At 35.4% G+C, this 72,089-nt stretch overlaps 2 annotated features.

Annotated features, from left to right (window-relative positions):
- Positions 36,045-36,884: an enhancer, noted in NCBI's record as "OCT4-NANOG hESC enhancer chr5:12237819-12238658 (GRCh37/hg19 assembly coordinates)". NCBI's record gives its function as "activates a minimal SCP1, AML or CMV promoter by ChIP-STARR-seq in naive and primed H9 embryonic stem cells {active_cell/tissue: H9 hESC(naive and primed)}" and the evidence as "EXISTENCE:reporter gene assay evidence [ECO:0000049][PMID:30033119]".
- Positions 57,180-57,474: a silencer, noted in NCBI's record as "tiled region #1238; HepG2 Repressive non-DNase unmatched - State 24:Quies". NCBI's record gives its function as "represses a minimal TATA promoter and a strong SV40 promoter by Sharpr-MPRA in HepG2 cells {active_cell/tissue: HepG2}" and the evidence as "EXISTENCE:reporter gene assay evidence [ECO:0000049][PMID:27701403]".

Raw genomic sequence — 72,089 nt, 5'->3', positions numbered from 1 at the left:
TATCATACGTAATCTTCAAGTAAATAAAATCATGCTTCCATCTGCAATGTTTCAACCATTCCTCATATAAATGAGAGCACTCTAACTGCTCCCCAAAGAGGATACATGGTCACATTATCTACCTTTGGTTGAGGTTTGGTTGGCTTCTAGCTGAGTCATATATCCCTTTAATATGCCTTAGGCTAAATACTAAGATAAGATTAGCTACTAGTCACACTTATCTGATATGATAGGTGTATAGAAAGGACAAAACTGTTGGATTATATATGAATACACTCATACCCAAACAAGGAAAAATACTCATAACTATTACAATATTCATTTATGTAATTGGTCCAAACTTTTTTCTTCCACTCTTCATGCTTTATTTTCTTTCTTGTCTTCAAGCACCTTGACTGATTGTGGCTTTCTGTGTGCTGGAATGACCCAAATCATCCTCCACTTCTGATGGCTCTAAGCCATTAGCAGTTCAGTGCTGATTATTTTGTGTTTCTGTAGTTTTCCTTTGATTGTTATTCAGGACATGGGAGTACAAAGAGTTACCTCAGAGCCTATCTTATATTTCAGACATGTTTTCTTATCCCCATTTGTGTAGTAGCAACATAATTTTTCTTTGATAATTAGTGTCAATTACTGCAGCCAATATAATAACACTTTCATTAAATGAGGAGCCCAATATGGCCAAATGTCAGTTACACCTTTCTTTTTTTGAAAAAATAAACTTCCAATCTTAGAATACTTTTAGATTTATAGAAGAGTCATACAGCTAATATGGAGAATTCCAGTGTATTATTGTTTCTTCTATTGTCAACAGCTTACATTAATATGGTACATTTGTCACAACTAATAAACCAATATTGATGGGATTAACAAAGTCCATATTTCATTCCAATGCCTTTAATATTCACCTAATGTCCTTTCCCTGTTTTAGGACTCCATCCAGGAAGCCACATTTCACTAGCTGTCATATCTCCTTAGCCTCCTCTTGGCTATGACAATTTCTCAGACTTTCTTTGCTTGGATGGCCTTGACAGTTTTTAAGAATAGTGGTTAGGAATTTTGTAGAATGTCCCTCAGTACGTATTTAATGTTTTTCTTGTGATTAGAATGAGCTTATGGGCTTTTGCGAGGAAGACCATTCATTTTAATGGAAACAATGCCATACTGTGTCCCTTGCTGGAACCATTCCTCCCCTGGGAGTAAGACCACTAGACAAGCAGATGTTGTCCTTTGAACACCCTAATCTGAGAAGTTTATAGTTGAATACATTAACATAAGGCCAGTGTCACCTAGGCATGGACTATCCTCCATATGCAATGAAAATTTAAGCATAAAAATGTCCCTTCCTTACAAAGTATACATAATTTGATCTGATAAGCCAATTATCAAACATCCAGTGTGAAAGTGAATCTTATGTTCAGTTCTTATTTTAAAGGAAAACCTGATGAGAGAGTAAAACTATGACTAATATTTAAAAGAAATGTGAATGAAGCTATGTTTTCAAATATTTAGGCCCATCTGAAAATTTCTTTAATCATCACAGATAGTTAGAAGATGAAAATTATCTTGATCTTGATTAGTAATTTCACTTATACAAGAGAGAAAGACATAGTTGCTCAAAGATTCATTTTTAAAATAAATGTATTGTTAGGGCTTGAATTGTGTGGCACCAAATGACATAGTGAAGTCCTAAACCCCACTATCTCAAAATAGAATCTTGTTTGGAAATAGGGTCTTCACAGAGAAAATCAAGTAAAAATGAGGCCATTAGTGTGAGCCTCAATTTAATATGATTAGTGTCCTCTTAAAAAGGGGAAACTCAGACAAAGAAACACATGTACAAAGGTAAAAATGACATGACATGAAGACACTTCGGGAGAAGATGGTCATATGACCGGAGTGGTGCATCAGCAAGGCAAGGAGCGTATCTTGTGTTTCAGCCTATCTTATATTTCAGCTCCTCCTGTTGGCTGCAATTCCTTCTCATTACAAGGAAAGCTTGCCACCAGGAGGAGCTGAAGGAAGCCAGGAGGGTTCTCCTCTAGCGCCATCCAAGAGTGCATGGCCCTGCCAACATCCTGATTTCAGACTGCTAGCCTCCAGAATTTTGAAAGAATAAATTATTGTTGTTTTAAGCCACAGAATAAGTATCTGGTACTTCGTTATGGCATATATATATGTGGCATATATATATACACACACACACTGCGCATATAATATGTAGTCTTTAACATAATTTTTCTATGTAAATATATATCTAAATACATTTTCCCTGCTAATTATTTTAAAGAACATCAAGATGCTAATAATTCACAACACAAAACAAATCTAAAGCAGCCTTTTAATAGTCAGACACACAAATCTGTTGGAGAGAGAATAAGGTGAAAACTTTTCTGTTCAGTTATAAGTATTTTTGCGTTGATATGATCAAGTGCCTTGAATATTCAAAATATGTGTGAAAAAACAAAAACCTCAATATATATGTATTGAAATATATATTTATATAAATATTTATTAAAATATATATACTTTTTGAAATATGTTGAGTTCTGAAACTCGTTTTATACAGAAATAATAAAAGTAATATCTGAAAGAAAAAGCATTGACACATTGTTCAGAGAGATAGAGCTAGATATTCCACAAAGGTGTTTAATTCATAAAGCTATTTACTAGGAACTATTAAATTAACTGAAAATTTTTAAAAACCCTATATATTGTGTAAATTTCAGAACTTCACAATAATAATGCAGTAATGTTTCTAAGAACCATGTTCTAATCTATTACCCAGGAAATACATAAAAGTCCAAATGAAGCCTGAAATAATAAATGTGTCAGAATATTCTTGATTATGGAAGAATTGCATACAATGTTCTTTATGATTTTTTTCATTTATTAATTAAATCAACATGATTTAGCACCCATATTTACTAGTCTGTGTATTAGCAGTTAGGAGCACATTGAGAAAACAAAGCAACATATATATAAAAAGTACAACGGTTTGTGCAAGCTTCTTATCTTGACAATTTTGTCATGTTATCAATAATGATTTGCAGAATCTATGAAAGATATGTTACGGGTATCTTGGGTTCTTGCAGTCTCCCAGGAGATAAATAATGAGAAAAGACTATCAGGTATAGCAGTTAAGAGAATATTTATTTAGCTTGTGCACAAGGGAGTCAGCACTGAGGAAGGAAAAGGTGTGGGCTTCTCCCTGAAAGAAGTGTGGGAGTTAATTTTATAGGGCCTTCCTAGGGGGAGGGGTATTATCAGGGCATGCATAGGAGAATGGTTTTACATGCTTCTTTACACATTTCCTGTAGCATTGGCATTTTAAGTTTCCTCCTTTGGGTATGATTTTTTAGCATTAAAATGAACAAGGAGTAACCATAAGTTGAGTTTTAGTCCTAACTGCACATGGAGGGCTTCAGGGAAGTCCCTGGCTCCCTGAAGCAGAAACTGTGGCTAACAGTTTCTAGGGTCTCTTGTTGCTGTTCTGCTGAAAGTCAGGTAAGCTAGGGCTTGAGAAAGGGGCTTTTGTTCTTCCCCTCTAGATCAGATCACAACAAGAAGGCAGACTGCCATTTTCGGATATACTAGCTTGGCTGGAAGAGGTATAGGTCAGGAATTTTAAACTTGGGAGTAATTATTTAATTTTCCTTCTTGAAGGAAAGATGTCTTCACAATGGGTAAAAACATACACACACTCACACACACACACACACACACACAAGTAATGAGTTCATTGTTCATGAAAATAATAAGTACTCATGCGACGACTAATTGAGAAGGCTGATTTCAAGGCTAGACACTGTCAAATCAGTAAACATTAAAGTCTAACAACACATTAAAGTTAACACTAAAGTTAAGATTATGGGCTTACCATGAAATCAACTGCATTAGCTGATTAATCTTCAATGTGACCCACTGAGTTACTATTTTTAATGATATCCAAATGAGGAAATGGAAGTGGTAGAAGTTAGGTACTTCTCCAAACTCACATGACATGTAAGTGAAGCCCAGAATTCGTATCCAGATCTTCCTGCCATAAACTTAACATATTAGTAAAACAATGCCATAGTTCACAAGTGCAAAGATCTGTGAATGTTTTTGTCACACGTGGGAAGATTTGTGGAAAGAATGAAGGTCCAGAGTTGTAGTTCTTTGCTTTCTTTCATTTTTCTTTCCATTATTTCTGCCTAGGTTTTCTATCCAATTCCTCTGGCTTTGTTTCATAGACACTGCTTTATTTTAGATAATATTCCTTCCATTATCTATTTGTGTATTATACATATACTTATTTCCCTTTTTCCTCAATACTTTCAGCTTTTACCTTCCTACCTGAATTCAATTTCTTGTGCTTATTGCCTATGTTACATGTTATTAATGTTTTGTATACAAGCAAATATTAAGGGAAGTTTTGTATTTGAAGATAACCTTGAGGATGTGTTTTCTCATCTGGTTGTTTTGTGGTATATTCTCCAGATCGCCAGAATACCACAGTTCTGAGCAGGTCCTAATGTGGCAGCTTGGGGCTATAAAATGCACAGGGCTGGTGGAGATGGCGTCCCCAGGAGAGTGAGTGCTGTGGTCCAGTTTTCCGCTGAGTGCTGTCTCTGCGCCTTCTGTAATTCCATTTTTCTCAAGGTGGGAATACCACTGCAGTTCCTTGCTTTATGTGGCGGTCCTGCCAATCCTGAAGTAGATTTATTGCCTTTCTTTGCCCATTGTCATGCTTTGGTTAATGGAAAATGTTATCTTGTTCTTGGTTTGTGTAGATAGAAGTTCATATACATAGTGCTCACTAAGAAAATAAATGTTTATACACATATATACACGTAAAAATTATCTTGCTAATGCTTTCATACATTTTCTCATCTATTCTTCACAACAATAATTTTTTTGTAGATGAAAAGACTGATATTTTGAGAAGTTAAATTATTTCCCCAGGAATGCATTTTTAATAAGTGGCAACATGAGAATTCTGTTTCTCATGTCCCTCCTGATTTGGCTGAAATTCAAAGTTAATTAGGTAGACCAATAATTATCTGTTCATTGGTTTATTTACTTGTGATTAAAGTTTGATTATTACTCACAGAAGTCATTTATCAATGATAACCTTCACTTGACAGGCGTTTCTCTGAGGCAGTACATTGACTGACTAACCGGGATCAGAGATTCTTATGATTTGCCTTAGACTGAGCAATCAATCTATCAGCAAGAAGATAAAGCAATAAAAATGTCCATCAGCATTTCAGCAGCCTGAAAACACTATACTCTATATTCCGCTACTTCTTTGCAGCTTTCTGAGAATTGTTTCACAGTGATTTTCCAGATATAGAACAGTGGAAATAAAGAGTATGTGTTTGTCCACACACATGTGAACACATCTCAAAATGTTATGAGGCAAAAACAGTAAAGAAATTGTCTGAACATCAAATTAGATATGCAAGGGTCACACCTATTCAAATCAGAACAAATCTCTGCAATTGGTACTTAATGCACTAATGCCTTGTGAGAAAAAATGGTGACACATCTTTTTATATTGTTATTCCTGTATAGAAAGAAATTTTTCTAGGAATAATGATGTTTTTGCAAATTTGGTAGCTGTTTATCACAAAAATTTCAAGGCAAGGAAAAAAATCAAAGGAAACAAAAACTGCATTACCCTGCATTAGAGAAAACCACACAAGACAATCTTTGCTATTATGCGATAAAGGCAATTAGCACACATTTTTCTGTGGCTGGAAATATATATGGAGATAGAAAGCTAGATGAATGAATAGACAGAGAGATAGGAAGACAGATAGACACATTTAACACATAGGAGTAAATGAATAAATATACATAGCATTATACAATATTAATGTAAATAAAGAGCTTACACTTAAGTGTACACTTAAGGTTACTCAAATATAATATGTAGATATTAATGTAGAATTAAAGGAATTTCTGAACTTTGGTTAAATATTTCTTCACCAAAAGGATTTTTCCACCAGTTAAAGACTTCCAATTATTCACATTTTACGCTCTTTGAAATCAAAGTACCTCTTACAGTCAAGGGTGTTTTGATAATATGTCCTGGTTTTCTTGTAGTTTTTGTTGTTGTTGTTGTTGTTGTTGTTGTTTAGTGGCAATGGTGCACCTCATAATTAAATGTCTATTATTTTTTATCAAGTAAAATTTTAGTCACTAGGGGATCTCCTTAGAGTTAAAAAAAATGATTGACAAAAAAATCAAGGGATCAAAATCTTTAATTTTAGGCACTACTTAGTGCCCAGCTCCCTGCTATGATAAACGGAGAAACAATTGCATTTATACTTATTTCAACCTTTTGTTACATTGAAACTAATTTTATTTATATAATTATCTTGCTCTCATTATCTATACTATGTGCATTGTACTATATAAAAATACAATTATTTAGCCTTAGCTCTCTCTTTGAAAGCATGTACCATTTTTTATCAGATGTCACATTATTATATTCCGTATTGATTACCAAGTATCCCTAAAATCATAAAACACTGAGAGGGAATGTCTTTTGAATTAACATTTGAAGGATAATTGGGATGAATATAAAACTCCTTGGATGCACTTTCCTCAGAAATTTGTAGATCATTATCCTTAGCAAACGAATGCAGGAACAGAAAACCAAATACGGCATGTTCCCACTTAGAAGTGGAAGCTATGAGAACACATGGACACATAGAGAGGAACAACACACACTGGGGCCTATCGGAGGCTGGAGGGTGAGAGGAAGGAGAGGATGAGGAAAGGTAACTATTGGGTACTAGACTTAAAACCTAAGTGATGAAATAATCTGTATAACAAACCGCTGTGACACATGTTTACCTCTGTACCAAACCTACACATGTGCCCCCGAACTTAAAATAAAAGTTAAAAATAAAATAGATGCCTTTCTCCTTTTTCAGAATGTGGAGCTATTTTTGAGGCCACACTAATATTTCCCTCAATATGTGAATCCTTATCATCTAACCAAGACATGTCTCTTTGTTGCCAGGTCTGTCTTGGAATCCTCACCACCCACCTGTATCTCCTGCCATGTGATATGACTCTTTGATCTTCAGATTCAAATCTATCTTTACCTCAAGAAAGTTCCATTATAGGTAGAATATTTATTTAATTGCATTTTTTTAATGCTTGAAAGTTCAGTATCATCACTGGATCACTTTTGTTTTTGCTCATAACCATCACGCTCTCAACAATGTCTTTAGGCAACTTTTAAATTGCCTAAAACACTTTAAATGCCTAAAAACACAGAACAAGATAGAAACCCTTAAGGTCATTTGAAAGAAAAACAGAAACATGTCCAGCTAAACAAAGACAATATTTACTACGGACTTTTTATTAGAATATATTCAAGCCAAAAAATATTAGATACTAAATCACATCTTCAAGGTGCTAGAAAAAAATTAACTTAGGATTATACATGCAGAAAAAGTCTCGTTCAATAATCAAGGCAAATTAAAAGTATATTTGAATAAACAGAAATTCTGAGAATTCGTTGCCAGCTGACTTATTCTATAGGTAATGTCAAAAGAAGCTTTTCAGGCAAAAGGAAAATGATACCAGATGGAAGTTTGAGCCTATTTAAAGAAATGAAGAAAGCCAAATAGATAAACTTATAGGAAAATAATAAAATATATTTTTCTCATTTTATAAATTTTTAAGAGCATATTGACTGTTTACCTTAAATAAAAGTTCAATCATTGCTGGCTCAGGCAACTCCCACCACAAGGAAAGACTCACAGCATACGGCAGGCCTCTTAGGGTTAGTAAAGCAGCAAATCCAAAACCCAGGGGCACTACCATTGCTCACTAGCCAGATAGTGTGAAGGTCTACCAGCTTTATGTGGGACCCAGAGCAGAAAGGTCTCTGCCACAAATCCTGACTTGTCCGGAGTAAAAGTGACACTTTAGTCACAAAAGCTGGTAGTTCCTATGGCATAAGAGCAGGGTTTTTCAACCTTGGCACTACCAACATTTCAGGCTGGCTCATTTATCGTCCTGGGTGGGCTGGCCTGAGCATTGTCACATGGTTAGTGGCATTCTTGGCCTCCACCCATTATGTGGTGATATCACTCTCCTCCCAAGTTGTAACAATCTAAAGTATCTTTAGACATTCTCCAATTTCCCATAAATGGCAACTTATCCCAGTTGAGAACCAATGCTTTAGAGGTATCGATGGTGGGAGAATAGCACCATGTGGTATTTATTCAAAGCTCTAATGGGAAGTAACAACACAGCCTTGTAGGTATCTGATGCACTAGCCATACAGCTGCAGCAAATGGTTAAACACCTTTGACAACCTACACCTAGTATGCTAGTAGGCCCTGGTTGAAATGGAGCTCTTGAACATGGGACACCAAATGACCAAACAGCCAGAGCTGCCCATCATGAGCTGACTTCTAGTAAGCTCCCCAAGCCAACAGGTTAGGTGAACCCCGCCATAATCTATTGTAAGTCTGAATGTTATATCCAGGATTGAACCTAAAGTTACAAGAAAACTACATTACCAGGTTGCAAATAGTTGGAGTCTTTTTGTCTTGTGAATAACAGACAAGAAAATGAGACACTATCATGGCGAGAGTGGTTGATCCTCATCATCGGAAGGAAATACTGCTGCTGTATTACAATCAGAAAAATAGGCATGGGTTAGGGACAGATGACCCACTGGAGCCTTTCTTACTTCTCTTTAACTGCTGCTGCTGATGAATTGGCTAATGTGGCAACCATGGCATGGTGACCAGGGCTCAGACCCCTCAGAAATGAGGGCCAGGTTAGGCTACCAGGTAATCCATCGAGACTAGAGGAAATGGGGAACCTGTAAGTTTTCATCTCTGGCCACCAGCTTGAGCCATTTGGGTGTAGTATAAAAACAAGGGTAACTGAGCCTTTTTTCTGATATGAGAAAGCCAAACCACATTCAAAACGAATGTCAAGGCAACAAAAAATTATAAGAATTTACTGAATTACTTTCATTTTGTGGGTGTTGCTCCTGGCAACACTCTGCAGTTACTCAAAATGGCACCCTTCATGTGGTTTGCAACAATAGCTTCCATTGCTTCTTCATCCTCTTCTTGCTGATGTCTGCTCACAATCTGTTTTTCACGCGCACTGTAACTTTTTAAAAGGGAAAATAATAATAGTAACATTTTAAACTTTTAGAATAATTGATTGAAGCATCTAAGGGCTAAGGGTAGTGTAGCTCCAATTTCTGTTCTATGCTTGGCACTCGGTGACATAATTTAGGGCAAGTGGGACAGTCATGCGGCATTCTGAACCAACATTTTCTTGTCTTTAAGGAAAGTTAATTTCCTTATCTTGCAGGTCTGCTGTGAGGATTAAGCAAACTATTGCAGAGAAATTACATTTTCTGGCCAAGTGATGGGAAGTACAAAATTGTAGCTATAATTATTCTGCACCCTGAGAGGTGGCCCTGTTTAGCATTAAACAGAGATTCCAGAATGGGGCTGCCTGGTTTCAAATCTCATTTTTGCCACTCATTTGGTGACCGAGGAGCCTTCTCTGTCTATTTCTCCTTATCTAATGCGGTCTTTTCTATAGTCAGTTTCTCACAATGCTGATTGGGATTAAAGGAGTTAGCATATGAGGTGCTCCAAACCACACTTGGCATAAAGTAACTAAAAGGAAGCAGGTAGAAAATCTCTTCACAATTGCAGGTCAAGTTGAAATATATTTTTAATGTTAAGTTCAGCGTTCACAACTTTGAATAAAACAAAATTAATGAATGCAATTGTGGCTAAAATGTAAATGTTATGTATAACATTAATATTTTATTTTAAATATAAATATAAATATAAACCAAACTCAAAAGACAACTCCCAAGTCAGGATGAAGAAGCACATTACTTCAAAGATGTTACAATACTCTTCTAAAACACATGCCACTTCTTGATAAAATTCATTTTGCTATATGGTTTTATATCTGATTTGAGATATTAGTGCAAAACTCTGACAAAGAATAAAATCATTCATTCATCCTGTGGTAGCCTTATTTTATCCAATTAATATTTCTTAGGAAAAGTTAAAAATACACTTTGTAATGGTAGAAAGCAAAGCTATTGACCATACTTTTTCTGCTTTTGTCTTGTAGTTTCTTTAAAAAAATTTTTAGAGACAGGGTCTTGCTGTGTTGCCCAGGCTGGAGTGCTGTGGCTATTCACGGGCACAAGCATAGTGCATTACAGACTCAGCCTCCCAAGTAGCTGGGACTACAGTGTTCTGTAGTTTCTATTTGAAATTCAAGTTAGAAATACAATGATGAAATCGTAACATTCTGAAATAATGTTTATTTTTCACTGTTTCTGTTCAAATGTGAACATTGTCTCCAACTTCACACCTCATGACAACCCTAATTGATGCAATTGACTAGGCTGCATCTTTTACAGAATTTGCTGATTGATTTGACAGGGACAAAAGAGACAACTGTTGCTCAACAGTATTCCCTAAGCACAAACAAGTTACTTTCTCACACTTGGAAGCAAAAGCTAAGTTGAAAGGAGCAGGACAATTTTCAGGTTATTGGATTGTTTGCTCCCTTTTAGAGAAATAAGAAACAAAACTGTTGTCTAAAAGTCAGAAATTTAAAAATCAGCTAAATAAGTTATTTACACAGAATTTAGAAACAAAGAAAATAGTCATATTTCCTAAGATTTGTAACTATTTATAAGAAAATATTATGCAGTTTAAGGAAAACAGCTTGTGTGAAAATAAGTATCAGTTTACACCCTACCACATTAATTACTATTTGGAGAGAAGAGTAGGATTTTAAATATAATTTTTTATTTTAACTCAGTTCTTCTAGGGATAGATGACTTACTCTGTCTGATGTTACCTGGTAACAGTGAATTAATAGTTTTCACCTATTTCACTTTAACGATCTCCAGGAGTTTTACAAGGTCAGTGAGTCAATACAGTTTCCTTTTCCATTCTAAATTATTAGTAAGTAATTTAGACGTCTGGTATATTTATTGCCAATTATTTCAAAATAACCTGTGATGCTTGTAAAGAGTCAGTGTGTGTGTTGGTGCTATATACTTACTGCCAGAGAGTGAGAAAGGCTGTATCCAATAGAGTTAGAGAAGATACGGGGACAGGTGAACTCAGAAAATGGAGAACGGGATGAACAAATCCCTGTTCTACAAGTGAATTTTAGTATAATGGTAATTTATTAAGTACAAAGAATAAGCTTTACAAAAGATCTCTATTTTTTTTTACATCTTAAATGCCAGCACACCCACTTTTGCCCTCTGATCTAATCATCACCCCAATAACAACCCCTTTATCCACATTAATTTCTCTAGAGACCTTGTTTTTCCATCATAGGCAGGAGACTCCGTTAGTTCATGTAGATTGTTCACTACAGCAGTAAACAATTCAACATATGGCAACAGCAACACAAGCTTCAGTAACCCACTTTATCAGCAAATTTATGAAACTATAACATATTGGCTCTAATCCTATCATTTCAGGTTGATATGGATCACTACAAAATCAAATTCTAACTTCACTTGTATCCAAATAGCAATTCAAATAAGTTGCAAGGAAAAAAATGTGTATTTGGATTAATAAGAGAAATCAATATAGGCAAAAGAACATTAATCTCACCTAACCTCCAGTTGAGTAAATGTTCTCCCACTGAAAGATTTAGAGGCCGTTAAAAACATAATCCACATTTAAAGGAGGGTGCCAAGGCAGTACCTGCACTGCCCAGATATGTACAACAATGTTTATTTAGTACAATCAATTAAAAAGAAAACAAACAATTAAATATAGCTTATTACCATTTTTTTAGTTGAAGAAAAAAAGAATTTGCTTGTAGGAGAAATAAAGATCTTTCTTAGCATATCAGCTGAGGTAAAATAAATGGCCAGTCCACCTTACACCACTGAAGTAGCATGCCACCTTCACAGGGAGCAGAATCGAGATGTGCGCAGTTGCTGCATATAAGCACTGGCCGTAGACACAGGCGAGCCACTGGCAGGACAAGGATTAGGGATAGACAAGCCACACACTCTTTCTCCTCAAAAATTAAAGAAGGAGACCCTTTGGGGAAGGGGTAACATAGACACTATAATATCATTAGAAATTCAAAATATTAATCTGACTTGGGGACTGGAGAAAAGACTCAGTGTCTGACTGATATGGTGAAAATTGAATTATTTAATTTATAGCTAGAGAAATGCAACCTTATTGCTTTCAGGTTGATACTCTACATGGATTTAGATAGCCATTCTAGAAAATTACTCTTAAAGAAAGAATAATTTATAATGGTCATGTCACTCACAGTGGCCTAAGCAGGATTGGTCTCTATGGGATACGTGGGAAAATGCGTATTTCAAACAGTGAGGAAAGTGGTGTTTTAAATACACAAAAGCTTCTCTCATAAGTAATCTTAGTTTGTTGCCCAAATCCAATTTTAATAGATAAATGAAAGGAAAATTAAAGTGATTACAATAATTTTAAATTGTAAAAATGTGTTTTGAATTTTAAAAATAGACACAGAAACCAGGCGTGGTGGCTTATGCCTATAATCCCAGCACTTTGGGAGGCTGAGGTGGGTGGATCACCTGAGGTCAGAAGTTCAAGACCAGCCTGGCCAACATGGTGAAACCCCGTCTCTACTAAATATACAAAAATTAGCCAGGCGTGGTGGCAGGCGCCTGTAATCCCAGCTACTCAGGAGGCTGAGGCAGGAGAATCGCTTGAACCCTGGAGGCAGAGGTTGCAGTGAGCCGAGATCGCGCCATTGTGCTCCAGCTTGGGCAACAAGAGCAAAATTTCGTTCCAAAAAAAAAAAAAAAAAATACAGAAAACATGACTCTGACCAGAGTAACAGAACAGAATCCCTGAGATGAAGACAGGAGGGTATTTATAGGAGACATTGTATTTGTGGAGCAGTGCTTGCTGAACTGACCATTTGTGTAATTGTCTTATATTCCAAAGTGACATCAACATACTGCCCCTTTTCTCAAAGGCCAAGGGTATGGCCTTTATGCCCAGCCTTGTATATTTTTAAGTTGAATACCTAGATTTAAATGATATCATCTGCCCTGGACCTTACATAATTTCAAAAATAAAAAAAGATCATATATTTATGAGATTCCCTCTATTCCACCCCTAAAGCCTATAATTAAAAACTGTGACCTTGGGGATACTTAATAAATATTTATTAAATGAATAAAAGAGAAAAAATACTTTAGTCAAATGCTGTAACCCAAACAATACAGTGAAATATTTTGACTTCTAGAAAGGTTTTTTAATAGAAGTTCATCACCGAATCACATTATTAAGCACCTAGGTGTGAAAGGCAGCGTCCAGGGTCCTAAGTGGAGCATAATGAAATCAGTTTAAAATCAGTTCAATGCTATCCTAAAAAGAAAATGTATGATTTAAAGAAACATTTGCAGAAATAACATTCATATAGTCCAGTAGGCGTATTCCTGAAAGAAGTAACACACGTACTGTTGGGAATATAAAAACTTGCAACCTTCAACTAGATGCTTTTAAAATGTATATACAGCAAGACTGCACCTAGGGAAAACTTGATTTTAAAAAAGAATGTGCACGACGAACAAAAAGTCAGTCTTAGATTATCTTTGGCAACTGCTGCTTTCATTTCCTTATTTAAATCTCAGCCCAAATGGGTGGCAAAAGCTGTTATTTAATTTTACTTACTTGTACTTTCTGCTGCCCAACTGGCATCACCTTAACCAGCAAACACAAAGCACTAATTACCTTTCTTAATAAAGAAAATTGCCAACACCAGTTGAAGATATTTTCTAAAGGTGGCCACAATATTCTTCCTACAAGGTGATTTTGAGTCTTATCCTTTTGAGAAGTGGTGTCTCCCTACCTTCCTCCCCTTCAATCTGAGTGCTCTCATAACTACAATATATAAGAGAAGTGACAGTATGTGACTTCTGAAGATGGTCATGAAGCTTCACACAGCTTTTTCCAGCTTTCTTGGGATGTTCACACTTGAAACCAAAGCATCAGTCTCAAGGAAGCCCAAGCAGCCCATAGAGCTGCTCCTATGGATAGGCCTGTGTGGAAAGGAGTTAAGCCCCCCAGCCCTCAGACATGATTGACTTAGTTGTCCCAATTCAACTGAATTGCCAGACATCATGGCTCTTCCATCCTTCATAGAGCTATTCCAGTTGACGTAGAACACAGATAAGCTGTCCTTGCTGAGACTTGGCCAAACTGAAGATTCATAAGCAATATTAATTATTTTAAGAAAAATCTACTATTTTCAACCATCTATCCTCATTCTTGACAATTTTTTAGACAGCAATATATATGTAGACCATCAAGTTTATAGAGATTTATCTCTCTCTCTCTCTCTCGTGTGTGTGTGTGTGTGTGTGTGTGTGTGTGTGTGTTTGTGTGTGTGTGATTTTTCTTTTGTTGGGGGTTAAGGGTTCATTATTCATTATAATGTGGATTAGAGACAATGGTTCATACAAGCATGAAAAGGAAGTGAAATGGATGAATAATTGGAAAATGGGAAAGCTTTTCTGAATTTCCATTGATGTCTTCAAATCCCATTTTCTTTCCCTTTTTTACTGAGAGTTCATTGCTGTTTTGGAAATGTTGTATATGTCAAGAATATCATGCAGAAAAAATGTTTTAACATGCTATAAAATTCAAACACCTCATATAGAGTAGGGGTGAGATGAACAGGCTCAAAGTCAGACTGATCTGCAATGATGTTTTAGTTTTTCCCTAAAAGTTCCTGTGCAAAATTGCAAGTGAATTAATTTCACCAAATCTTATTTCATTCACCTATGAAATGGACATAAAGATTAAATTAAATGTACTCCAGAGACCTACATCAAACTTATTAAATGGAAGCCATGATTGTATTTGGGGGATTATCTACTATTCTTTATTATCTGCATAATTTAATTAGCTAATATACTAATGAAATATCTTTGAAAATTAAAACTAAATAACAATACATGAATTTCAGAAGGGTGCAAAATGAGGAATCACATAGCACTTTAATAAAAGCGTGTCTCCCATCAACTCAAATTTAATTTAATAGTTGGATAGATAGGAAAAGCCAGAACCCTACAGTGCTGTGAACAATGGTCTCTCCACTTCTTCCCCAATGTGGGAACCTTCTCCACAGCTTTGCTAAAATCTCAGGTAGGATACTCAGGATACTACCTAACTGAGGAAATTTTATATCTGGCAATGCCTCCATTAATACAAATCAAAGAAAGAAAAGATTTATATAAGCATAGAATTTTAGAGAACAAAATGACATCTCTTCTGAAACAGATTCCTAATGTATCAGTTTAAAAGCATTCATGTCTTAATAAAACAATGACTTGTTGTTTTTCAGAGGAAAATATTACAGTGTCACTAAGAAAATACAAAAGATTAGCTTAATGTATTATGAACAAGTGTTTCTGTCTAAACTTGGGAGTTTTACCCTCACTTAAAAAATGCTGGGTTCATGGAGGATAAAAACCACATGAATTTAATTAAAACAAATCAGAAAACCCAATGCATTATCCCTGCATCTACATTGGTTTTTAACCTACAGGGAATCTCACTTTTATTCCACTTTGGCTTGGCTTCTTAATTACACTTGCTTTCTCATAAGAGAAATTAAATATTTCTTAAAATATTCCATCATCTTTATTATTATTTAAAGGGCTGGATTCTTCCTTCTTATGCCAGGCCCTGCATAGCACCCCAAAGCCATATAAACGCTACTACTCTGCATAATCCTCACATGACTGTGGCACTCCCAGGAAAAAAGAAAGTGTTCACTGATTATTGGAGCTCCTCAGACTCTCTCTTGTTTACGGAGTACTGAATATTATTAACATAATGAATTGGTGTGACTTCAGAGGAGGGTGAGGGGGATGAAAGGGGATGTGAGTAGCACCAAGCTTGAAGAGTATGATTGAAGAAGAAAAAGGTAGGAGAAAAAGGCTGCTATTTCCATTCATTAGTTTGAAATAGCTACATTAGGCTCACTTAGCTGCTGACACTAATAACATATTGCTACTAAGGAGAGTGACCATAGATTTCCTCTCTTGGAGATGCTAGACCAGAAGACTACAAACAGAAACAAAAGAACTGATTATTTTTGTTGGTGGTGTTGTTACTATTTTCTTCTGATTTATGTAACATATACTCATTGTAAAAACATTAGAAAATGCATATGAACCAAAAGTAAATTAAAAAGAACATGTGATCTTCCAATACAGAAATCTCTATGGCCACCCTTTTGGAGCATGTCTTCTGATGTTATATGTGAACATATAATACACAAATAAAACAAAAGTAATCACAGGTCACACTTTCTCATATTCTACTTTTTAGAAATAATAACAATTTATGCCTTCTAGTTACTGTCATTCTTAAATACATATGTTGTACCTCATCATTATTAATAGGTGCATAGTATTTCTTTGAATGAAAGTACATACCACATTTTCTGTTAAATTATGTCAGTCCTTTCATCATTTTACTGATCCCTTGTGGTACGGAAGCTGATTTAAGGCACTGTAGAAATGCTTGAAAGAATTTGAATCCTCTGCTCTGAATGTTTAGGTCAAGAGTCCAAATCAATTCAATCAGAAGGTAGTGTATCCTCTGTGGCCATGTTCAACTGTTACGCAAGTACCACAGATGACACAGAACATTTCTGATAGTCACAGTCCACTAAATTGATAAATGGGATCTAATTAAACTAAAGAACTTAGGCACAGCAAAAAGAAACTATCATCAGAGCAAACAGCAACCTAAAGAATGGGAAAAATGGGGTCGGGCATGGTGGCTCAAGCCTGTAATCCCAGCACTTTGGGAGGCCAAGGCGTGTGGATCACGAAGTCAGGAGATCGAGACCAGCCTGGCTAACACAGTGAAACCCCGTCTCTACTAAAAATACAAAAAAAAATTAGCCAGGTGTTTTGGGGGGTGCCTGTAGTTGCAGCTACTTGGGAGGCTGAGGCAGGAGAATGGTGTGAACCCAGGAGGCGGAGCTTGCAGTGAGCTGAGATTGCGCCACTGCACTCCAGCCTGGGCGACAGAGCAAGACTCCATATCAAAAAAAAAAAAAAAAAAAAAAAAGAATGGGAAAAATGTTGTGCAATCTACCCATCTGACAAAGGTCTAATATCCAGAATTTACATGGAACTTAAATTTACAAGAAAAAAGCAAACAACTCAGTCAAAAAGTAGGCAAAGGACATGAACAGACACTTCTCAAAAGAAGACGCCCTTTCAACAACTTGCAGAAATGTAGAATATGGATGGAGGGTGCATCTGAGTTCATTAGAGAGATTTTATTGAGCGACATAGTGAAACCTCAATGGATACACAGTGGAGGTAACATTTGGCTTTGAAAAAAGTAGTAATAGGAATATTGGTTGCTAGTTTGGAGAAGTTGAATTAAACGTGGTCCTCAAATACAAGAAAGCTCACTGCCTGTGTGATAAAATAATCATTGTGTCCTTCATTCAACCACAAATCTGTTCACTCATTCAGTAAATATTTATTGAGCACCTGAACGATGTCCTGAGGATGCTGCTACGGGAAAGAAACAGACTAAAGCCTTACTCAGAGGGGGCTTATATTCCAGTGCAGGGAGACAGACAATGGCTAAATAAGCAAACTCAGACATGCTGTGCAAGATAGTTATAAGTGCTTTACTTTTGAAAAATAAAACAGAGTAAGTGATGGGTCAATGTTTTAGAAAGAATTGTCAGGGAAGTCCATTCTGCTAAAGTGAATTTGGGTAGAAACTTAAATGAAATAAATTAACTTCTAAGGAAATAGCGTACCCAAGAATTCTGCTGATGATTCCTGAACTGAGGATACAAGGCAAATTGTGGTGGTTAATTCATGTGTCCCCTTGAGTGTGTGGAGTGCCCAAGTAAACGTTGTTTCTGAGTGTATTAGTCCGATTTCATGCTACTGATAAACACATACCTGAGACTGGTAATTTACAAAGAAAAAAAGGTTTAATGGACTTACAGTTCCCAATGCCTGGGGAGGCCTCACAATCATGGCAGAAGGCGAAAGGCATGTCTTACATGGCAGCAGGCAAGAGAAATATGAGAACCAAGTAAAAGGGATTTCCCCTTGTAAAACCATCAGATCTCATGAGACTTATTCACTACCATGAGAACAGTGTGGGAGAAACCGCCCTCATGATTCAGTTATCTCCCATTGGGTCTCTCCCACAACACATGGGAATTATGGGCGCTACATTCAAGATGAGATTTGGGTGGGGACACCGCCAAATCATATCGCTGAATATGTCGGTGATGCTGTTGACATGAGGTTAGTATGTAGATTGGTGAACTCAGTGAAATAGATTGTCCTCCTCAATGTGGGTGGGCACCGTTCAATCCTTTGAGGACCTTAATGGAAAAAAGCAGTGGAGGAAGGGGACATTCCTCCCCTTCCAGCCTGCCTGTTACACTGGGACACCAGCCTCCTCCCAGCCTTGGTCTGGGATTTGTACCACCTGGTCCCCTTCTCAGGCCTTTCTGAGATTTTCAGCTTGCAGACTGCAGATTTCTCAGCCTGCAAAATTGGGTGATCCCAAACTTCATAATAATAGATAAATAAATACATAAATACATAGATAAATAAATACTTCTCCTATTGCTTCTGTTTCTCTAAAAAATCCTAACTTACATAGTAACCATGTTTTGTATGAACAGTAGAATCCAAGACATTAGCTACATGAATGGTGAAACGAAATTCTAAAAAACAGTGAGATATGCTCTAATTTTGCTTTACTGTTTATTTGGAACTATTTATTTGATTCCTATTTAACTTATGCCTTTAAATAGGAATCAAATAAATAGTACTTAATACTTCTAATTTTCCACCTGGATACAATATTTTTAATTCAAATTTTAACTCTATATTTTATTGGTGAGTTTGAATTTATCCCATTTTTTAAAAATTGAGAAATCATGTTAAAATAGTTGCTGGCCCTGCAAATGTATTTTTTATTAGTTTTATGCTAGAATATATACAAGTAATTTGTTCATACTCTATTTTTATCTGGATTTTTATGATATTATATTTTTCTGATTATATTGCATTATATTATTTCATCTGGACTTTTCAGATTATATATTATAATATAATCAAATTCAATTAAAGCTGAAATTCCTCAAGAGTTTCTATAATTTTCTACTTATCACTAAAGCACAGATTTTTTTCAGTGACACTGAAATTCTACATTATCTGTATGTGAGATGCACATGTTCCTTACATTTTTATCATTTTCAACAATTAGAAGAATACATTATAGAATGTTTTGATAAACTGAGATTCAAATGAAAAATTAAATGAACTACAGAGTTAGGTATCGCAAGCTTTTGCTCCTCTAAATCATGAGGAGGCTATTTCAGTAGTATAGACATATAAATTCAATAACATCACTAAAAAGCACTCCAGAAAGAAATGTAATACTACTCAAAGAATAGAATGTTCCGTGGGAATATGATTTTAATTTAAGGTACCTGATCATGTTTTTTTTTCTTGATAATACATACCGAGCTGTATTCAGACAGAAAGCTTCTATTTTATTGTGATTATAATGAATATGTTATTTTCAGTGTATGCTCAAATTATATTATTTTGTGAAGTGTAAATAAAATAGGCAGAAGATTGCTTTTTACCTTTACTGAACAAGAAAAAAATATGTATCCAAAAAGCTTTATAATACATGCAACTTCATGATGATAGGAGATAAATATACACTTGTACAATTGAAATTTTACATTAAAACAAAGAAAACAACTCTTCAACTTTATATGAATATCTGATTCTCATAGAGGGAAACAAATCCAGTTCACTACTGGCTCCTTTTACATTCTCCATGAGTTCTCTCTAGTGAAACGTTATGGTTATAGGAAGCAATCAATGAAGGCCAAGGACAGCAACAAAAATTAACCTGCACTGGACATTTTTAACCAGAACTTCATATGTTTGATTAATATTTTATGGGACTTTAACAGCAGTCTTAATCATACATATTGTTTCTAATCAGAAAAGAATGAATGATACCCTAGAAGAGACTTTTAAGATGACTAATTGTTTTTTTTTTCTTTTTTTTTTTATTATTATACTTTAAGTTTTAGGGTACATGTGCACATTGTGCAGGTTAGTTACATATGTATACATGTGCCATGCTGGTGCGCTGCACCCACTAACTCGTCATCTAGCATTAGGTATATCTCCCAATGCTATCCCTCCCCCCTCCCCCCACCCCACAACAGTCCCCAGAGCGTGATATTCCCCTTCCTGTGTCCATGTGATCTCATTGTTCAATTCCCACCTATGAGTGAGAATATGCGGTGTTTGGTTTTTTGTTCTTGCGATAGTTTACTGAGAATGATGGTTTCCAATTTCATCCATGTCCCTACAAAGGACATGAACTCATCATTTTTTATGGCTGCATAGTATTCCATGGTGTATATGTGCCACATTTTCTTAATCCAGTCTATCATTTTTGGACATTTGGGTTGGTTCTAAGTCTTTGCTATTGTGAATAATGCCGCAATAAACATACGTGTGCATGTGTCTTTATAGCAGCATGATTTATAGTCCTTTGGGTATATACCCAGTAACGGGATGGCTAGGTCAAATGGTATTTCCAGTTCCAGATCCCTGAGGAATCGCCACACTGACTTCCACAATGGTTGAACTAGTTTACAGTCCCACCAACAGTGTAAAAGTGTTCCTATTTCTCCACATCCTCTCCAGCACCTGTTGTTTCCTGACTTTTTAATGATTGCCATTCTAACTGGTGTGAGATGGTATCTCATTGTGGTTTTGATTTGCATTTCTCTGATGGCCAGTGATGATGAGCATTTTTTCATGTGTTTTTTGGCTGCATAAATGTCTTCTTTTGAGAAGTGTCTGCTCATGTCCTTCGCCCACTTTTTGATGGGGTTGTTTGCTTTTTTCTTGTAAATTTGTTTGAGTTCATTGTAGATTCTGGATATTAGCCCTTTGTCCAATGAGTAGGTTGCGAAAATTTTCTCCCATTTTGTAGGTTGCCTGTTAACTCTGATGGTAGTTTCTTTTGCTGTGCAGAAGCTCTTTAGTTGAATTAGATCCCATTTGTCAATTTTGTCTTTTGTTGCCATTGCTTTTGGTGTTTTAGACATGAAGTCCTTGCCCATGCCTATGTCCTGAATGGTAATGCCTAGGTTTTCTTCTAGGGTTTTTATGGTTTTAGGTCTAACATTTAAGTCTTTAATCCATCTTGAATTGATTTTTGTATAAGGTGTAAGGAAGGGATCCAGTTTCAGCTTTCTACATATGACTAGCCAGTTTTCCCAGCACCATTTATTAAATAGGGAATCCTTTCCCCATTGCTTGTTTTTCTCAGGTTTGTCAAAGATCAGATAGTTGTAGATATGCAGCGTTATTTCTGAGGGCTCTGTTCTGTTCCATTGATCTATATCTCTGTTTTGGTACCAGTACCATGCTGTTTTGGTGACTGTAGCCTTGTAGTATAGTTTGAATAGTTTGAAGTCAGGTAGTGTGATGCCTCCAGCTTTGTTCTTTTGGCTTATGATTGACTTGGCGATGTGGGCTCTTTTTTGGTTCCATATGAACTTTAAAGTAGTTTTTTCCAATTCTGTGAAGAAAGTCATTGGTGGCTTGATGGGGATGGCATTGAATCTATAAATTACCTTGGGCAGTATGGCCATTTTCACGATATTGATTCTTCCTACCCATGAGCATGGAATGTTCTTCCATTTGTTTGTATCCTCTTTTATTTCCTTGAGCAGTGGTTTGTAGTTCTCCTTGAAGAGGTCCTTCACATCCCTTGTAAATTGGATTCCTAGGTATTTGATTCTCTTTGAAGCAATTGTGAATGGGATTGCACTCATGATTTGGCTCTCTGTTTGTCTGTTGTTGGTGTATAAGAATGCTTGTGATTTTTGTACATTGATTTTGTATCCTGAGACTTTGCTGAAGTTGCTTATCAGGTTAAGGAGATTTTGGGCTGAAACAATGGGGTTTTCTAGATATACAATCATGAAGATGACTAATTGTTTAGTTTCAGTGGCAAAATTCAAATAGATGCCAAGCAAAAATGTTCTCCAACACCCTACCTTTCGAACAAGCATTTTAAAAATGTTGATATCCCCTTTAACAAAGAAAAATTATTATCTAGACTAATTATTGTTGATGCAATATTCTTACCGAGTATTGAAAAGGGAATACAAGAGAAATATTATATATATTTAAATGCAAATGAAGATATATATAAATAAGTAAGGGAGTTCCTGACTTCAGGCTATTGGAAGACTTCAAGGAGCAGAATGAAATCCACTGAAATGTAACCATTATTTTATGTACACACACAGCCTGTGCATATTGTGTGTGTGTCTTTGAATTCAAAACATGATTTATTTTGAACATATTTAAGCTAATGCATCATTTAGCAATGTTAGGGGCATTATTTAGTTCAATTCAATGAATGTTGGTTGTTTACAAAGTATTAAATATAGTGGACTTTTCACTATGGTTTGTCTATTTTGTTTCTACCACAAAAGATGTTTCTAATAGTATACTTTTGCCGCATTTTGATTATTGACAATGATGATGTTTTGATTGTAGAGCTAAGTTGGGATCAAATAGTATAGATAAAACTATGTAGAATTTGTTAAGAACTGTGAGACTTTTTAGACTATATGCATTGACACCGTTGCTTCTGAAGTAAGTTCTGTGTTCAGAATGTATTGAGTTCATCTAGGATCTTCTATTATAAGATTTTATTATAATACTCATCACATTATGGTACAGTTGTTTCTGTCTGTTTTTTGACTTTTGGAGATGAAATTTTAGACAGAAAGAGATGCATTCTGTTTATCATTAAACTCCCAAATCTGACATTTCTTAACACATATTAAATGTTCAAAAATATTTAGTACAAATAAATTAATATATGACAACAAACTAAAAACTCACATAATTTTATATCTGTAAACCTCATTTGAATCTCACATCTTTATTTCCAGGAATATAGTACACACTTAATAAATATTTGGTCAATTTAAGTGCATTGCCTTAGGCTAAAATCTTCTTAAAAATAATTGGGATTTGAAAGTAGGTATCTGGATTATCGTTTCAAAAATTGTCCTTATATAACAAGCTAATAAAATTTTACAAATGGGAGTTCTTCATCAGTTATTTAGTCTAACCTTCTATAATTATAATAGCTCACCATGTCTGAAAAGTTCATGACATTTGTTGATATTTTCACTGCACTTCTCAATCTCATTCCGGCAACAATTATCAAACAAAAAATTGTAACTAACAGGAATATCATTATTTCTAATTTTACCTTTGGTCTCCCATAACCATAAAAAAACTGTTTTCCATCTGTTTCACTCTAATCTTGCACAGAGTTCAGAATTCACTATTTCACTCCACTGCTTAAATCACTTTTAGAATATTTGACCTGCTGCCGACAACCCAAATAACCACTTCCTTTTCATCAATTTGTCTTTGCCTAAGTGTATCCCAAATTGCTCAAATAAATTCCCTTCTCACATCTAAAATTTTAAAAAATGAATTTATTTGTACAACTAGTAATAGTGTATACAAATATCTGAAAATTTAGCAAGGACAAATTTCAACAGAGTACACATTTGACTAATAAATATTTAATAATATAGGTTGACCATAGTGATGCTAAAATTCTTGATCCAGACATAAAACCTGTAAATACTGATTGAAAATAAAAAGAAAGAGAAAGATATACTGTATGGTGAAGAATTTAGCTTTTCCCAAATAAAAGTCTGAGCTTTGCCCTAGCTTCAAGGAGGTGATCTCTAAGCCCTTGGAATGTCTTGCCTGATATACATGTCTTTGTTTAGGGTCTTTGGACCATGACAGAAAATCTAATACTGCGGCTCATGGAGTGGTAGGTGTGTCAGTGGGGGATTTGGTCATTCAATATCCACTCAGCCTCCAGAGGGGCTAGAGTGGAGATTAAGGTTGAGGTGAGCCATGTAGTCAGTGGACCACGCAGCTTCAATAAAGCCTCTGGACACCAAATCTTGGGTAAGCTTCCTTGGTTTGCAGTGTTCAGTATGTGTTGTCACCCATCTTTGCTAGGAGAACTTAACACTGTCCATAACTATGTGGGGAGAGAATAGCCTGGAGCTTCATGTTTAGAAACTTCCTGGAGTCTGCCACATGTATTTTTTCCCTTTGATGATTTTGATCTGTGTCCTTTCCTTGAAATAATACATAACTATAACAGTGGTCACTGAGTTCTGTGGACTCTTCTAGAAGATTATCAAATCTAATGGTGGTCTTGGGAATCCTCAAACTCTGCAGCTGATGTCAGAAAAGAGGGAAGTTCTGTGGACTGAGTTCACTCAAAACTTGCATGCACTCACCAGGCATTTTAACTAGAGGATACTGACTTTATAACTTATTTAAAACTAGTTTTTAAAATAATGCTATAGTGCAACTAAAGACAGTGTCTTAATGAGACCGACAAGCATAAACTTAATGTGAATTCTTTATCTTAATTTATTCTTCTTACACCCTGTTAGGTTTCCAGTTTTCATAAGGGCAAAGATTTAAGTGACTGCTGATTTCTTAAAAGATATTTTGGAAATCAGAAGACAATGTGATAATATCTACAAGAACCAAAAGACAAAATAGTGTCGTTGACCCATAGTCTCTAGCTGGCATAAATATTCTTAGATTGAAGGAAAATAAAGATCTTTGTAAGCAAAACAAAACTAAGAAAATTTGATGCCAGCAGGTTTGTACCATAATAGTAAGCCAAAATATGCAGCCTGAGGAAAGATGATACCAGAGGGAAGCCCAGAATTTCAGGAGGAATGAAGGCAACTGGGCAAGGTAGGTATGTGTGTAAATACAATGGACTATTTATTTTTAATGTCCTTCATATATAAAGGGTTGTTTAAGAACAAATTATGACATTGTCTTGTGGGGTCTAACATATATATGTCAACTATAAATTATATAAACTATATAAAAAATATGTAAACTAAAAACGTATATACATCAACTATGTCATAAAAGCCAGAGAAGAGTAAAATTACTTATAAAATCACATTGTAAAACTCCTACATTGTTTGTAAAATGAGAAAATTATTAACTCTAAGAAAATAGTGGGCAATGTTAGAAGTATATACTTTCATTGCTAGAGTGAGAACTAAAACATAACACAAAGGGGTATAGATAAGCATCTGATAGGTAAATTAGAATGCCAATATATATTCAAATTTTTAAAGACAAAAAAGGGGAAAACAAATCAAGAACTGGGAGGACAAAGAAAGCAAAGAATAAAATGGTAGAATTAAGTTAAATTATGTCAACGGTTAACATTTAATGTTAATGAACCAGAAAACAGAGATTGTCAAAACGGATGGAATGTAATAGCCAACTACTTAATGACTACAGGAGATACATTTTAAATACGAAGAGACTAACAGGTTAAAAGAAAATGGATAGGAAAGATGTATTGTGCAATCCTTAAGCATAAGAAGGCTGAAGTGATTACATACATAACACAAAACAGACTATGACACTGAAAAGTATATCAGCCAAGATAAAGAAGGACATTTCATAATGAAATGATAAAAGAATGAATTCATCAAAAAGACATAACAATCAGAAATGGGTTTCCATTAACAAACTACTTCAAAATACACAGAGTAAAAATTAACAGCATTAAAGAAACAAGCTGACATTTCCAAAGTCATATTTGGAAACTTTAGCACCACTGTCTCAGTAACTGATAGAAAAGCTAGACAAAAAAATAATTTGATCTAAAAAGACTGTTAATCTAAACAAACATTATCCACCACCTTCACCTGATTGATATTTATGGAACACTGCATCCCCTAAAAGTAGAATACATGTTCTTTTCATATTTTCATTGTATATAAGAATTAAAGTATTTAACACGGTTGAAATATTAAAGAATGTGTTCTCACAAGAAAATCACAAAAATATTTAGAAGTTTAAGTATTTGGAAAAATATTTGAAATTATTTGGAAATATTGGAATACTTCTAATATTTCTTGAAATTCAAAAAACACACATATTTGGAAATTTAAATATTTAGATAATCAATTTTTCCTGAGGAGATACAACGAGAGAAACTAGAAAATGTTACAAACAGAATGAAAATATAACTACAACATATTGAATATTGTTGAATTCAGATAAAACTGTATTTATTAGGAAATTAGTCACTTTACAAGCTTAGATTAGAATAGAAATTCTAAAATAAATAACCTTAAGTTTCTTCTTAAGAAGCTCAAAAAGGAGAGAAAAATAAACCCAAACTAAATAGAACAAAGGACATACTAATAATGAACAGGGATGAAAAAATATCAAACAAGCAATAGAAATTTAAAAATAAGCAGATTATTTGAAAAGATGAAAAAATTAAAACCCTAGCTAGATTAATTGAGAGACAAAATTATAAATGTTAGATATGAAAGGAGATTATTACCAAAGATCCAACAGACCTGAAAAAGGTAATAATGAACAACTTTATAATAACAAATTGGACAAGCTAGAGAAATGAGCAAACATTGTTCAAAAACATAACTTACCACAGCAGACAGAAGATGGAACAATCAGAATAGCCTATAAATATTTGTAATTTGATTTTTTAAAAAATCTTACAAATAGGCCAGGCGCAGTGGCTCATACCTGTAATCCCAGCACTTTGGAAGGCCGAGGCGGGTGGATCATGAGGTCAGGAAATCGAGACCATCCTGGCTAACACGGTGAAACCCCGTCTCTATTAAAAATACAAAAAAATTAGCCAGGCGCGGTGGCGGGCGCCTGTAGTCCCAGCTACTCGGGAGGCTGAGGCAGGAGAATGGCGTGAACCCAGGAGGCAGAGCTTGCAGTGAGCTGAGATTGCGCCACTGCACTCCAGCCTGGGCAACAGAGCAAGACTCCGTCTCAAAAACAAAAACAAAAAAATCTTACAAATAAAACTCTAGGCCCGTACAGTTTCAATTGTCAATCATTTAAGGAAGAAATAAGACCATTTTTATGTGAAATGTCTAGAAGAGAGGAAAAAACCTTTCTGAACCGTTTTACAAAGCCAATATAAATCTAATACTAGAAATCCCAAAAGAAAAATAAATTATGCACCAATTATATACAATATCCAACAAATAACCCCTATGAAATTAATGTTAAAAAGCACAACACAGTATTAGCACATAAAAAGGAGAAACATTTTAAAAGCATGTTACATCATGACCTAATAGGTAATTCTAAAGAATTCAAGGTTCTCACATTTAGAAATTCACCTCCAGTATAATGCACACTGTATTCTGCATGAATTCTCTGTTCACCTGTATGACTCCCAGCATGCTGACTTCTCAATTTCAAATCATCCTAATTTCTAATGTCTACTTCACTCAATTCAGTGTCTATTTATAGTCCCTTTCTGAAATTTGTCGTCGTCTGGAACTATTTTGGGTTTGAAATGTTTAAGACCACCAGCCAATTAACCTACAAAGTTTTTCTGAATATCAGCCCATTTTTCTTCATTTTCTTTCTAACTTAGATTCCAAAGTCTATCATTTCAACCACTCTATTGAGGATAATTTAAATTATCATTCATCTGTCTTCATGTCATCTGCCTATATTCCCATTCTAGACAAGCCACTAGTCTACTCTATGCTTGCACCTAATAAGATTGCTCAATTAAAAAAATAAATTCACACAATTGGGATAATTGGTAAGACCTAAATTATGGTTCCTAACCTGACGGGATCCTCAACACCATTAAACACACTCATAGGCATACATTTTTAAAATTGGCATTCTACTTCAGAGAAAACATAAATCATCAGATTGTAATTTTCTCAACTTTCAATCAGCAAATGTAAAAACTGAAGCACATCAGCCCTGTCCTTTCTTTCTGACTCCCTATGCCAATGGAGTAACATTTTGTCCATCTAGTACAAAAGCCACCTCTGCCATCTGTCTTCTGTTTTCCCATCTCTTGCCTTCACATTATCTAATCCTTCCTTATTCTCTCATGTGAAAAAAAAAAATTTTCTATTAATCCCACATACTCCTCCAGGTATTTCTTCTATTTTCAACTTTTTGCAAGAGTCGTCTAGAGTAGCTGCTGTTTCCACTTTGTCACCACACATTTATTGATCAGGAATCTTCACTGTGTCTCCGTTCCCTTGCCATTATGCTGGAGAGCTTTACCCAGGCATAAACATGAATGCCATGACAACGAAACTAATGGACAATGTTGGAGCCTCGTCATTACCCATTGTTTACTCATTTGCCAGAAGTGACCACTTTCCTCGTGTGGAGGTTGATCACATTTTCTGTTTCTTCTGCTAGTCTTTATAGAACTAAATTCCTGACTTTCTTTCTGATTCTTTAGCCATTGCTTATCTTTTATTTGGCAATAAAACTTGAGGTTCATCAGGAATTGGCCATAGGCTACTTTATCTCTCTCTCTACATTCTCTTCCTGGGACTTCATAATAATCCTCGTGTCTCCAATTTTTTCCCCCAAGCAAACCTCCTTATTTATGTCTTCCTCTTAAACTACTCATAAACCCAGCTGCCTTCTCTGAATTTTCACATGGATACCTCAAAATGAAACATCCCAAATCAACCCAATATTCTTTTCCCGCTGTCCAGATTTTTGTTCTATTTCTGTAAAAATACTATATTTTTAAAGAAAAGAAAAACAAATACTATAAATAAAACTCATAAGAATGGCTAACTATAGAGAATAAACACATGAGTAGTCTGAGATGTAGGCAAATTTATAAGACATGTTAATTAGAGAGAGAGTAAGCAAGTAAGCATCTTATGAGACATACAGTAGGTATGAATAGCAGCTTAGTAATCTCTAAGACATGTTAAAAATCCATAGCGGAATGCAATATGTGATTGAAAAAACATAGGTAGGGCAAATGCAAGTGTTACTTGTAGACAGAAAGGATGAAAAGGCCCAATTGTGAGTTCGGGATCATGCCAACTCCAGAGAAACAGCTATGTCATTCCCAAATTGGCCACTGTTTGATGACATGATAGTCCTATTTTGTCCCCGTGCTCTACTAGAAACTAATATGAGACTTAGAGCTATTCATCAAGCTCATTGGTAAGCAAGTAACAGCCATGGTCGACATACTTGATCAATACTGTATTGGTTGGTTCCAGGCATAATTTGACTGCTGAATTCCTTAGTTTAACCTCAGTTTTCTCCTTATAGTTACCCCACCAGTGGAGATTGGTGTATCTCAGAGATATAGGACTGATGAACATTGCAAAACACAGGATTCCATAGTCCTTCTCTCCTCTTGTACCCTATCATAAAGTTAGGACTTATGAACATTGGAAAACACAGGATTCTGGTAGCATAATCCTTCCCTCCTCTTGTACCCTATCATAAAGTTATCTCACCCCATCTTTTTCTTCTTGTCTGGCTTTGTGTGTCATGAATGAATTAAACAAGGATGTAACATTAGTATCTTAATCTAAATGGTCCATGAACATTTATTTTTCATAATGTCTAAAATAGCTTGCTTAATGCTATACTTGGGAGGCTACTGGGATAATTTTTCCTAAAACATCCTCCACCACAAATGTCTTCTCATGTATTTTCTACCTCTCTAAATGACACTAACATTTATATAAACAATTCTTCTTCTAAACTTATTTCCAACAATTGATGTTACGGTTGAGTTCAGGAATGGGTCTTATCTTAGTATTCCTCAACCCCTTGCTAGCATTCTTAATTCTCATAGTCCTTAGTTTGTCAGGAGTTATTTGCGAAGTGTCTGTCTACCAAAAAACACTCTAATTTAATTCTAATAGAAAGCAGGAACTATGTCTGCTTTCTATAGCATGGTATTTCCAACACCCATCATAATGTTTCACATTAAAAGATGCTCTCTACATTCTCCTTTCCTAAATAAATGCCTACCAGATTTTCTTTCACATAGTAGGAATTTAGACTGATTGCAAAGCTGATTGGACAGGAAATAATTTCTAAAAAAAACTAGAGTACAGTGGCATTTTGCCTTGAGAGAAAAGCGTTGGCACTGTGATAGGACACGCTGATAACAGTAATAGAGGTTGAAGCACAGCTTATCTTTTGTTAAAAAAGAAGTTATGCTGTGAAAACTTGACATGCAAATGAATGTATGAAATTCATTGGAAGTTCAACTGTAATCTATTTGAATGTTAATGAAGGCTGCTGAGGGATTCTTTTTAATCTTTTCCTTTTTTCCCTTTACTGTTAAAAGAAGCTCTAAAATTACCTAACAATTGATAATTCTTTATTTTATTTCTCTCATAATATGATTGATAAACTATTCAAGTAATTTATATTTGTATTTTGAATTATGAAATAGAAAAATCAGCTCTGCAAGGAAGTTTTTGGGACTACCATGTAGTCTTACATTTGAAATTTTTAAAAAAATGCATTTGGCTACGTGAATCCCTAAAGAGAGATGTGTTTATACATTGAAAACTTTGTGCTGAAATAATTTTCAACATAAAATTGAATTGATGTTAGATATTTTCCAGTGTAATATAGGAAACTGATCATTTACAAAATAGTAATAATTAACCTAATAGAAGTTTTCCTATTGCTAAAACTGTGGTATTTTTTCAGAAATATAAGTTTTTGTTCATATTGCTCATATCCACATTTAATTTTAAATTAAAATTGTACCACAGACAACAAGATGTTAATTCATTATGACGTGTGAGTGTTTCTTTGTGAATTCCTCACCTCACTTTAATGCTGTAAGATTTCAGGTTCTTCCTCATATTTCCCCCAGAGGCTTTTATGACTCATTTTGTCCCTCAAATTATGTTTCACAAACATGATTCGTTGGTCCCTACCTTTTTTCTTTCTATGTACTTGCTGCATTATTCACTTACTTAACAAATAAATGATTGACTGATTGCAAAATGCTCTTTTCCCCTTCCCCCCCTTTTCTGAAAATCATATCTATTCCAAAATCTTCAGCTAGAATAACTCAACAATACTTAGTTACACTTTCATATGTTCATATGATTGCTCCAGTTACAAGTCATATATAACAACAACAGCAACAACAACAAAATTCAAGGCAACCAAAACTGATCTCACTCTAAGCCTCTTCAATACCACTGTCACAATAATATTGCTGATTCACAGTTCTGACTGTTCCATGACTGTGCTCGGAAATCTTGTATTGCTCATTATTTCTTTACATTAAACAAAATTTCTTTCTTTCAAGGAACCTCGCAAGTCATTACTAAAAAATTCTTACTTGCCATTATTCCTGCTTTTCACTACAAGAACATCTACAAGAACTCTGCCTTCTAGCCAGAAAGCCCATGTGCCATCTTCCCAGGAATGTCTGACAGTTTTCCACAGACCTGTGGCTTGACTCATGCCATCTGTTCGAAATGCCTTTTTAATGCACATAAATTTTTGATATTTCGTCTATACTTTAGCGTCAGATTCAATGTATTCTCCTTCCTGGGTCTAAAACACGAGAAAGGAGATAGAAATTTCTGTAAAAGCCTACAAACCTCTCACGCTTCATTTATGTTTCTGACCACATATTTTCTTGATTATAGTTAGTTGCTGCTGCTCTAATGTCCCCTGCTAGATTATAAAGTCCTGGGACTAGGGATCTTATTTTATTCATGTATGAATTTCTCACAGAACCTAAAGTTGCAGAACATCTTGCAAACACTCAAATATTTATTTGTTGAGTAAATAAATAATGCAGCACATACATAAAAAGTAAATGAAACAACATTGACAACATCAAGAATTTCAGAAATACATTAATCATCAAATAATTTACTATCCCTATAGTCATACAGTCTAGAAAACATTAGTTAGCTATAGTTTCTTGAAGAAGTTTAAGACCATTATTTTATAAAATCTATTTCTAGTTCATATCATTTAAAAACAATAATTTATTTCAATATAAAATGCATGCACATAATAAAAATATAAAAGTTACAAAATGAAGTAAAAACTGTACTCTAAACCTTATCCTTCAGTCTCCCATACCCTTTCAAAGAGGCAACCCATTTTACCAATTCTATGCTATTCGGTTGGTGCAAAAGTTATTGTGGTTTTTGCAATTAAAAGTATTTTTTCCAGGGATAATCTACATATATACAGACTTAATGTTGTGCATTATTTTGCCATTTTACAGCTGTCAGCATACTCATACACACTATTCTGAAAACCATTTTTCACTCAAAAATAATCTTGGAGGTTGTTTTAAATGTTCGTACTATCCTTATTGCTTATAATGTTCCTTAGTGTTTATACCATAATCTATCCATATATGACTAGATGCTTATTTATGTGTATGGAGGATTTTTTTCCATACTACTGTTATTACAAAACTTGCCACAATAAATGATTTTGTACATATATGTTTGCACATATCTATACTACAACTGGAAGACACATTCCATAAACAGGTATTATTGGCTCAAATTGTTTATTAATATTTCTTTCTATAAATATCATTGAATTTATCTGCATAGATGCTTTACTAGATTTTTATTTTTGCATACCAAAAAATCACAAACTTATGAGAGTAAAGCTATATACATTTATTTTCTCACTGCTTCTATGAAACAGCAGTCCAGGCTTGACTTAGCCGAGTTATCTGCAAGGCTGCAGTTGGGGTATCAGCTGAGGCTAGAATCTCAACTGAATGCCCAACTGGGAAAGGATCCTCTTCCAAGATCACTGGGTTTGTGGGCTGAATTCATTATCTTGCACCTAAGGACTGCAAGCCTAATTTTCTTGCAGAGTTGGCTGAAAATCATCCTCAGCTCCTAGGGGTCATCCTCAGCTCTTTATATTGTGAACCACCCCCAAACCCCCACATACATATGACCACCTGTGTCACGAAACAAGCAAGCATGAGAATCTCTCAGCCCAAAAGAAGTTACATCTTATGTAGTGTAATCATATACACATAATCAAGTATGTCCTGTATATTGTTGTATTCTCTTGGTTAGATGGATGTGACAGGTCATCTCCACATTCAAGCAGATTACTCAAGGGCCTAGTTTCCCAGAGACAGAGATCATGAGTGTGTCTGCCACAGAGATGTATCAGTTTAGAATCCTACCAAACATGGGAGAGAGCCTCATACTCCGCATGCTCTCCAAGTGTATTACCAGAATTTTGTTTATTGTTGCAAATCGGAGCTGAAAGTAAATGCTCTCTCACCGTAGTTTTTCTCATTTTCTTACAATATGTGAGTTTTAGCATCTTTTCACGTACTTAAATGAAGTAGATATTTTTATTTAATATTTGTAAACTTCATGGACACCTACTTTACCGTATGTTAATTGGTTTCCCTTGCATTTTTTTTTGTATTAACATATAGGAATTATCTACATGGTTTCAAAAAGCTTTTTGTCTCCAATAATGTTGCAAATAATCATTATTTGGTCAATAGGTTTGGGGATTTTTAAGAATTTCTTCTGTTTGCATATTTTTTTTCTTTTCATTTTAGTATAGTTAAGAATATTACCTAGTTTGAGTTCTATTCCTTCATTCAATAATAAATTCCAGATAGATAAAGATTTAAATTTTAAAATTCTTTCTTAAAACTAAAGGGAAAAAATAGCACCACAAGGGGAAATCTCTAACTTGCACTCTACTGGGTGAGTGCCTACCTAAGACCATTTTCGAGAGGCCTATGCTCAATAAGGTAGGGAATTGTGCTGAAGTGGCATGCCCGTGATAAACTGCTGGCTGGTGGAAAGGCCTTCACAGAGGCTCTCCAAAGAGCGAACCAAGCCCATATCCCCAGACAAGACAGTCCTAACTCAGCGGCACTCTTTTACCACAAGTGGGAAGCCACTTCAAGCCCACCCACTGTAGCTGAGAGGTATGAGGTTCGCATTCACAAGTCACATCCTCAGTAATGCCTTTCCTGGCCACTCTCTAAAATTTTAACAACAGTCACAACACTTTAAATCTGTCTTAATTTTTCTCCTTTGATCTTTTCACTATCTGATACGTTATGTATTTCATTCATCTTTTTTAAATTGTCTGTCTTCCCAGTAAAATGTAAGCACCATGATGAATGGACCTGGTCAGCTTTGGTCCTCACTGGTTCTCTAGAGTCAAGCACAATGCATGGCACACAGAGCAGGGTGTGCTCAAATACATGCTCTTCATCGAACAGTGCATGGGCATGCATTTTTAAAAGAAACGTAAAATGCAAACATCTGATAAGAAAGTGAAGAAGATACTTCAAGAAGCAGAAGAAATTTTCTTGAGTATTTTCTAAATTGAAATTAATGCTTGGTGCGGTGGCTCACCCCTGTAATCCCAGCCCTTTCAGAGCCTGAGGCCGGTGGATGGCTTGAGACCAGGAGTTTGAGACCAGCCTGGGCAACATGACGAAACCCTGTCTCTACAAACAATACAAAAATTAGCCAGGTGTGGTGGCTTGCACCTGTAGTCCCAGTTACTTGGGACACTAAGATGGGAAGATCACTAGAGCTCATGAGGTTGAGGCTACAGTGAACTGTGATCTCACCACTGTACTCCAGCCTGGGTGACAGAGTGAGACCCTGTCTCAAAAACTAAGACAAAAGCAAACAAAAAACCCCATGAAATTAATAAAAATATATAAATCAATCAAGAGCTTAAAATTGTGATATATTAGTAGAATGTGGGCAAAATAAAGTTATTTCCCAAGGAAAAATAGTTAATTGACATTAAAAATCTATAAAATAAATTAGAAACAGCAAAGAATAGAATAGAATAGACAAATTTGAAAGGAACTTGAACTGACATAATATAAAAATTCCTTTGAATTCATTTGACAGGTCTCCAAAGGGCTGTTAAGAGCCAGGGGGCAATTTCTGCCTGGAAGTGACAGACATTTAGAACTTGCTAGATTCCAATAGAGAACATAATTCCTCCATGAGAAAAAAAATAGGTGATCTACGTGCATTTGGTCATTTTTCTCCTTTTCATATTATATTGTTGTCTTAAATAAGCCTTATTTGAAATGATCAAGATGGCCCATTTATAGAAATATAAGGGAAAGGTTTTCCTTGAATAGTCAACACAATCTCTATTTAAATATGTATTTATTTGAATTGGATTCTTCAACTTCAGCTTATAGAAATCGGAAGCTTTATTATAGAGTTTTCAAAAAGCCTCCTATGTTTAAATTTATTTTGCTAATGACTAGACAATTCAGAATTATTTAAACCTAATATTATTATTCCATTATTTTTTGACATAGGCCCAAACATTGAGAAAATTACATGTAAATTAAAAGCAGTAAACTTAAAATAAAAGTATAATCAAATGCAATTTTTAAATGTAAAATAAGTAAATACATAGATAAATAAAACTCCAACAAATCACAGCATTACAAGTTCATGGGTAACCAGAGCAGTAATGTCGTTAAACATGGTATTGAACTGAAAACTCATTGTCCAGTGAGCCAAGTCTTGGCCTACCAATTCCATGCCACTACCTCACCCCAGCCTTTCTTTAGGAACCACTGATGGGAGCAGAACATGAACATTCTAAGCTTTCTTTTTTTTTCCTTTTAAGGAGGGAGGAGAAAGTAATGAAGATGCGCATTATTATTCTACTTCAGGAAAAGCAGTATACAGTAGTCTCAATATTTGCAAGAAAAGGTCCAGGACTAAGGGGTTCCATGATTTTTAGATATATGCTGCCCTTCATCTGCCAAAACCTGTTTAACAACTGACCTCAATTAAACTAGTAATCTTGAAGGTTTATTAACAATTCTACTAGAACAGAGCACAGGGGTTTTGTCTTATTTTGTTACCACAGTATCCCCAACACTTAGACAAACAGGCAATCCATATTACTCAAGCACTATCTATTTGATGCACATAGGTAAGACTTTTATTTTTATTATTCCAACAAGTAGAAGAAAGTTCTCATAAAACTAATGGTGACTATTTCTGGTGAGAGGGTGAAAGAAAAATATAATTTTCTTTAGGTAACAGATGGGGATTTTCACATCACCTTCAGCCTCAGACTGGGACTTATCAACTTCTCGGTTTCCAAATCTTTGGGCTGGATCTGAAACTACACCACTGGCTTTCCTGGGCCTTCAGCTTGCAGATGGCAGATCATAGACTTTTCAGCCTCTGTAATCATGCGAGCCAATCCCTCACGTGCAATCTCTTTCTACGTATCTATGTAGCCTGTATTGTCTTTCTGGAGAACCTTGACTAATATACCTTCTTTATCTTAATCAATTAATCAATTTGACATAGAGCTAATTAGTCGCCAAGAAAGCCTTACCATTCCCCTCAGCTTGAGTAAACATTAGGCAGGTTTCTTCCTGCCTCCAGGATCTTAAAGCGTTTACTTTAGAAAACTTCTCATGGTAAATCCTCTCTCTGCACTTTTGAAATGCAAATCTTTTTAAGAGCCTCTTTCCACTTTCACAACCCAAGAATAGACCTAGGAGCCATGCTTTTGAAAGGTAATCATCAAGGAAGATGTAACCCCTCTCCCTCTCTCTGTGGGAGGGTAGGAGCCTAGCTGCAGTGGGGCACCTTGCTCTAAGTTGTAAAGCTACCTCCTATCATGAAAATAAAAAGTTTACTTTTCCTTTGGTTAAGGCCAACTGGCAGACAAAATTGGCTTAAGGTTCCCTCCAACCCCAGATCTTAAAAACGTTCCAGCTCTTGCTGGTATCGAGTTGGTCTGTCCCCACTACCCTATTGCTGGACGTAATATCAGAATAAAATCAATCTCTGTCTCCTCATCTTGTCCAGTGCGACTTTCCTCTTTAACAGTGTTAAGATTCCTTATCTGTTTATTCAATTTGATTTTTTGAAGATTTGGAATACACTTCAAAAGTCAAAAGTATTATGCTCAGAGGAGTTGTCTTCTTTTCCCTACACCATGTACCATGTTGCCAGATTTCTTCTGCACGTCACTATTTCTGGCTTATTCTTCCTGTGGTTTTTGCAGGGAGAGAGGAACACAAATAACTAGGTAGGACAGGTAGCACACTGTATCTACGATGTTAACCCTTGACAGTGTATCCAGGAACTCACTCTATACTACATAGATCTCTTTTGTTTTTAAGAGACATATAGCATTCCATTACATGTATATACCATAGTTAATTCAATCAGACTACAGTGCATTTATGTAGTTTCTAATATTTCACAGCTAGCAATAATGTCACAATGAATAATCATTTGAACATATTTCTCCCCACCTTCTACTTTGATGTTAAATCTTAGAAATGAAGTTGCTACTGCAAAGGGCAAATTGGCAATGGACATTGATGAGATATCACACAATTCCTCTTCATAAGGCATACCATCTGGCACTAACACCAGCAATGAATGAGAAGGCAGGTATCTCCACGGCAATGCCAGCAGAGTTATGTTATCCAGCTTTTACAATTTTTTTCAATGTACAAAAGGAGCAATGCTATTTTTATGTATAGTTTCAACCTGCATTTTAATTATTATGACTGAAGTGACCATATTTCTTTACTTTGGTCAGATTCATTATTTGTTCTTGCGATCTTTCCATGTTTTTATGTGTTTTAAAAAATATATTGGGGGTATTAGCATTTTATCTACATGTTAGTATTTTACTGAAGGTCTTTTCAGCATTTAAAAGGAGAATGGCTTCTCTCCTTTGATTTAATCATTTAGAGAACTTTATCAATGATTTTCATAATGAACATGCTTACCTTTCTGAAATAAGCCTATTTATCTACAATGTACCCTGACTTTTTGCTTCATTTGCTATTTTATTTAGAAGTTTTGTGTTGATATTCATGTTTGGAATTAGTCTACAATTTTCTTGAAAATTTGTTTCCACTTCTAGTCATCTCACTTTCAGTTTATTACACATTAAAAAGAAACTATCTATTTATTCTATTTACCTCCATAGAGATGTTTAAAATAATATCTCAATTAAAAAAAATTTTTTTATTTAAATGGTTATTTCCTTATCATTTTCACATTTTGTTTTTGCTTTCTTTTTTCTTATTGGGTAGGTTAGTTAGTAGTTTAAATTTTCCTAATTATATAAAACACAAATTTTATTTAGTGATTAATTATATTGTTCTCTGATTCCTATCTAAATAATATTATAATTTTTATTTATTTTTTGGTATTATGTTTGCTTTCACATTTTTCTTTTCCTAGCTTTTCAAGTTAGAAATTTATTTAAACTAATTTAACTCTCTCATTTTTATTGAAATACATGCTTCTGACTATGAGTTTTTCTTTTTTCATAGTTTAAAATAAATCCTATAATTTGGATACATAGTGTTTTTAATTTTTTAAAATAATTTTAATTTTCATGTCCATATTCTCCAAAAATTTGTTAGAGAATTTTAAAATTTCCAGATGGAAGAACTTTTTTTGTCCTTAACTTATAATTTAACTGTGCTCTAAGAGCTTTATTTTATTCCACTATTTTTTTCCATGTAAACTATTACTTGATTTGTAAGTAATTGTTTTACATTTGAGAATATATTCTTTATTGAATAATATAAAATATAAATATATCCAAAAGATATACATTTCATATATAAGCTAAATTTTTGTGTTAGTCTGTTTTCACACTGCTATAAAGAAATATCAGAGACTGGGTAATTTATAAAGAAAAGAGGTTAAATGGACCCACAGTTCCACATGGCTGGTGAGACTTCAGGAAACTTACAATCATGTCAGAAGGAGAAGAGGGAGTGAAGACTTTCTTCACATGGTGACAGGAGAGAGACGAGTGTGTTAAGGAGGAACTGTCAAACTCATAAAGTCATCAGATCTTGTGAGACCTCACTCACTTTCACAAGAACAGCATGGGGGAAACCACCCCCATGATCCAATCACCTCCCACCAGGACCCCCTCCACACATGGGGATTATGAGGATTAGAATTTGAGATGAGATTTCCCTGGGGACACAGAGCCAAACCATATCAATTTTACAGCAAATTGATATATTACATATATCACAGAAAGCAATTATTAGTTATGTTGATTGTATCATACCCTTATTTCTTTATTTTGAATGTAGAGGCCATGTTAATATTTCTTATAATGTCAGGAACCACAACTTTAAATAAGTTGGCTTCTGTGCTACTTTTGCACAGATATCAATCATTTTATAGCTTCATTTTGATTATAATATTTAGCATAACACTCTTCTTCTTTGTCATATTTAATACTTTGTGTTCTGAATACTGATCTTTTTCCTGACATGAGGATTATAATTTCTGCCTTCCTATTATCTCCCTCAACTCCACTTTATTTTTTTTTAACCTATTCTCTAATTTTTAGCTTTCTGATTTCCTTCATTTTAGGGGTGTTTCTGGTGTATAGCATTTTTGGGGTTGTGTTTTGTAAGCCGATTTGAACATCTCTGTTTCTTAATAAATGAATGAAATCGGTTGGCATTTATTTACATAAATGATTTTATTGTTCTCACTCCATCAAATTATTTTGTTTGTGTGATTTTTTTCTCCATGCAGGCTTCAATTAATTCATTTAGTTATTTAGCTTTATTTTGAGTCATTACAGATGCTTGCATTTTTATGTTGTTTTCTCTATATGGACTAATGTGTTTTATAGTGCTTTCAATCCCTTTTTCTTATTATGCATCTAAAATTTGGTTTCAGTTTTATGTGACTTACTTGACTCCTACCTCTTAACTATGTGACAATGAGTAAGAATTACATTACTTTCTCTTTTTGTTTACCCTACACATTTTCAGTTTTTACATTGCAGTGTTTCTGTGTTGTTATATCACTTTTATATATTATTTTCCCACATTTGTTTTAGTATTATATCTGCAATTACATATATTCACTTCCCTCCATCAGTTCCTTTGAAAATTTCTCCCATCAACTCCTGATTGAATGAGCGAGGTCTCTTAGTGGAATTCTTGGCATCTTTCATGAGTTCATATTCCCTTAATTTGTGCACACTGAAAACTATTTTATAGACTTAAACTTTGAAGGACATCTTAGCAGGATATAAAAGTTTTCTTCAAAATTTTCCCTTGATCTTATTGAAAGAGCTGATTTCATTAGAGTGTAATGCCAACTTGATTTTCTTTCCATTGAGGAAAATGTGGTCTTTTTGTGTAGGGCCCTGATAATTTATTTCTATCTATTATTAACATCCAATAATTTTATAAATATATGTCTTGACTGTAAAACTCTGGACACATTTTTGAAGGTACTGGATAGTCTTCTAAAAATGTAGATTCTGGCTGAGTGCAGTGATTCATGCCTGTAATAGGACTTTGGAAGACTGAGATGGGAGGGTCACTTGAGAACACGAGTTGAAGACCAGCTTGGGAATATAGCAAGACCCCGTCTCTACAAAAAATTTTAAAAATTAGCTGGGGGTGGTGGCATAAGCTTGTAGTCCTAGCTACTTGGCAAGCTGAGGTAGGAGAATCCCTTGATCCCAGGAGTTCAAGGCTGCAGTAAGCTATGATCAAGTCACTGCACTCCATCCTGGGCGACAGAACAAGACAAAGAGCTTGTCTCAAAAATTTAAATTAAAAATAAAATAAAATGTAGATTCACATCTTTTGCTTCCCTAAGTAATTATTTGATTAAAGTATTAAATGTTGATGAAGCATTTTTTTCCTTCAAAGTTTCTTTTAAAATATAATGGATTTTTGAACTCATCTTCTACATAGAAAATTATCTTTCTGATACATTTTATATCATTTAAGATAATTTATTCCACTTATTTTTTTTTCAGTGACTTTATCACATTTTTGGTCAAATTTATTTCTCCTTTGGTTATTTTGTAATTTAGCACAATATAATGATTTGGCCTTCTTTTCCAATTTATGTCTTGGGTTGTTTAATTTTTCATTTCATTTCTTTTAATTTGCTTATTTATTTTGATTTTGTTCATATATGCTTCCAGTGGTTTTGTTTTTGTTTTTGTAGTAATGAATAAGTAATTTTATCATATCTGCAACTGCTTATTTAAAATTATGTAATTTGGTTTCAGAGATGGTAAAGTTTTTTTTCTTCTTTGTGATTTACATTTATGGAGAATTTTTATCATCTACTGTATTTTAATTTTCATATCCTATTTTCTTCTTATTGTAGACACTTATTTCCTATTTTTTTGTAATATCTTATTTTCTTGGATTAGATACAATTATTATATATGGATGAAGTGAATGTTTTGGAAAATTTACTTACAAGTTACATGACCACTGACCTGCTATCCTTCAGTCCTTGGTTTGAAATTATCAAAATTTTTTATATGACACAAAAAAATTTATATGACATAATATATTCCAGACATTAGTTTATTTAACTGTAAAAGATACGAAGCAGACAAAAGAACACACAACCAAAAGCAGATGCCTCAGAAGCTCTTGAAAAATATCAGGTATAAGCTCTAAACTCTGTCCTCCACCAACAACCACATGGGATGCCACTGATGGCAAGAGATGATTTCAAGCTACACCTTCCATTCTTTAGCCTCATATTATAGCCACCAAGGTATCAATTTTGTCATAGTTAATAATTCTGATATCTAGATACCAGTTAACGTAACTTAATTATTTTAACTAAATACATTCAGGTGGCAGTATTGCAACTAGATAAACTGAAAGACATGTACATGCTCTGCCACAAATTTGACACAAGATTTAGGGAGTCAACATTTTCCTAAAGAAGCTTACAACTCCATAATCCAATCATAATAATGGAAGTTTTATAAGCTAAAATTAATTACTGAGAATGCAAAACCATGGAATATTATTTCAAAATATTATCCAGCAACTATATTTCTCTATTTTATTACAGTTTTTAAAAATGGCATACATCCATTTATAATTAAAATTAATTTTTAACCAAATATAAATTATTTTAAAATATAAATGGGCATACATCTGTCACATTATGATGATATTGGATAAATAATATCACTCTTTGATACCTTTTATAATATTCAGGTTTATTTTTATGTTTTCCTCCAAAATTTTAGTAATATTATTACTTAATATTTGCCTATGGTTAGAGAAGGTATATAGGAAACATCTAACACAGTTCTTTGACTTCTAGGACAGTGAACTCCTATGTCACTAATCTCTGTCAAGGGACTGATTTTAATCTCTAGTGTCTATGATTGAATCCTGATTCCCCAGGCAGGTGACTGGGGCATAGAAGCTGCTCACCAATTATTTTTGGAAAGTTGAATAAATATTTGAATGTAATCACAAGAGGTGTATGCACCATCATTTTTTTTTCCATTTTATTGAAAAGACTGTTGACCTTGCCTGTATCTATATACAATACCTGAGTTGGATTAATAACTATTTTACCTTTATAATATTCTTAGGTGATGACATAAAGGAGGTTTAACACAGACACCCTTATCATTGGAGACAAACTGAAAGGAAGTTTAACGTCCTTAACTAGGTAATACTCATGTAACACCTAATATGAATCTAGGCAATCTCACCACCACAAATTAAGTGCACCATAGTAGAGAAAAAGCAATAAGAGAGTGAGTATAGACATTAATTAATGCAGGAAGCAGTGCCTATAAAAAAGTGTTCTTATTATCTAAAAGCTACACAGTAAATAAAAGAGCACCCAACACTGGTTACAAAGAGTCCAAGTGGAAAAAAAAAAACCCAACTAAAATGCAATTTAAGGTAACATTTTTGAGGGTCTGCAGATTAGGAATAGACATTTTTCCAGCTGAAAATTATATAAAAAGTAAAATGAAATCCTGTGACCTCACTTAGTGTATGCTGGGTTGGCACTGGGGGTTGCTGAAAACATTGCATCACAAGAGTGAGGCACAAATGAGATTGCCTCCAGAGTGGAGAGAGAAAATATTCTAATTAAGCTTGCAATGTCCTGTGATCTTTGTTATGGCTTTGGATGGCTTACACTTGGAAACACAAATCAGCTATAGACTTTCAAAAGCCAAGAAAAGTAAGAGTATCTGAGAATGACGATCTCAGCCAAGACATTAATTCTTCTTTCATAACAAGTCAAAGACACTCTCACACCCAGGATCTCAACCTTGCAATGCCCTTTTGTGATTGTCAAGTTTAAAGAAGTAGCTTTTGTTATACTGAATAAGCTTCACATGCAGAAGGAAGCTATGAAAATCTCTTGCGAGGCTGCTGGTGGAAAAGACCATGAGTTACAAGATACGAAATTTAACAATAAAGTAAATTATTCTGTTATATTTAGCCTGATAATTATGAAGTAGTGAAAAAAATGATTTTTAAGTATTAAAAATACATTATACATCAGTTTAGTGGATCAGCTATCGAATCATCTAAAATGAGAAAGAAAAATTCACAGAACATGTTTGATTTTATTTTTGGAAGTTTGCCACTTCGTCTTTCTTGAAATGTTTTTTCACTAAAGCTTTCAAGCCATGGAAAGGTTCTTCTTTACATACATACATTCCAATGTCAGTTTACCTTTCCCCTAAGGGTTACTTGTCTTGTACAAGTATAGAGGGGAGTAGCTTGTATCACAAGCAGTCCTTCTAACCTCTAATTCTTTCTATATGCTGTATCTCTCCCACCATTTTCTTTAGTCTGGGGTCTAAATCTCTGTGTTGACTTTTGACCACAGGGAAAGCAGTCACGTGGGCAAAAGCTCCGCCCGTCGCAACAATCTCAGCAGATGCGCTGGGGTGGTGACACAGGCAAAACTTCAACCCGGTATCCCACATTCGGTCTGGTGATAACTGAATTCAAATATTTCTGCGTGAATTAGGGTATATGGGAAGGGAAGGAAACGTTAAGAACAGAAAAATAACTTAAAATTGTAAAGGAAAATTATAAGGGATGGAGGGCAATAGCATTGCAAGGCAGGAAGGACATCTGTCTGACATGGGATTAAAGGGCCTATCTCCTGAGTTAGACCGTCCAGGCTTGACGACAGTCTGGGCCTTCCTAGCTGTGTAGTCTTAAGAAATTTGCTTACTACTCTGAGACTCAGTTTACTCATCTATAAAAGGGGAATCTTAATAGCACCAGAATCATAATGATCATGGAGTTATCGTGAGGGCTAAATTAAATGAATCATCTATAGCAAAATCTGACACATGAATAGTGATAAATAAATCTTAGCCAGCTTCAAATGTTTTCTCCAAGTAACAGCAACAAAAAGTTCACAAATTTATCTTACTTCTTTAAATAAACTGTTAGGGAGGACACAATTCTAATTATCTATTGAGTTATGTATGTCTTCGATTTATTTCCTTTTATCATCTACTATCAACAGTAGGAAAGTAGAGTTTTATTTTCATCATTTTACTAAAAATGGAAAACAAGCTCTGCAGAGTTAAGTGAATTTTCCAATGTTATAGATATTCAACTCTGACAGTAATTACTTAGCTATATAAATATATTTCTTTACTTTAGAGGTATTAACCTAATTGCTAATTACACACACACACACACACACACACACACACACACACACACACACACATAACAAGAGAAAAAATTATATCCACATGAATAACAAATAGTCTCTTAATTTCTAGTTCTCTATCATAATAATTAAAACATTGGTATTTATCATTTTTCTTTATTACATTTTTGCAGAATTTAACTTTTCTTCCTTTGTGTTATGTTGAACCATTTGAAATGACCATTTCTGATCATCTGTGACCTACAAAACAGCAATTTATTATGACTCAGACTAATACATAATATCAAGATTATGCAGAATTCCTCAAAATAAGACATCATAGTATGAAAAATTTCACCTACATTAGACTTCCCAGGGGGAAAGGATAAACAGAAATGTAATTTATCTTCATCTTTTCTCCCTCTTCCCTACCTACCTCAACACTGTATACGATGTGTAGATCAATTTTAAAGTTTGGGGATAAAATAAAAGGCATCCATCAGCATATATTAAAGGTCAAAATACACTGTATTACAAAATATTCACCAAACAGCAATAATGAAGCCCAATATATGAAAAATATTTTTGGCTTAAGAAATTCTCTGAAACATAATTTCTGGATTGATCTGTCAATTTCTTCAATCAACAAGAATCACCCACTAAAAATGCAAATGCTTTCTAATGTATAGAGTTTTGTGTAGAGTTCAGCAAGTGAAGACTCCTTGCACGACTTAAGTTCAAGCTAAAAACGTGGTGGGGTCACATGATGACCACACTGCCCTGAACACAGGTAAGCAAAAGGAAAAACCTTTCTTGGAGAATTGTTACCAGCTATTCAGACCACATGGGAAGTGCAAATTCTGTAATTCAACATGAGGAGAAAAATCATGAGATCTGTTGTAAAAGAGTAGAGAAATTAGCAACACTGAACTCAAAATGCCTCTGAAAAATATAAGCCTCCAAATGTGAAATTTTATCCCTTGCAGTTATAAATACTACAGAAAACAACTGACATATAGTTGAAGAAGTCAGAGAGAGAAGGTTGCCATAGTAGCCAAAAGAATCACACAAAAAAAATGGGCAGGTGAATTCAGAAAAGTAGCAAATTGGAATGATTGTTACTAGGTTTTCCATTTGCCCGAATTTCTCACTCCATAAATGCTGTTTGTAGACAGTCCTCAACTTGCTAAATGACCTGTATCTAGAAAATAGATATATTTTCTCATTCCCAGATGGAGAGCTCACATTTCTTTGCTAAGACACCAACCCAAATTGAACCTGGAGGAAGGAAGATGGGGAAATATACAAGGCACTGAAAAGCATAAATAACTTGAAAGAGTAGATGGCAATATGATAATTCACCTAATATAACATGTCATACATTTTACAAGGTCACATTCTTTGATGTAGCATTAAGAAGAAAAAAATAACAAACTATGACATGCTGTTTTCCTATGATTGATTTTTCAATGGAATACTTAGTAGCCATTGAAATTATAAGGTAGAAATATTTGTGTTGGCACTTAAAATTGCCCCTTATTTAAAGAAAAATGTAAAACACTAAAGAATATTTAGCATGGTCTTGTGTATGTTATACACATAATTGCCAAAGTCTGAGCATTGTAAATAATAAAATAACACTTGTTATTTCTAGAGGATAAACAACAGAATACATTTTAGGGCATTTAAAATTTTTACAGTAAGCAAGAATTGTATATACTCAGCAAAAGCACAGATTACAATTCTGTTTTCAAAGCAGAAAGAGCATGAATTAAAACTTTAAAAAACCACATTCTGGTCAAATCATAAAAAGCATATGTTGTCGATTCCCCTGACTTAACAATGAAAAGACTTTGCTGTGCCATTTAACCAATTTTCTCATGTAAGGATCTAATTTAACTATAAAATAGTGGAAGAGTATATAAAATATCTTTGCAAAAAATGTATTAATTTTATGAACAATCACACAGTTTAGATATCTGTGTTTCTCAAAGAATTCTATATCCAATTAATAGCCACAGGCACAGATCAATGAAGACAAAAAGTGATTTTCAAGTAAAATTGGCCATATTGAGAAACTAATAGCTCTATAATAGATGTGTCCATTTTCTCCTCTTGAGTATATATTCCAAATTACCACGTAAATCACTTATTTAAGAATTATGTATTCTCTTTTCAGACATCCATCTAGAGTACTCACTGTGTCCCCAAATATTCATTCTGTATTTATCTGTTTATATTGTAGTGCTGTATATTTGATTAAAACAAGTGACTTTCTGCTTGAAATTAAATAAGGAACTTTATTTATATTTGTTTAATGTTGGAAAAAAAATCACCTGCAAGCTGAAGAGAAAAAGAAGCTTTACCTGAAATTATCAACCACTCATTTTTTTTAAGCACCTCTGAGACCCTAATTGCTAGAGTTAGCCATTCAGATGCATCTATCACAGGCTTGGACATCAAGACAATGCAAGCTTGAAGAAAGCCAAGCAATTATCACTTGGAGCAAAACGTCCTCTAATGTGAAGAGCACAGTACAGTGAAACCCTTTGGAAAAGTTCCCAGAAATGGCTAGGGTTGGATGGATGAAAGTCAGAGAGATAATTTTCTAAGGGCATTCAAACTGCTTAAAATATACTCTCATTCATAATCATAGCCATCCAAACAAAAATGAGATATTTCTCTTTTATATAAAAAGTATTTAATAGAGAATAAAATTGCCTCAAATGAATGTTATTGCCTATTCATACAGAGTGGGTTGACAGTCTTCAGAGTAAAAACTATTCTAGAACTACATATTTTCATTTGACCATCACAAAGGGGAAAAGGAGATTAAGAGGGAACTTGGAATGATTGAATGCAAAGTAGACACAAGAAGCAATATAGAAACAAACCTATAGCAATTTCATTAATCTATATCCAGACACAATGAATTGATCTTAGGTCCCTGTTCTCTTTGTTTTTGTTGTATTTTGAGAGGGAGTCAGGGTCAGCAAGCCCATTGACACAGGTTCTACATCATTTGAGGCTGCCTCAGGAACTAAGATTGTTTTAAGCATGTTGCCACATAGGAGGAGGTAGATATCAGTCCCATCAGCATTAAGGAGCCAGGGAAAGCAATTGAGACTAACAGCAATCGAATAAATATAAATTAAATACCTATTCTATATTTCTATCCTTTTTGTTTTTTTTAATGGAAATATTTGTATATATATGAAAAAGAGGCACTGAAGAAGACACGAAAGAAAGTCTTCAATTGCCAACCCCACCAGTTCCCTGGGAGTAGCTGTGTGGCATGCAGAGAGAATCTGTATGCTTGAGGGAGGGAGAGCACAGTGATTGTGAGACTTTGCATTGGTACTTAGTGCTGCCTGTCACAGTGGAAAAAACACCAGGAAGAACTCAGCTGAGAACCAAAGTGTTCTGGAGTCCCAGATAATCTTGAGAGGCAGTCTAGAGAGCAAGAACTTTGATGCCTTGGCAAGTCCTAGTGCTGTATCAGACTGAGAGCCAGTCAACCTGGGGGGCACACAAACTAGTGATACAATAGCCGGGGAAGCCAAGGGAGTGCTTGCACCACCACTCCTACAACCCAAGGCAGCACAGCTCGCCGCTCCAGGCTAGACCCCTTTCCTCTGCTTAAGGAGAGGAGATGGAAGAGTAAAGAGGACTTGGTCTTGCAACTTAGATAGCCCTTTAGCCACAGTAGGATAGGACAACAGGCTGAGTCCTGGGGACTCCATTCCAGGCCATAGCTTGTGGATGATATTTCTAGACACACCCTGGGCCAAAATGTGATCTGTTGCCTTGGAGGGAAGAGCCTAGTCCTTGCAGGATTTATTACCTGCTGACTAAGGAGCAATTGGGCCATGAATAAGAAGCAGCAGTAGCCAGATGGTACTAATAAGGGCTTTGTGTGGGACTCAGATATGTGTTAGCTTTGGGTTGACCCAACACATTCCCAGCTATAGTAACTATGGGGAAAAACTCCTTCTGCTTGAGAAATGGAGAGGAAAGAGTAAAGAGAACTTGGTTTTGCAGTATAGGTACCAGCTTGGCCACAGTAGGATGGAGCACCAAACAGGCAATTGGAATCCCTGATTCCAGGTCTTGCCTCCTGGATAGTATTTCTGAACCTACCCTGGGCCAGAGGGGAGCCCACTTCCCTGAAGGGAGAGTCCTAGGTCTGGCGGCATTCGCCACAAGATGACCGAAGAGCCCTTGGGCCATGGGTGAACATCGGTCATCTCCAGGCAGTATTTGCCACAGGCCTGGGATGGTGGTGGACTCTTCTTGTGGAAAGGATATAGAAAACTGGGAAGGAGCTCCTTCTGTGGTTTCGTTGCCACATCAGCCACAATAGAATAGAAAATCAGGTAGACTCCAAAGGTTTCCAACTCCAGGCCCTGACTCCTGCATAGCATATCTGGATCTACCCAGGACCAGGGGGAGTTTACCACCCTGAAGAGGAGGACCCAAGCCTGGCTAGCTTCATTCACCATATGCTGACTGTAGAGCCCTAGGTTCTAGAACAAACATAGGTGGTAGACAGCAGTGGTTAATGCAGGCGTTGGTGAGAACCAGTGCTGTGCTGGCTTCAGGCCTAACCCAACATAGTCCCAGTGGCAGTGGCCACTGCAGTGTTTGTGTCATCCCTCCCCCAGCTCCAGGCAGCCCACTGCAGAGAGAAACTCCATTTGTTTGGGAGAAAGTAAGAGAAGAGAACAAGAGTCTCTGCCTGGTAATCCAGATAATTCTTCCATATCTTATCCAAGACCACCAAGGTGGTATCCCTATGAGTATGAAAGAGCCATAGCATTACTGGTCTTGGGGTTCCCCCTAATGTAGATATGGCTGTAATTACCAAAAGTTTATATCACAACTCCCAAATCCCTTCAAGCAGTTAAAAGCCTTCTCAAGAAGAACAAGTATAAAAAGCCCAGACATGAAGACTATGATAAATACCCAACTCTTCAATGCTCAGACATCAGTGAACATCCACAAGCACCAAAAACATCCAGGAAAACATGACCTCACCAAACAGGCCAAATAAGACACCAGGGACCAATCCTGGAGAAACAAAGATATGTAACCTTTCAGAGAATTCAAAATAACTGTTTTGACGAAACTCAATAAAATTCAAGATAGCACAGAGAAGAAATTTAGAATTCTATAAGATAAATTTAACAAAGAGATTAAAATAACTAAAAAGAATCAAGTATAAATTCTAGAGATGACAAATGCAAATGACATTCTAAAGAATGCATCAGAGTTATTTTAATGGCAGAATTGACAAAGGAAATAAATATTAGTAAATTTGAAGATAGGCTAATTGAAAATACACAGTCAGAGGAGAAAAAAGAAAAAAAAATTGTAAAATAATGAAACATATCTACAAAATCTAGAAAATAGCCCCAAAAGAGCAAATCTAAAAGTTATTGGCCTTAAAGAGGAGGTAGAGAAAGAGATATTGATAAAAAGTGCATTCAAAGGAATAATAACAGAGAAGTTCTCAAACCTAAAGAAAGAGATCAATATTTAGGCACAAGAAGTTTATAGAACACCAAGAAAAGTTAACTCAAATAAGACTATCTCAAGACATTTAATAAGTAAATTCCCAAAAGTCAAGAAAAAAGAAAGGATTCTAAAAGCAGCAAGAGAAAAGAAACAAATAACATACAATAGAGCTCTAGTATGTCCAGCAGCAGACTTCTCAGTGGAAACCTTAGAGTCCAGGAAAGAGGGGTACGGCATATTTAAAGTGATGAAGGAAATAAAAAGCCTTTCATCCTAGAATAATATATCCAGTGAAAATATCCTTGAAACATGAAAGAGAAATAAAGACTTCCCAGAGAAACAGAAGCTGAGGGATTTCATCAACACCAAATTTTTCTTACAAGAAATGCTATAAGGAGTTCTTTAATCTCAAGGAAAAGAATGTTAATGAGCAAAAAAATCATCTAAAGTTATAAAACTCACTGGTAGCAGTAAGCACATGAAAAACAGAATATTATTATACTGTAATTGTTATATATAAACTATTCATATCTTGAGTAGAAAGACTAAAAGATGAACATATCAAAAAATTACAACAACTTTTCAAGACATAGGCAATGTAATAAGATATAAATAAAAACCACAAAAAGTTAAAAAGCCAGGGATAAAGTGAGAGTTTTATTAGTTTTTTCTTTGTTTGTGTGGTAATTTGTTTGCTTATGCAATAAGTGTTAAAATAAGTTTAAAATAATGGGTTATAAAATATTATTTGCAAAAAAAATAAAATATTATTTGCAAGATTCATGGTAATATCAAATAAAAAACATACAGCAAATACACAAAAAATAAAAAGCAAGAAATTAAAACATACTACTAGAGAAAATGACCTTCACTACACAGAACAGAGGAAGGAAGGAATGAAGACAGACAACAAAATAACCAGTAAACAAATAGCAAACTGGTGTGAATAACTCATTACTTATTAATTATAACATTGAGAGTAAGTGAATTAAACTCCAGAATCAAAAGATAGGTGGCTAAATGAATAAAAAACAAGACTCAACAATCTGTTGCATGCAAGAAACACACTTCAGCTATAAAGATACACATAGACTAAAAATAAAGGGATGGAAAAAGATAGTCCATGTCAATGGAAACCAGAAAAAAGTAGGAGTAGTATACTTGTATCAGACAAAATAGATTTCAAGACAAAACATAAAAAGAGACAAAAAGGTCATTATATTATAATAAAGGGTTCAATTCAACAAGAGGATAAAACAACCAGGTATATAACACAAATATTATTTGAGCTAAGGAGATAGACTCCAATCCAATAATGGCTAGAGACTTCAACATCCCATTTTCAGCATGAGACAGATGACCCAGAAAATCAACCAAGAAACATTGGACTTAATCTGCACTACAGATCAAATGGAACTGATAGATATTTATAAAACATTTCATCCAATGGCTACAGAATACACATTGTTCTCCTCAGCACATGGGTCATTCTCAAGGGTAAACTATACATTAAGCCACATAAAAATCTTTACAAATTCAAAAGAAATTAAAATTATATCAAGTATCTTCTCTGACCACAAAGGAATACAACTAGAAATCAATAACAAGAGGAATTTTGGAAACTATGCAAACACATGGGAATTAAACAATATGCCCCTGAATGACTACTGAATCAATGAAGAAATTAAGCAGAAATTTAAAAAAATTTTGAACCAAGTGATAATGGAAACCTATGGGATACAGCAAAAGCAGTACGAAGTGGGAAGTTTATAGCTATACGTGCATATACCGAAAAAGTAGAAAAACTTCAAATAAACCACCTAATGATGGATCTTAAAGAATCAGGAAAGCAAGAGCAAACCAAAACCTAAACTGGTAGAAGAAGAAAATAAATAATAAAAATCAGAGCAGAAATAAATGAAACTGGAATGAAGAAAGCAATACAAAAGATCAAGGAACAGATAAGTTGCTTTTTTGAAAAGATAAACAAACTTGACAAACCTGTAGCCAGACTATTAGGCTGGTGCAAAAGTAATTGTGGTTTTTGCCATTAAATAATAAAAAAAATAGAGAAGACCCAAGTAAATAAGATCAGAGATGAAAAATGAAATATTACAACCATTCAGAGGATCATTAGTGGCTACTATGAGCAACTGTGTACCAATAAATTAGAAATCCTGGAAGAAATTGATAATTTCCTGGACACATAAAACTAATCAAGATTGAAGCATGAAAAAAATCAATAACCCAAACAGACCAATAACAAATAATGAGATTGAAAGTGTGATAAAAAGTCTCCCAGCAAAGAAAAGCCCAGGACCCAATGGTTTCACTGTTAAATTCTGCCAAACATTTAGAGAAGGACTAATACCAACCTTATGCAAACTATTCTGAAAAATAGAGGAGGAAATACTTCCAAACTCAGTCTACGAGGCCAGTATTACCTGATAACAAAACCAAAGACATATCCAAAAAAGAAAACTATATACCAATATCCCTGATGAAGATTGATGCAAATATTCTCATGCTAGCAAACTAAATTCCACAAAACAATTAAAAACACATCTTGACCAAATGGGAGTTATCCCAGGGATGCAGATGATCCAACATACACAAATAAATCAATGTGATACACCATATCAATAGAATGAAGGACAAAAATCATACAGTCATTTCAACTGAAGGCTGAGAAACCATTTGATAAAATTTAACATCCCTTCGTGATAATAACCCACAAAAACCTGGTTATAGAAGGAATATACCTGAACACAGTAAAAGCCATATACGACAGAACCACAGCTAGTATCATGCTGAATGAGGAAAAACTAAAAGCCTTCTTTCTAAGATCTGGAGCACAACAAGGATGCCCACTTTCACCACTGTTATGCAACATAGACTGAATGCCTTTGCTACAGTAATCAGACAAGAGAAAGAAATGAAAGGCATCCAAATTGGAAGACAATAAGTCATATTATCTTTGTTTACAGATGATATGATCTTATATTTGAAAAAACCTAAAGACCCTACCAAAAAACTATTAGAACAAATGTAGTAAAGTTGCAGGATACAAAATCAACATACAAAAATTAGTAGCATTTCTATATGCTAACAGTGAACAATCTGAAGAAGATATCAAGAAAGTAATCACATTTAAATAGCTGTAAATAAAATTAAATATCTAAGAGTTAACTGACAAAAGACATCTACAATGAAAACTGTAAAACACTGATGAAAGAAATTGAAGAGGACACACAACATGGAAAGATATTCCATATTTATGGATCAGAAGAATCAACATTGTTAGAATTTTCATACTACTCAAAGCAATCTACAGTTTGAATGCAATCCATATTAAAATACCAATGACATTCTTCACAAAAATAGGAAAACTAATCCTAAAATTTATACAAAACCACAACAGACCCAGAATAGTCAAAGCTATTGTGAGCAAAAAGAACAAAACTGGATGAATCACATACCTGACCTCAAATTATACTACAGAACTATAGTAAACAAACCAGCATGGTACTGGTACAAAACCGAGACATAGACTGATGGAACAGAATAGAGAACCCAGAAACAAATCCACAGGTCTACAGTGAGACCATTTTTAACAAAGTTGCCAAGAATATACATTGGGAAAAGGACAGTCTCTTCAATAAATCATGCTGGGAAAACTGGATATCCATATGCAAAAGACTGAAACTAAACCCGTATCTCTTGTCATATAGAAACATTAAATCAAAATGGGTTAAAGAATAAGTCTAACACCTCAAACTCTGAAACTAGTAAAAGAGACCATTGGGGAAACTCTCCAAGATGTCAGACTGGACAAAGATTTCTTGAGTAATGTTTCACAAGCACACACAACCAAAGCAAAAATGAACAAATGAAATAACATCATTTGAAAGCTTCTGCACAGCAAAGGAAACAGTCAACAAAGTGAAGAGACAATTAACAGAATCGGAGAAAATATTTGCAAACAATCTATCTGACAAGGGATTAATAACGTTGTATTAATATATACAAGGATATATATATATATTAATATATACAAGGATATATATATACACACACATATAGCTCTCAAACAACTCTATAGAAAAAAATCTAATAATCCAATTAAAACATAGGCAAAATACCTAAATAGATATTACTCCAAAGAGGATATATAAATGGCAAACAGGTATATGAAAATGTGCTCAATGTCACTGATTATTAGAGAAATGCAAATTGAAACTATAATGAAATATCATCTCACGCCAGTTAACATGGCTTTTATCCAAAAGACAGGCAATAACGAATGCTGGTGAGGATATAGAGGAAAGGGAACCTGCCTACACTGTTGGTGAATGTGTAAATTAGTACAACCACTTTGCAGAACAGTTTGAAGGTTCCTCAAACTCTAAAAATAGAACTACCATATGATTCAGCAATCCCACTCATATACCCCCAAAAGTCTGCATTCCCATTTTATTGTGGCACTATTCACAATAGCCTCCATTTGGAAGTAACCCTAAGCGTCCATGAACAGAGGAATGGATAAAGAAAATGTGGTAACATACACAATGGAGTACTAGTCAGCCATAACAAAGAATGTCATTTGCAACAACATGGATGGAACTGGAGATCATTATGTTAAATAAAATAAGCCAGGCACAGAAAGAGAAACATCACATGGTCTCACTTATCTGTGAGAGCTAAACACTAAAATAATAGAACACATGGTGATAGGAAGGCTGTTTATCAGAGGCAGGGAAGGGTAATGGTGGGGGGAAGTGGAGATGGTTAATGGGTGCAAAAATATAGTTAGAAAAAAATATAGTTAGAACGAATGAATAAGACCTAGTATTTGATAGCATAACAGAGTGACTACAGTTAACAATAATTTATTGTATATTTTAAATAACTCTAAGAGTACAATTGTATTGTTTGTAACACAAAGAAAGAATAAATGGTAGAGGTAATGAATTCCCTGTTTATCCTGATGTGATTATTATGCATTGTATTCCTGTATCAAAATATCTAACATACCCCATAAATATATACACTTAGTATGTACCCACAAAAATTAAAAATTAAAAATATTTTTTAAAAGGAAGGTAAAGGAGCATGAGAGTTGTTTTAGATTTAGAAAAACTTGACGAAGAAAGAATAATGGAATTTACTTACCAGAGGAACTAAGAAATAATATTCCTAGCATGAAAAACCTATGACTGTAAACAAATTACTTCACTAGCTTCTATTTGTCTCCTCAGTAAAATAAATATAGTTTTCTTTCCTCAAAAAAGATAATGTAGCATGATGAGCCTAAGGAAGATTTCTTTTTTACTAAAAATGAGGAAGGAGGCTGAAGCCAAAAAACATAATGAAAATAATGCAAAACTAGAGGATAGGCAGACACCCGTGAATGTTGATCTCAGGAAGTTTGTCAGATTTTAATAGATTCATGAAAACAGAATTTAGGAGATTATTTACAAAGGTGCCTTATATCCTACTGTTTGGGTGTAAAACATAATTCAATAGAAATAAAATATAATTTGTGTTGAATAAGCCAAGATTGAATCAGTCTGTCTGTAGAGATTTCTAGGATACCTTATTGACAGAGAAATCTGAAAACATATCAAATTACAGAAATTCAACGCATGATTTGAAGTTTCACAAACTAACAAAATAAATTTTATATTTGTATTTTATGGTTTGAAACAGCAGTTCTTACAGGGTATCTCAATCAAAGCACAGTGGGATGCTGAGTTAAATATAGCAATCGTCAAACATCAAAAAGTTGTGTTGAATAAATTTAACTTCTCAATATCCCAAGATATATACCATTTGTTTCATCTCATCTTCAGTCTGTAAACTACAGACCTTTTTACTCAAGTACATCCACTCTCTAAATTCACTGGACTCCTTTAAACATTCTCTCATTTGGGAAGTTAAAAGACTCATCCAATTTTCTAATTTGTACCTAAAATTGAGCAGTAGTAACAATGGCTAGAAACCATCTTTCTAATATAACATCTAAATTCCTGCTGAGTATGAAGGTATGATAATGAAAACTCATTTGTGAATAATCAGTGCAATGAAAAAATTATTTTGAAATAATTAAACTTTTTTTAATTTTGTTTGTTTGTTTGTTTGTTTGTTGTTTGTTTTTTGAGATTGAGTTTTGCTCTTGTTGCCCAGGCTGGAGTGAAATGGCACGATCTCGGCTCACTGCAAACTCCACCTCCTGGGTTCAAGTGATTTTCCTGCCTCAGCCTCCTGAGTAGCTAGGATTACAAGCGCCCACCACCATGTCCAGCTAATTTTTGTATTTTTAGTAGAGACGGGGTTTCACCACATTGGCCAGGCTGTTCTTGAACTCCTGACCTCAGGTGATCCACCTGCTTCGGATTCCCAAAGTGCTGGGATTACAGGTGTGAACCACCGCGCCCAGCCTAAACTGTATTTTTAGAGATGTGTATTTTCATTCTCCCAGTAATTCATGTTCTCCTAAAGATATTTCAGCATTCAGTAACCCAGAGAGAAGGGATGAGGGTTATGAGCTTTGAAGAAAAGAACATAAGGTACAGTGAAGTCCCAGGCATTAAGGAATGAGAAACAAATTCTCTCTGATTCCAGAGTAAAGAGGAAGGGAAGTCAGGCAGTTCACTATGTGTTCTGACTTCCCCCTTCAGAGTGAAAATAGGTTGAGCGCACAGCTGACAACAAATGGTCTCATTCCCTGGCTCTCTGCACATGGGTTGCCTGCATCACAGTTTAATAATGGCCTTGTGTCTAATGGGAGGACCTGATTAAGCAACTCTGAACCTGTGAAGGTTAATTTTATGTGTTAACTTGACTGGCCAAAGGGTGCCCAGAGTACACATTGTTTCTGGGTATGTCTGTGAGGATGTTTCCAGGTGAGATTAGCATTTGTTATTGTGGTTGTTGTTTTAATTGACAAATAATAATTGTGTATATTATGGGACACAAAGTAATGTTTTGATCTACATATACATTATAGAGTCAATGAAGCTAATTAACATGTCCATAACCTCACCAATTTAACTTTTTTGTGTTGAGAACATTAAAAATCTATTCTTTCAGCAATTTAAAAATATACAATATATTATTAAATTAATTGTGGTCACCATGCAGTGCAATCAATCACTAAAACTCATTCCTCCACACTAATTCTAACTTTATACCCTTTTATCAATATTTTCTCTTTCCCCATCATTTCCCCTCCCATCCTGAGAACCAGCCACCTTTGAGATTAGCATTAGAATGAGTAAATTCAGTAAAGTAGAATGCCTTCCTCAATGCAGTTGGGCGTCATCCAATCCTTTGAGGGCCTGAATAGAACAAAAGACAGAGAAAAGAGACCTTTATCCCTTTTTTCCTCCCTCACAGCTTTAACTAAGACAGGTCATGTCATCTTCTGCCATCAGACTGGGATTTACGCCATAGTCTTCCCTGGTTTTCAAGATCAGACAATTGCACCAGCTTTTCTGAGTTTCCTGCTTTCAGATGGCAGATTTTAGAACATCTCAGCCTCCATAATTACATGAGTCAATTCTTTAAAATGAATCTATCTATCTGTCCAACATTTTTTTTTTTTTTTTTTTTGAGATGGAGTGTCACCCAGGCTGGAGTGCAGTGGCTTATCTCGGCTCACTGCAGCAACCTCCTCCCGAGTTCAAGCAATTCTCCTGCCTCCCTGAGGTAACTGGGACTACAGGGGCACACCACCATGCCCAGCTAAATGTTTGTATTATTGGTAGGGACAGGGTTTCACCATGTTGGCCAGGCTGGTCTCGAACTCCTGACCTCAGGTAATCTGCTTGCCTCAGCCTCCCAAAGTGCTGAGATTACAAGCGTGAGCCACCACGCTCAGCCCCAACGATCTATTCTCTACCGATCTAGTGATCTATCAATCCATATCTATCTCCTATCGGTTCTGCTTTTTTTGGTTGGTTTTTGTTTTTGTTTTTGTTTTTTGAGACGGAGTCCTGCTCTGTCGCCCAGGCTGGAATGCAGTGGTGCAATCTCGGCTCACTGCAAGCTCCGCCTCCCAGGTTCACGCCATTGTCCTGCCTCAGCCTCCCGAGTAGCTGGCACTACAGGTGCCCACCACCACGGCCAGCTAATTTTTGGTATTTTTAGTAGAGACGGGGTGGGGGTTTCACCGTGTTAGCCGGGATGGTGTCGATCTCCTGACCTCATGATCCACCCGCCTCAGCCTCCCAAAGTGCTGGGATTACAGGTGTGAGCCACCGCACCTGGCCTGGTTCTGTTTGTCTGGAAAATTCTTATGTATATGGAACCTCTCTCTACTCCTACATCCAAGAAAGGGATGCTCTTTCCTAAATAGGGCACAGGAGGACCTCATGCATAAATCAACATACTTGCAATGTATTCATGAGGAACTGCATCCCAAACAATAAGGGAGATGTGACCTAGTCAGAGAGAAAAAGCAACCCAGCCTCAAGGCAAAGAATTCACTATATCCACTATAGACAGAGCTCTCAGAGAATACACCTGAGGAGCTACCAGAGACAGTGACTTGTGGTGACCTGGAGAGCAGTCTGAGCACCTGTCCATGGGACTGTGGCTGCCTTCCCATCCTCTGGGCAGTCAGACAACACTTCTCACCTACTTCTACTTCCTGTTGGGAAAGTAGGGTGAAAATGATCCAATACTTGGGCTTGAGACACATCTATCTTGATGTTTCTTTAGCATCTCAAACTTAATGGAAAAGAAATCTGTAATTGTTAGAATAGGTAGGTTGTCAAATATAAGTTTTATTGGGCAAGAGAGAGCCCCCCCAACTCCCCACCCTGCTTCAAGGAATGTCAGGTGACCATCAGGCGATGGTCAGGTGGTTGGTTAAACTTTCTCTCCAAAATAATAATTGGTTGCAACCTGTGCAACAGAAAGGCAGTCTCCCACTAGAAAACACCTGAAACTGATGATCAGTAGCTTCTTGATAAGATGATAAGATCTCAGAATTTGGGCAAGCAGACTCAAGCATGTACACTAAGAGGCAAGATGGTGGAGTTTGACTGGTATGTGAACTTCCTCTAGGAATGCTCAACTGGTAAGGGGAGAACACCTCAAGTGAGCATACAGGTAACTTCAGTAAACACAATGCACATGCAGCCTCTCCTAAGTGCTGGCATGCCACCACACATGCAGAATGCCAGTGTATAAAACCCCAAGTCAAAGGTCAAACCAGGCACTTGATTCTCTCAAGTTGCCTGCTTGGCCCTCATCCAAGTGTGCTTTACTTCCTTTCATTCCTACTCTAAAACTTGTTAATAAACTTTCATTCCTACTCTAAAACTTGTTCCAGTCTCCCCCTCTGCTTTATGCCCCCTTGGTCAAATTCTTTCCTCTGAGAGTCAAGAATTGAGGTTGCTGCAGACCCATATGGATTTGCCACTGCCAACATAATGTCCCTCAGCAAACATCTTCTTTTGCCATTTCCTACTTTAGTAAATACCCAATCAAGCCAGAAGTTGGGTGGTCATTCTTGATATGGTCTTCTCTCTCATTACCTGCCTCTAATATATCATCAGTTGCATTTGATTTTACCTGGAAGTTTCCTCGAGCCCATCTGCTTCTCTCCATCTCACCCCAATCACCATCATCTCTCCTCTGAATTGATAGGTCAGTCTTTTAAGGAAGAATGAGTCAGCATGGCTTCCATTATATTCAGGGCAAGGGTGTAGTGGATAAATGCAAACTGTGGAGCCAGATGGCCACAGCTCTGCCTTTTAGTAATGGAATGACTTCAGACAAGTGACTAACTCTCTGAACCAGTTTTTCTACCAGAGAAATGGAAGATAATAAGAGTACACACCATATATAGTTGTGGCAAGAATGAAAAGTGCTAGTGTGTGAAAAATGCTTAAAATAGTTTTGGCACATAGGAAGTGCTATAGCAATGTCTTTCTTTCTTTCTTTCTTTTTAATTCTAATTTTTTATGTGGCCTGTTTGAAGCCTGCTGCTCAGTTTAATTTTATGCCAGGCTCCGTCTCACCTACTTGTCTTCTGTCACTCTGAGTTTTTTTCATCCTCTCCAATACTGCAAGCATATTTCACTCACAGTACCTGTTCACTGGCCATGTGTTCTGCCCAGGAGACTTCATCCCCCACTACTGGTAGGATTGGCTGGATTTGTATTTCTATTTGCAGCTCAAACTTCTCACAAAAAAGCTGTCTGAAACTGTCCAATCTAAATTAAATTTCTCAAGTCTATCCTATAGCTTGCATTTAAAAAAATAAGTCATTTCTTTTGGAATCATTTTAGATGTGTTTAAAAGAAAGAATAAGATTGTTCCCATATAACCCTCACCATACCCATAATATATTTATCAAAAACTTTTGGTTATATAGATGAGAGGTTTCTATATTGCCCAGGCTGGCCTCAAACGCCTAGCCTCTCCTCCTTATGTCCCAAGACAACAGGCCTGAGCCACTGCGGCTCCCTATCAAACACTTTAAAAACTTACTATCAGCTAAACTCCAGGGTTTATTGAGAGTCTGTCAATTTCCCCACTAATATCCTTTTTCTCTGTACCAGGATTCGAACCAGGTTACCATACTATATTTAGTCATTATGTTTTCTTTCCTTCCTCTGAACTGTGACAGCTTTTTTATTTTTTATTTTTATTTATTTATTTATTTATTTTGTCTTGTTTTTCACAATTTTAGCAGTTTGGAGGAGTACTGGTGACATATTTTGTGGAATGTCCCTCAGTTTTAGTTTGCCTGATGTTTTTCTCATTATTAAACTGGGATCATAGGTTTATTGAAAGGAGATTCTAACAGGCTGAATAGAATCCTAGCAAAATTCACATTCAACTGGAACCTGTGAGTTGGATCTTTACTCACAAATAGGGTCCTGGCAGGGTCTTTGTTGTCAGTTAAGATGAGGTCACACTGAATTAGAGTAGACTCTAAATTCAAAAAATGGTGTTCTTATAAGTAGAGGAAAATTTAGCCATATACACATCCCCAAAAGGGGGAACATCATATGATGGCAGACACCAGGATTGGATGATGCTGCTGTAAGCCAGGGGGCATCAAGAGTGACCAGCAACCACCGAAGCTGGGAGAGGCAAGGAAGGTTTCTCCCCTAGGGCCTTCAGGGGGTGCGGGGCCCTGCGACACTGGGATTTTAGGCTTCTCGCCTCCAGAACCGTGAGAACATACATTCCTGTTATTTCAAATGACCTAGTTTGTGATCATTTGTTATGGCAGCCCTAGGCAACTAATACAAAGACTACAATGGTATAAGCCCTTCTCCTCACAACTTGAAAGTTGTATTGCTTCCCCATTGCCGTATTCTATTGATTAGAAGGAAGTTATTCAAGAGTAGGAGTTTACGCAAGAGCATTTACGTGAAAATGTGAGAACACTTAGGGGTCATCTAAGATCTACCAATCACAACATTTCACCAGTCATTTTCATTTTAATCATTCTAATCACTGTGCAGTATTATTTCATTATGTTAATTTTCATTTTCCTGGAGAATAATAAGTGCTTATTGGCAACTTCTATATCTCGTTTTGTGAAATTTCTGTTCAGATATTTTACCCAATTTTTAAAATTTCACTTCCTGACTGGTAAGAATTCTTTATTTTAAAAAATAATTATTTATGTATTATGGATACAAACCCTTGGTCAGATACATGTGTAACAAATATTGTCTCCAAGTCTAGGGCTTCCCTGTTTGCCTTTTTTTTTTTTTTTTTTTTTTGAGATGGAGTCTCGCTCTGTCGCCCAGGCTGGAGTGCACTGGCACGATCTCGGCTCACTGCAAGCTCCACCTCCCAGGTTCACGCCATTCTCCTGCCTCAGCCTCCCAAGTAGCTGGGACTACAGGCGCCCACCACCACGCCGGCTAATTTTTTGTATTTTTAGTAGAGACAGGGTTTCAGCGTGTTAGCCAAGATGGTCTCGATCTCCTGACCTCGTGATCTGCCCGCCTCGGCCTCCCAAAGTGCTGGGATTACAGGCTTGAGCCACCGCACCCGGCCCCCTGTTTGCTTTCTTAACAGTAGCTCTTGAAAAACAGAAGTTTCTAATTGTGATCAAGTTTAACTTATCATTTTTTTTTTTCTGCTTGAGCTTTTTATGTTTTGTCAAGAAATCTTTGGCCACCCTAAATTTGCAAATATAATCTTTGGAAAGTTTTATGCTTCTAAGTGTATGTCCAAGGATCATCATAAGACACATTAAAAGTTAATTTTTGTGCATGCTGTGAAGTAAGGGTAAAATTTTATTTTTTTCCTAAAGGATATTCAGTGGATGATCCAGCATCCCTGTATTTTATTTTAATAAACATTTATTAATAAATAAAATCATTTATTGAAAATATTACATTTTCACCATAGAATTATCTTTGCACTTTTGTCAAAAATCAGTTTACCATATAGGCATGAACCAATCTAGACAATATATTCTGTCTATCGCTCTACTTGTCTATTTTACACTAATGCCACAATGATTTTGTTTTATAACAAGTCTTAGCATTATTAAGACAAGTTAATGAAGCATAAGCCTTCCTGTTTTGTTTTTTTTACAAAATCGTTTCTGCTCTTCCAGGTACTTTGCATTTTCACATAAGTTTTGAATTTGTTTGTGGATTTCTATCCAGAAAATCTGTTGTAGTTTCATTGAGATTTCATTGAATTTGTTAATAATATTTTTGTTGTTGTTGTTTTGAGACAGTCTCACTTTGTCAACCAGGCTGGAGTGCAGTGGCACAATCGTGGCTCACTGCAACCTCTGCCTCCCAGGTTCAAGCAATTCTCATGCCTCAGCCTCTCAAGTAGCTGGGATTACAGGTGCCCACCACCACGCCCACCTAATTTTTTTGTATTTTTGGTAGAGATGGGGTTTTGCCATGTTGGCCAGGCTCATCTGAAACTCCTGATCTCATGTGATCTGCCTGCCTCCCAAAGTGCTAGGATTACATCACCCCTGGCCCAATAATACTTTTCTACATTAAAATGCTTTCATGAGTTTTAGATTTGCTTGATTACTTTACAAATACGTTTTTTTAATTTTATTTTTTTAAATTGACACATAATAATTGTACATATTTGTAGGGTACATGGTGATGCTTCCATACATATAGTGTATAGTGATTAGATCAGGATAATTAGCATATCCACCATCTCAACCATTTGTCATTTGTTTGTGTTAGGAACATTAAATATCCTCCTTCTAGCTATTTAAAACAATAAATTATTGTTAACTGTACTCATCCAACAGTGGTATAGAACACTGGAACTTATTCCTTCCATCTCGTTGTAATTTTGTATCCTTTAACAAATCTCCCCCTATCCTCTCCCTTCCCCCTACCCTTCCCAGCCCCTCGTATCCTCTGCTGTACTTTTCACTTCTATGAGATCAACTTGTTTGAGCTTTCACATCTGAGTGAGAACATGTAGTGTTTAACTTTCTGTTCCTGGCTTATTTCACTTAACATAACATCCTCCAGTTCCATCCATGTTGCCACAAATGACAGGATTTCATTACTTTTTATGGCTGAACAGTACTCCATTGTGTACATATACCACATTTTCTTTACCCACTCATCTGCTGTTGGATACCTAGGTTCATTTCCATATCTTGGCTACTGTGAATAGTGCTCCAATAAACATGGGGGTGCAGATGCCTCTTAGATGCACTAATTTCCTTTCCTTTGGATGAATGCCCAGGAGTGGGATTGCTGGACCCATATGGTAATTCTATCTGTAGTTTTCTGAGGAATGTCCATACTGTTCTCCAAAGTGCCCATACTACTTTACATTCCCACTGAAAGCATATGAGTTCCCTTTTCTCCGTATTCTCACTACCATTTGCTTCTGATAATATTTTTTGCTTCTCATAATAACCATCCTAACTGGAGTGAGATGATACTCAATTGTGGCTTTGACTTGCAGCTCCCTGATGATTAGTGATGTTGAGCATTTTTTCATATATGTATTGGCCATTTGCCTGTCTTCTTTTCAGAAATGTCTGTTCAGATCCTTTGTCCATTTTTCAATCATAAATGATTTTAACATTCATCTTTGAAAGCAAAATATATAAAATAGCCTCAAATTTCTAAAACAATGACTAATATAGGGAGATATTTATCCATTTATCAAAATACATTTTAATAAATTTCATTAAATAATATGGCTAATAAAGACTAATATAAGAAGACAAAAGTAGAGATAAAATATAGACTAATAAAAATAAGTCTGAAACACTAATAAAGGTTTTTACCCAGTTCTCAAAATGCATTACAATAAATTTAATTAAATAATAGTGTACTAGTGCAAGACCTATAGATGTAATTAATCTGGAAATATAGCAACAAATAATTGCTATTTAATTTTAAAATGCTGAGCCAGAAAAATTAGTTGTCCAAGTAATGAAAATACTAATTGGACCTATTAGTAATGCTACTCTAGATGAAAATATGTAAATATTCCAAATTCTATATGGTGCAAATATGTTTTAAAAATGATAAACTGAGAAATATCTATCCAGTCTTATCACTGGTAAAATTTTAAGCACTCTCATAAATATGTATTAAAAAGATCAATTCTAAAGAGAAATGTAGCCAAAGAACATGAATAAATAACTCATAAAGAAATAAATATAACTCAATTGTCCAATAAATATTCAACATATATTAACTACATTAACAAATCAGTTCAAGCAAAAGCAATAATGAAATACTTTAGCTTTGTAACTGATCATTGAATGAGAAAAAGTAACTCTGTAGTTTGGAAATTTTTTATTTCGACGTGAAAACCAGTTCTGTAGTAATTTGAAAATTTTTGCAAGCTTTATAAAAGGCAGTTCTATAATATATGCCGATTTAAAAATGTGCATATCATTTGCTTCAGCTGCTTCTGGTCAGTGAACATATCCTAAGATGATAATGTAGAAAGGGTGTGTGTGTGTGCTTGTATACACACAAATACACACACACTTAAGGATTGTCAATGAAATGCTGCCCATATTATCAAATAAATGTCGACATTTGAAATGTTCATCCATAGGACATTCGTTAAAGAAATTAAGTACATCCATACAAAGGGTGAATAGTTTACCATTTTAAAATAGTTGAATTTATATGGTAATTCATATAATAAAGGACCACATCTTACATTTGAATAAAATAAAAGGCTCTTGAAAAATTACATGCATAATAAGATCCTTTTTAATTTATGCAATTGCATAAAAATGACATTTAAAATCAAGATGAAAATCATTTTATCTTTCCTTGTGGGATTTGGGTTGATTTTTACCTCTTTTTTGGTATTTTAATTGCCTAAAATTTTAAGTAATTAATTAATGATAAGTAAAAACAACAAGCAAGGAATATGAAAACAAATTTACAGATTAAATACACAAGATGTGTTTATGGCCAATACGTGTATAAAAAGATATTCAACCTCAGTATTTATAAAGAAAGTGTGCATTTCAAGAAAATATGGTATATAATTTTCTTTCATCATTTTTCTTTCAAAATTTTTTAATGTGATAAAATTCATTATGGAACATGGTGATGGAAAGTGCATAATTTCATACATTGTTGGCAAAAGGCTTAAGTTGATACTGAATTTCTTCTGGTTGGCAATGTCACATCTCTAGCAAAAGTTGAGTATATGTGTCATTTGATTTAGCAAATCTTCTAGGCATATATCCAAAGCAACTACTTGCAATGTGCACAGAGACCTGTACAGCCACATTCCCTATGTTGTTGTTTGCAATAGTAAAACCTTGGAGAGATACTAAATGGCTACTCTGAAATGACTTTAAAAGTCTACGGTACAAGCACATTGTGGACTACAAGGACTACAAGAGACAAGTGAAAGACTCTCTGCCACAACCATTGCTAAGGTCCCTTCCCCTGCTGCCTCCAAACTGGGGAGGGAACATAAAGCCTGAGCTCACCCCAGAGCCTCAGTGTACAGCCTGGGAGTGCCAAGATGAAATCTACAGCCAGCCCTTGAGTGGGAGAGGAGCCCACACTCTCAGAACATGGAGCACTAAGTGGGAGCTTGGCTGCAACGATCAGAAATACAGAGGAGCAAAGTGGCTGAGTAAGATACTACTTGCCTACTGGCCATTATGCTTAAGTACCATGTACTGCATCACAGACCAAAACGTCAACATCAAAAACACTTTGCAAATATACCACCTGACCACCGGGAAATCCAGAATAAGAATTCAGCTGCAAATAATGACCCAGCACAAAGCCTTGTTCCTCTGAAAACATCCAGAAAAGAGGTCTACTGACTGTACTCAAATTATGCTACAGTTAAAGGAATGCCAGTCCACACAGATGAGAAAGAACAAGTACAAGAACTTTGGCAACTCAAAAAGCCAGAGCAGCTTTTTTTCTCCAATCAACTGCACTAGTCCCTCAGAAAGGGTTGTTAATTGGGCTGAAATGACAGAAAAAAGAATTCAGAAAATGAATAATAAAGAAAAACATCAGGATCCAGGAGAGTGTCAATACCTAATCCAAGGAATCTAAGGAGTACAATAAAATCATACAGGAGCTGATGGACAAAATAGCTATTATAAAAAAAACTGATCTGACAGAGCTGAAAAACACACTGCAAGAGTTTTATAAGCAAAATTGGAAGTATGAACAGCAAATAGACCAAGCTGAGTAAAATGTTTCAGAGCTCAAAGACTGGCTCTCTGAAATAAATCAGTCAGAAAAAAATAAAGAAAAAGAATTAAATGGAATGAACAAAACCCCCTGGAAATATGGGATTACATAAAGAGACCACATGTACAACTCATTGACATCCCTGAAGGAGTCAAGGAGAAAGAAAGCAACTTGGAAAACATATTTCTGGATATCATCCATGAAAACTTTCTCAACCTCACTAGAGAGGCCAACATTTAAATTCAGAAAATGCAGAGAATCCTTGTGAGATACTACAGAAGAAGACCATCCCCAAGACACATAATTATCAGATTCTCCAAGGTTGAAATGAAATTAAAAATGTTAAAGCAGCTAGAGAGAAGGGTCAGATTATCTACAACAGGAATCCCATCTGGCTAATAGCAAATCTCTCAGCAGAAACCCTGCAAACCAGAAGAGACTAGGGACCCATATTCAACATTCTTAAAGAAAATAATTTCTAACCAAGCATTTTATATCCAGCCAAACTAAGCTTCATAAGTGAAGGAGAAATAACATTCTTTTCACACAAGCAAATGCTAAGGAAATTCATTACCACCAGACCTGCCTTACAAGAGGTCTTCAAAGGAGTACTAAATATGAAAGGAAAGACCACTTCAAAAACATACTTAAGAACACAGACCAGTAATAATATAAAGCAACCATACAAACAAGTCTGCATGATAACCCAGTAATATCATTACAGGATCAAATCTGCATCTGTCAACACTAATCTTGAATGGAAACAGGCTAAGCACCCTAATAAAAACACAGTGACAAACTGGATAAACAAGTGCTACCCAATGCTATGCTCTCTGCAAGAGACCCATCTCACACGCAATGACATACATAGTCTTAAAATAAAAGGATCGAGAAAAATCTACCAAGAAAATGGAAAACAGTAAAATTCAGGGATTGATATTCTAAATTCAGACAAAATAGATTTTATGCCAGCAAAGATCAAAGAAGACAAAGAAGGGTATTACATAATGATAAAGGGTTCAATGCAACAAGACCTAACTTCCTAAATATATACACATTTAACACAGGAATACCCTGATTCATGAAGCAAGTTCTTAGAGACCTATGAAGAAGAGACTTAGATTCCCAAACAATAATAAAGGGAGACTTTAACACCCCACTGGCAGTATCAGACCATTGATGCAGCAAATTAACATAGATCTTTAGGACCTGAACTCAACCCTGAACCAACTGGACCTAATAGACATCTACAAAATTCTCCACCCAAATAGAACAGAATACACAGTCTTCTCATCACCACGTGACACATACTCTAAAATCAAACACACAACCAGGCATAAAACAATCCTCAGCAAATTTTTTTAAAAAGATGAAATCATACCAACCATACTCTTAAACCACAGTGCAAGAAACATAGAAATCAATACTAAGAAAGTCACTCAAAACCATACAATAACATGGAAATTAAACAACCTGCCTCTGAATTACTATTGGGTAGATAATAAATTAAGGCAGAAATCAAAAAGTTTTTTGAAACTAATGAGAACAAAGATACAACATACCAGCATCTCTGGGATACAGCTAAGGCAGTGTTGAGAGAGAAATTTATAGCACTAAATACTCACATCAAAAAGAGAGAAAAATTTCAAGTTAACATCACAACTAGAGGAACCATGGAAACAAGAAGAAACCAACCTCAAAGTTATCAGAAGATAAGAAATAACCAAAATCAGAGATGAACTGCAGGAAATTGAGACACAAAAAAATACAAAAGATTATCTAATCTGTGAGTTGATTATTTGAAAAAAATTAACAAGATAGACCACTAGGTGTACTAATAAAGAAAAAAAGAGACATCATATAAAGAAACACAACTATAAATGACATGGAGACATTACCACTGACCTCAACAGAAATAGAAAAAATAACCCTCAGAAACTACTATGAGCACTTCTGTGCATACAAACCAGAAAATCTAGAATAAGTGGATACACTCCTGGACACATACAACCTCCCAAGGCTAAAACAGAAATAAATTGAATCTCTGATCAGACCAGTAACAAGTTTCATAATTGAATTAGTAATAAAAAGCCTACCAACAAAACAAAAGCCTAGGACCAGACAAATTCGCAGTCAAATTCTACCAGATTTATAAAGAAGAACTGATACCATTCCTGCTGAAACTATTCCCAAAAAATGAAACTAGGCCGGGCGCGGTGGCTCATGCCTGTAATCCCAGCACTTTGGGAGGCTGAGGCAGGCAGATCATGAGGTCAGGAGTTTGAGACCAGCCTGGCCAATATGATGAAACCCCCATCTCTACTAAAAATACAAAAATTAGCCAGGCATGGTGGCACATGCCTGTAGTCCCAGCTACTCAGGAGGCTGAGGCAGGAGAATTGCTTGAACCCGGGAGGCAGAGGTTGCAGTGAGCCGAGATCATCCCACTGCACTCCAGCTTGGGCGACAAAGCAAGACTCTGTCAAAAAAAAAAGAAGGAAGGAAGGGAGTCGGGGAGGGAGGAAAGAAGGAAGGAAGGAAGGAAGGAAGGGAGAAACTATTCCCCAACTCATTCTATGAGGTCAAAATCATCCTGATACCAAAAGCCTGGAGAGACACAACAACAAAAGAAAACTTCAGGCCAATATCCTTGATGAACATTGATGCAAAAATACTCAACAAAATACAAGCAAACCAAATCCAGCAGCACATCAAAAAGCTAATCCTCCACAATCAAGTAGGCTTTATTCCTAGGAAGTAAGGTTGGTTTAACATATGCAAATCAATAAGTATGACTCATCATATAAACAGAACTAAAAATGAAAACCACATAATCATCTCAACAGATGCAGAAAAGGCTTTTGATAAAATTCAACATTACTTCATGTTTAGGCATTGAAGGAACTTACTTCAAAATAATAAGAGCCATCTATCAAAAACCCACAGCCAACATTATATTCAATGGGCAAAAGCTGGACGCATTCCCCTTTAAAACAGGAGCAAAACAAGGAAGAGTTCTATCACCGCTTATTCAACATATAACTGGAAGTCCTGGCCACAGCAATCAGATAAGAGAAATGAATAAAAGACATTTAAATAGAAAGAGAGGAAGTCAAAGGATACCTGTTTGCAGATGACATAATTCTATATCTAGAAAATCCCATGGTCTCTGCCCAAAAGCTCTTTTAGCTGATAAACAGCTTTAGCAAAGTTTCAGGATGCAAAATCAACAACAAAAATTAGTAGCATTCCTATACAGCAACAATATCCAAGCTGAGAGCCAAATCAGCAATGCAATCCCATTCACAATTGCCACAAAAAGAATAAAATAACCAGGAATACAGCTAACCAGGGAGGTGAAAGGTTTCTACAATGATGATTACCAAACATTGCTCAAATAAATCAGAGATTACACAAACAAATGAAAAAGTATTCCCTCCTCATGGATAGGAAGCATCAATGTCATTAAAATGGCCATACTACTTAAAGCAATTTACAGATTCAATGCTATCCCTATCAAAAAATCAAAGACATTCTTCAAAGAATTAGAAAAAACTATTTAAAAATTCATATGGAACCAAAAAAGTTCATATAGCCAAGGCAATCCTAAGCAAAAAGAACAAAGCTGGAGGCATCTTGTTACCTGACTTCAAAGAATATTACAAGGCTATAGTAACCCAAACAGCATGGTAGTGGTATAAAAATAGAAACATAGACCAAAGGAACAGAATAGGGAATCCAGAAATAAGGGTGCACACCTACAACCATCTGATCTTCAAAAAAGCCTGTGAAAACAAGCAATGGAGAAAGGAATCCCTATTGAATAAGTGGTGCTGGGAGAACTGTTAAGTCACAGGCAGAAGATTGAAACTGGACCCCCCACCTTACACCACATACAAAAATCAACTCAAGATGAATTAAAGACTTAAATTTGAAACCTAAAACCATGAAGACCCTGGAAGATAACCTAGGAAATACCATTCTGGACATAAGATCTGACAAAGATTTCTTGATGAAGATGCCAAAAACAATTGCAACAAAAGCAAAAATTGACATGGGACCTAACTAAGCTAAAGAGCTCCTACATAGCAAAAGAAACTATCAACAGAGAAAACAGACATCATACACAATTGGAGAAAATATTTTCAAACTGTGCATCAAACAAAGGTCTAATATCCTGAACCTATAGGGAACTTAAACAAATTAACAAGAAAAAAAAAGCATTAAAATGTGGGTTAAAGCACGTGAACAGACACTTCTCAGAAGAGGACATACATGTGGCCAACAAGCATATGATAAAAGCTCAACATTACTAATCAATAGAGAAATCCAAGTCAAAAACCACAATGAGATATCATCTCACACCAGTCAGAATGGCTGTTATTAAAATGGCAAGAAATAACAGATGCTGGTGAGGTTGTGGAGAAAAAGAAATGCTTATACACTGCTGGTGGGACTGTAAATCCGTTCATTCATTTTGGAAAGAAGTGTAATCATTCCTCAAAGAACTCGAAACAGAACTACCATTCAACCCAGTGATTCTATTATTGGGTGTATATCCAAAATAATATAAATTATTCTACCATAAAGACACATGCATGCTATGTTCATAGAAGCATTATTCACAATAGCAAAGATATGGAGTCAATCTAAATACCCATCAGAGTATATTGGATAAAGAAAATGTGCTACATATACACAGAGTGGACTGGGTAAAGAAATGTGGTACATATTCCACATTTGGAATACTACACAGCTATAAAATAAGAATGAGATCAAGTTCTTTGGGGCAACATGGATGGAACTGGAGGCCACAATCCTAAGCAAACTAATGCAGGAACAGAAAACTCAATACTGCATGTTCTAAATTATACTTAAGAGTTGGGAGCTAAACAACAAGAACACATGGACACAAAGAGGGGAGGGACAGACACCAGGGCATCCTCAAGAGTAGAGGGATGAAGGGAGAGGATCAGAAAAAATATATCTATGGGGTACTACGCTTATTACTTGGGGGATGAAATAATCTGTACACCAAACCCCCATGACATGCAGTTTACCTATATAAGAAACCTGCACATGTACCCCTGAACCTTAAGTAAAAGTTACGATACAATAAAACATATGCATGTGGCAGACGCTATGTTAGCCTCTGAGATGCAAAGTTGAATGTTCGTTTCTGCCCTCAGGTTTGCCACAGCCTACTAGATGAAGTAGAAATGTACAGATAACAAAGAGAAATAGTAGTTCTTTATTCTCTGAGGAGCAAGGCAAAGAATCTAGGAAGATTTAGCAAGTGACCTGAAGCTTATCTATTATCTATTTGGATTGTGTAAATAAAATTTACTAATAAGAACATTGACAATTCCAGAGAAGGGAATTTTCATGTAAGCT

This window comes from Homo sapiens, chromosome 5, assembly GCF_000001405.40.
Source record: "Homo sapiens chromosome 5, GRCh38.p14 Primary Assembly".
Lineage (NCBI taxonomy): Eukaryota > Metazoa > Chordata > Mammalia > Primates > Hominidae > Homo > Homo sapiens.
The sequence above is the reverse complement of the archived record's forward strand: the minus strand, read 5'-3'. Positions and strand labels throughout refer to the sequence as shown.